The 52,534-nt window shown below is 35.3% G+C and overlaps 1 protein-coding gene and 1 pseudogene across 1 annotated transcript; one reads left to right on the top strand and one right to left on the bottom strand.

The window, feature by feature from the left end:
* The first annotated feature begins 4,529 nt into the window (after nt 1-4,529).
* LOC142628961 (putative calcium-binding protein CML40) lies at nt 4,530-50,420 on the top strand. Its single transcript, XM_075802983.1, has 2 exons — nt 4,530-5,328; nt 50,009-50,420. The coding sequence occupies exons 1-2, from the start codon at nt 4,928-4,930 to the stop codon at nt 50,418-50,420; spliced, it is 813 nt and encodes a 270-aa protein (XP_075659098.1). The 5' UTR covers nt 4,530-4,927.
* LOC142629476 (putative disease resistance protein RGA4) lies at nt 21,610-24,956 on the bottom strand (annotated as a pseudogene).
* Nucleotides 50,421-52,534: the final 2,114 nt, after the last annotated feature.

Raw genomic sequence — 52,534 nt, 5'->3', positions numbered from 1 at the left:
AAGTTTGCACTCCTTCAGCATGGAAATTATAGAATTTAGTCTTTTTCCCGTAGTTATATTGTTACGCATAATTTCTGTCAACTTATATAAATCAGGACGAAATGATATGAGAGAGAGAGAGAGAGAGAGAGAGAGCACATATATTGTTGGCTTAAAATTTTCCTTAAAAAAAAATTAATTTAGTTTTTATTTTGGTTGCTTTATCTTTTTGAGTGAAAATAGAAGTTGAAATGTTGAACGACTAAAACATTAATGTGCATAGGAGTGTCAATGTTTGACCCAATTCGTGAAGCGGGTTTTTGTGGGTAAGGGTTGGATGGGTTTGGGTCATAAACGGGTCGACTTCAAAGCGACATGAAATAACCCATTTAATACAACTCTTTTAACTCGTATAATAAATAAATATTTATTTTATTTTAGATTTATCAAATACCTTTATATCCAATTTATACTTTAAACTTAAAAAGAAAAGTTAGTAATTATAAATACTTCAAGTGATATAATTGTAAATTGAAACTTTATAAACACTAATCATGATCAATTTACTATTTGCACCAACTTTTTAAATATTGATACTTAATATTGGCGAGTTTTGTGGATGTTACATTTTTATTGAACTATGTTATTTTGAGTTTGGGTTGAAGTGTATGTACTTTTAAAGGGTAAAAAACTTATTTTTAGATGGATGTTATATTTTCATTGAATTATATTATTTTGAATGTGGGTTGAAAATTTGAAGTGTATGTATTACTTTCAAGGTGTAAAGAACTTATTTCTATATGAATGTTATATTTAATATTAAACGGGTTAAAATGGGTTGTGTCACATTCGTGTCAACCCAACACAATCCGTTCATTAAATGCATCAAGTGGGTTGGGTCGTGTCAACTCGCTTCATTAATAGGATGGGTTAGGGTTGAAAAGCCATGACACGATTATTAAATGGGTTGGGTTTAAGTTGAAATATTTAATCGAATACCCCTACCTTGACATGATACAAACTTGACACGTTAACTCGAATTAACACTCCTGTTACGTGCATTGGTTGAATGGCATGAAGCAAAATATTGAAGTCTATGAACCTATGTGCCATTAATTGCTGTAATCCACAATTTTTTTCTTTGTCCATTCTAAACTATAAAATTCTACTAAATAAATTATAAAGGCAAATTACAATTTACTCACCTCTTGATGGAAATTTAAGTAATCTACTTGTAGTTTGAAATTTGACACTTTACTAACTTGAGGTTAGTTTAGTTAGATTTTTATAATATATTTCTGTTAAAAATAGAGCTAAATATGTAATTTTGCTCCACTTTTACTTCTCTCTTCTTCAAAAACACAAAAATAAAAATAAAAATAAAAATACAGGATCAAATAAGATTAAAAAAAAAACTATCTATCGGAATACTTGAATCATGGAATTTCAAACTACGTGAAAGTAACTTAAATATTGGTTAAACCTCCTTAGGTGGATAAAGTGTCAAATTTTAAACCACGTGTAGACCGCTTAAATTTCAACCAATTTACATGCGGGTAAGTTGTAATTTGTCCAATTATAAGGCATGAAATATTATTAATCAATAATATACATTGTTTAGCCTATTGTTCAAATTAATATCTAAACTGATATACTAGATGGTACCTTAATCTCAAATAAAAGCCTCGATTATAGAATTTTTGTAATACTGATATACTATACTAGTACTCCAATGGTTTATATTGGATAACGGCTTGATTTCAAATAAAAGCCTCGATTATAGAATTTTTGTAATACTGATATACTATACTAGCACTCCAATGGTTTATATTAGATGATGGCCTACTAATCTAATAATTTGGTCATTGATTTGGATGATGGATGAATATCGCAAATTCATCGTAAATTAGGTTGTGAATTACAGAAATTTATAGTTTACAGTACAAATACATAGTTTACAATTAGGATGATGAATAAATCATGTACCAATTTAAGGTTTTGTTTTTTTTATTATTGAATAGAGCTTCCCTTCGGTATAAAATAGATGCCTTGCTTCTTACGGCATTTTACTTTAGAGCCACTGCCGTTGCCATGGGATGCCCGTACGGATTTAGAACAAATAAATACGAAATGTCAAAATGCCTCTCTTTTGAAATTCGATTTATTGAAAATCGAGTTTCAAAAAAAAAAAAATTTTATGGAGCCCTATAGTGGCGTTTTAAAGAATCTATAGTGACGTTTTAAGGACCTATAGTGGCGTTTTGGAACTCGAGCTCCATGAACTTAAGTTCCATGCAAGATTTTTTTTTACCTATAACTCGAGTTCATGGAGCTCGAGTTCCAAAACACCACTATAGGCTCCTTAACTCGATTTTGAGAAAATGGAGTTTCAAAAGAGGGACGTTTCCTTAATTAGTTTGGGAAAGGGGGCAAGATGCTAATTTTTTTGCACGAAAGGGGCAAAAGCCCATTTTCGCCCACAATTTTGTGTCATAATTTTTTGGATAACTATGTTATGAGTTTTTTAGGAAAATAACTATGCTATGTTAGTGGAAAAAAAAAGTGATAGTTCCATATGAAAATAGTTGCCCATTGTTTAAAGTCGAATACTTCAACTAGTCCTAGAAGAATGTTGTATCTTTGGTGTTTCTTTTATGTTGAACATTCTATGGAAAGATGGAAAATGAGTTGAATACACCCGAAATACTAAATCAATATGGTGTAGGGGTTGACTAAGTGGTTTTTAAATCCTAAAACCTTTTGATATCTGTGAGATTCTAAGTTTGAAACCTCTTATTAGTATCTTGAACTCTCCTAATGGATTCCTACTTGCGAGGCCGGCTTAAGGAATTTTGAGGCCTTAGGCCAAACTTTTAAATTGAACCTTTTTTTTTGTGTGTTTAAAATCTACTTTATATATAATATATTTATTTAAAATTTTATTTTTCTTACGTTTTATAATGTAAAATTATTAATTAAGTTTTCGTATTCAATTTTTTAAATATTTATTTTTAATTGATAATAAGTGAAATTATTTCATTGTTATCTTCATATTAATTTATTTGATTATCTTTTAACTCTGTTTTATAAATTTATTGTTCATTTATAAGACTTTATCTTGAATTTTCAGTTATATATATATTTTTAATATCCAGTGACAAATTAATCTAGAGATCTTTTTGAGATTTGGTTATTTATTTATATTTATTTATTTATAATTTAAAAGTTTTTCATATCCAAATTCACAGATTTATCTAATAAAATCAAATAGAATAAAATCCTTTTCAAAAAATAAAATATGAAAAACAAAAACTAAATGAATGCATAAACTAATAAAGAACGCCTAATTGGACCAAGAAACAACCAATCAAGTGGCTATATAGTTTATGGTTAGACTTTTCTTTATATTTTAAAATGGGAATTTATGAATTAAAAAAGAAAGATAAAAAATAACAAAACGATAAATCTAGAAGAGTGTAGTCACTGTAATACAATCACTAGAGGAGTCTTTACTCTTTACTCTTTACTCTTTACTAAATTTTTGCCTCAAAAAACCCAGTGAACCTCTACCATGTTCTTTAAAGAGGAAAAATAGTCTTCTTTCTCCCATTCTTTTCAGAATAGTCTAGAGTAAGTAAAATAAGAAAGCTATGTCACAAAAAGATAGAAAAAATTTGGAAAAGGAGAGGCTTTATTTTACCCCTTCAAGGGACTGTCAATTGCCGAGAGAGCAGCATGTAATTGACTACCATGTCAGGTAGTGATGGAAGATCTAGCGGCAATTTTTGATTATCTGGGAGCCTCTTCAGGTAATCAATTTTAGTTTAGGAGTTTTGGAGACATAGAGAAAGAGTTTGGTCTATTTTTTACTTTTTAGTGTGTCTAGGAGACTCAAATTAATCAAAATTCTAAAGAACTTTGACCGTTTGAAAGAGAGAGTCAAACAAAATACTCGCATGTTGAGATTGAAATTTGCATATATTGGCTAAATTTTGGGGCATAATTAAAACTCTCCAAGATAATTAATAATCCAAAATTTTCTTCTACAGGTCTTTTTATTTTTTATATTTTTTATAAATACAGTATTGGACAAGCATTAACTGATATTTGAGATTATATTTTTAAATTTTGCTGATTTGGTTTTTTTTTTCCGGCACTTGGAGGCTTTAGGCAATAACATTAGTTGTTTTTACTGTTGAGCTGTCCTTGCCTACTTGTAAATTGTAATAATGACTTAGTTTACGTAGGATGGTAGGATGGAAACTTGAAAGCCTTAAACAATGGCATCAATTGCTTTTACTGTTGAGTCGCCCCTGCCTACTTGTAAATTGTAATAATGACTTAATTTGCGTAGAATGAAAGGAATACATATATTTGATAAAATAGTCAAATATTTAAAAAGATCTAGATACTTCTTTCGTCAAAAGATCTAGGAATCCATCGTGATTCTCGCTTCTTAGAAACTAGGGGTTCAACATATATGTGCCATCGTGATTCTTGCTTCTCAAAAACTAGGAGCTTTGCTTCTCAAAAAAAAAAAAAAAAAAACTAGGGGATTTGTTGGGTAGTTAGGTCCTAACTACTTAAAGTAGGGAAGGTTCATGGGCCTGACCCATAAGCGTGTTTGAGGTCATGCTCGCACTTTCTTGCCTATTTCCGTAAGATTATTTTCATTTCCCGAGAAGTTTCACGTTAGGCTCAACGAACTACGCGTCTGCCAAAACTATAAATAGAGGTCTCATAACTCAGCCTTTACAGCCAACTCTTATTCACAGTCGCCCAGAAGTAGTAATTATACTTTGCCAGTTTATAGCCCTGGTGTTCATAGCTAGCCCCAAATATTAAGCTGCTTATTTTCGTGGAACTACATTGAATAATTTCTCAAATTTCCACTTGAACACTTTGTTTATATAATCTTCATCTTATTTCAGTTGTTGTAGAATTGACCATGAACAAATGCAGTGCATACAACCGTGTATTCCAACAATTTGATGAAGATAAAGATGGTAAAATCTCAGCCCTGGAGCTGTGTCGTTGCATTGAATCAATAAGTGGCGGGTTGCCGATGGAGGAGGTGGAGACAGTGATTGAATCCTTGGACTCAGATGGAGATGGGTTGCTGGGGTTGGAGGATTTCGTTGGTTTAATGGAAAATGGGAGTGAGGAAGAGAAAATAAAGGACTTGAGAGAGGCCTTTAAGATGTATGACACAGATGGAGCTGAATGCATCACACCAAAGAGTCTGAAGAGTATGCTTAGCCGACTTGGCGAGTCAAGAACACTTGAAGAATGTGTTGCTATGATTAACCAGTTTGATCTTGATGGCAATGGGGTGCTTAATTTTGAGGAGTTCAAGGTCATGATGATACAATGAGTCATGTACTGTGTAAATTTATTTATTTATTCATTTTTATTTATTTATTTTTGTTTTTGTTTTGTTTTGAAAATATAAGAAGGACCAGTTGAGTTACAAAATACAATCCTCTTTTTTTTCTTTTTTTTTTCGCTGAATAATACAAACCTCTTATTAGTGTTGAATAGTGTGGTGTAGAAATTTTAATGTAAATTATATATTACTATTTAAGGGGCTTTTTCTGTTTGGATTTCTCATATTTATGGTTCTAAAATGCTCCTATATCTTATGTTTAAGTAGCTAGAGAGAAAACTAAAGGACAATCTGGTAAAAATACAACTCTAACTCCTACTAAAAAAAATAGAGTCACTCTCTTAGTGATCTTCAGATTGTTTTTTCCACTTATAAATTAAATTTTCAAATAAAAATTATATATATATATATAAAATAAAAACACATTGTTGTTGTTGTTGTTGTTTTTTTTTTTTTTTTTTTGGCAACGAAATAGGGCCACAAAAAAAAAAAACTCATCGCACAACCGCATGTGATGGGACTAGTACCATTTAATGTATTTTTGGGCCTTGTAACCTCTTTGCAAAAGAATTTAGAGAAATGCGAGTAGCGAAAAAATTGAGTTTGTATTTACAATTTTACACTGGGTGTAAATACTTGTAGACTTTGTCATGGGTATAAAAAATTGTAGTTCTTACTTCTTACTTCATGTGACCGAAGCCTTGATGGCCATAACACATACAAGTTAGGTCCCAAAAACTGTGTCGGTGCAAACATAAAAAAAAAATAGTAGTACAACAGTAATAAAAATACTGAATAATATTTATCAAGAAGAGATTACAGATTATACAATATTATTTGGATTGAGGTACGACACTCACTATTTTTAAGAAGATTCAACTCAAGCTCTCGGGTCTCATTTCTTCACCTTGCCCCTACACATGTATCTGATCCAATATCTACTTTAGTGTATTTCAACCCATTAATCTCCACACTTAAAAATAATAAAAGAGTCTCTCATTTTCAACGTGAAATTAAACATGCGAGTCACACATATTTACATTTAAGTTGTAAATTTTATTAATTTTAATTATTTAATATTAAAATGCGACAACATTCCCCTACTCATATTAATATTAAATTTTAGTAAAAAAAAAAAATTACTAGAAAAATACATCTCACTATGCATCATGAAGGTATATCTTGCATTGAATCTTCACTTAGTAAACAATGAACTCAACTTTAGACTTGTAGTGGTTTTTGACTTGAACTATATTCAAAAAAGTCAATTTTGTAGCGAAGATCATACCGATTTAATAAAAAAAAAAATTTTGATATTGATTAATATCGATATATCGTTTTGAAATTTTTGTTATATATATATATATATATGTTTTTTTTTTTTTCAAGATCACGACAATAGCAGCTAGTGTGCACGTTATTTATAGTTGAACTTCAGAGAAAAAGAAAAAGTGAGTTAAGTTTGATTTGATGCTCACATGGGTCACTGACTCAGACTTACAAAACAACAAAAGTAAAAAAGAAAAAATCATTTTGTTAACTGCGAGTCAGCAAATAAAATTAAAAAAAGACAAGTAAAAAGAAATTGAGAAGGCAAACGAAATAGAACAAAAGAAAGAGGCATTTGCTATGAAGAAGGGAGCTCGGCAAAATGGGATCGCCATCAGCAACGTACTGCGCCCCAGAAATTAATCTCTTTAAATTTTATGTGAAGCTTTTTTAGACAATAAATAAATTAGAAATAATAAATTACACTAAAGAAACCAACTCACATTTGGAAATGGAAATGCTATATCTTCAAGTGAAAGATACAGTTTGTACACTTCGTCCTCCTCCAACATGCAAACTAATCGTCTAATTCTTATGAAGCAATTGCACTTATTTGCTGGCATTCTAACTTCTATGATATTAATGAGATGTAATTGTTGAATTGCAAGGTGAAAGAGTCACAATAGACAAAGATCATTGCCAGGGAATGCAGTTCAGCAGATTATCAAAGTTACAAACCAAGAGTCAAGGAGTACATTACAAGGGGAAAGAGATTTAGTTCCCATTTCGAAACAAGTTGATAGGATCCTCTTTTTGTTGCCCCCAGAAGGTAATTTTAATATTGCCGATTTCCCCTCTTGTTGACTACTAATTTGACTAATCTAATTCATGTTAATGGAGCGAAAAGTGTTTTCCATGAGAGTTTTTTAGTCATCTTCTCAACAGAACAACTACTTTAGTCCCTCTTCTTTATCAAAGTTGGAATCCTCAGTGGCATGTTCACTTTCAGAGTCACTCAACACATACCTTGTCTGACTGCGGTTCACCCTTTGAGGCCTCGCCCTTGCTGGTGCAACTTCAATAGTTTCTTAAGTACTGGCAGAAGTAGAAGCAGAACTCGAATTTTCTTCATTTTCAGTTGCCTTATTTTCCTCGCCCACTCTCCCCGACACAAAACCAGTTTTCTTGTTGAATGGAGATGCCCTCATCTTTCTCACTTTTTCCCAGTTTCTGGAGCAGCAACAACTTCTAGCTCAAAGTCTTCATCATCATCAGATATCTCTGAAACAGCTGCCAAGGGCTTCTTCTTCTGTGCAGCAGCAGCCCTTTTAATTGCGAGGTTCTTTCTTCTTGGTTGGTAATTTGGGAACTTCAATCTCCATGGCAGTCAGGCATAAAAACAAAGAGAAATTTTACTCACATACTAACAGAAAAAGTACTTAAACAATGTTCGTATTAAAAGATTATAAATAAATTCACAAGAAACTAATTAGGTCTACTACATCTCATGCAAGGACAGAGCTAAGAATTTTTGTTAGGAGGAGCTAAGTTGCGGTACTAATATATATATATATATATATATATATATATATATATATATACACTTTTTTATTTGATAAGTTATATATATACATATATTGAACAAAAAATAGAACTTAGTATTTTTAATCAAAATTATGCTTGATAGCGATCTTTCATAAAATAAAATAATTTTTTTTCTATTTTCATAGTACAAATTATCAAAATTTATACTAAAGTAAGTAAAAAATCTTTCAATTGAACAAATGAAAATTTTAAAAATATGAATAGTCCAAAACTTGGAGAAATAATTTAGGTTCTAAACATATTTGAAACTATCTTGCTCTAACCCATTATATGACAACTAAATACACATTTCATGTGTATTTTTAGTGACAATATTTTTTTAATGAGTTAATAACTTGTTAATTGCCATATAACGAGTTGAAAAAGATAGATTCAAACATGTTTAATGCTAAACTTTATCAAATATTTAACAGATATAAGAGTATATTTTACGATAAAAATAGAATTGTAAAAAATAAAGCTATATCTTGATAACTATTAAACCAATTATTTTTTTTAAGAACATCATTAGACTAATTCAAATATTTGGAGGGCTAACTCTTATTTTTGTAGATTAAATCTTGAAAATATTAAAAAAATTATATATATATATATATATTAAAAATTTTCAAATTTTTGGGGGGCCATTGCCCCCACCCTTGTACATAGCGCCGCCCTTGATCTCAAGTAGAAATTTTAGTCGACGCTTGTAACATGGAAAAATTCTATCAATCTACGTAACAGTATTTTGTTCTCTTGCAATTGATTTTATGAAGAAGAATAATGGAAACACAAATATAAGCATGTAGCATTTACCAGCTGATTGATCAGGAGATGAGTCAAGGTTACAGGCATCAAGTCTTTCTTTGAGCTCGAGCACATCATTGTCATCTTCATCCTCATCGTTAAAGACTAATTTTGGCTAGCTTTTCTTGCTGAAAAGAATGGAACATAGGAGCATTTGGCCATGAATGATGGATTTAGGAATTGCGCGGACGCAATAGCTAGCAACAAGTTTAAATACTAAATAGATTTTCTGTCAGTAGATTGGATTTTTTTTATTTAAAATTATCCTAATTTTTTTAACTCTTTACTTTTTACAGTTTTTCTTCTCTTTTTTTTTTTTAACTTGTCCAAATCCAATCCAAATCATAGATATGCCAAGAGCTTTGGAAATCTTGTTGGCACTTTCTTGCGTTTTCATAACATTTAAGATTCAAATTTTCTCTTCTTGTTTTAACATTAAATTATATAAAAGAAAAAAAATTCAATCACATTTTTTTCAATTATATTTTTTAAAAAAATGTTTCCTAGCCATTGGATACCGTGGCATCTTGTACAATTCCTAGGTTTTGATGGTATTAAAATTTTTGGCCAGTGAAATCAATTAAATGTACATTAATTATGGGTGCATGGTGTGACAAATCTTATTGGTCTTGTAAATTGGAGTATTCAAGTAGGCCATGATAGACTTATAAAGTATTTTAGGTTTGGCTTCCGTTTAATGTTCCTATACATTAAATGTGATACATGGCCGATTTATATTCATTTTAGGGCACATGTCATATATGTGTTGCATCTAATGCACAAGAGTACTAAATACAATCCAAACTCAAATACTTTAGCTTGCATTAACTATTTTTAGTGAAAGTATGACATATTTGTACTTTTCTCCACAAATAAATTCCTCAAAGCCTAATCATAAGATCAAAAATTATATCTAACTAAATAATTGTGATTAAAAAAAGGATTGGTAACACCTCAGGAAAACAAAATCAAATCCATCTGTGAGAAAGATGAATTTATACTAGTGTTTATATAAAAATGACACATGGCATTTTTAAACTATTCATGTAAGTATTGTCATAATTAAAAAAAAAGGTGAAGTTATATCATAAAACAGACCAAAGTTTTTAGTACTCTATCTCAAATTATGTCCCAAGTTTTTAATTTTTTCGATTAATGTCTCAAACTTATTGAACCATTTTAATTGGAAGTGTTTGTCTATCTTTATTATTCATTTACATTATTTTTACAGTATATTGTAAAGCAAATTAAGAAAAGAAATTGTTAAAAAAAACATTATGTTTCACCTAGGTGATTAGTTTCAATTTTCTGACAATCACTTTCTCACTTTAAGCGAATCTTTATTCCTCTCTAAATAGAGTTTCTCTCTACCTTCTCTATTTAATGGCCATTAAAATGATTTATGAATAAGCCCCATAGTTTTGTTTTTTTGTTTTTGTTTTTTTTTTTGAGTAAACAATCTATTAAAACAGATAATGAAAGTACAACTACAAAATAGTTTAACCTTTATTTTTACATTTTTTTTATAAGAAATACTCTCATTTTATTAAGTTGCGAAAATAGTACTTTGCATCTTGAGAAACCGAAGATGCAAGGAAAGGTGGACACTCTTTTATACAAGTTACAAAAAAGTCAATATTCTTTACAAAAGCAGCTAAAGTATGAGCTGGTCTATTTCCTATTGTCTCACGTGAGACTGAGGTGTCAGTGAGGTTCTCCATAGCATGGCAAACCAGTGTGGAATCTGACTCGAAAATGACATCTCTGACTCCTATGTCCCATGCAAAAATAGTGGCTTCATCCATTGCGTTTGCTTTTGCCTCCAAAGGATCCAATGGAAGAGGGAGGCGTTTGCTTAAGGCTTCAACAACAGATCCAAAGTGGTCCCTAATGATCACACTGACGTCGATCATGCCAAGCTGGGAGAAGACTGCAGCGTCTACGTTAACCTTGTACCAGGGAAACGCAGGTGGGACCGAAAGGCCATCCATGGCTTCTTTGAGCTGAGTGGGAGTAGGCGTGCAAGCTGGAAGTCATGTAATATGGAGCGAGCTCATCTCCAAATTTCTTGCGGAGTTTGTTGTGCTTCCCCCAGTTGAGTTTTGTTTTCGTTGAACCATGCACTCCATGTTATTATGACTACCAGTTCGATAAGTGTGGTGTCCATGTGCTGTTTGAAGAGTAGATACCAGATGAGATCCATGAATGACCTATGAATGATCCCAGTTCTCTCCAGTGGTATGTTCGAGAGAGTCCAAAGTTCCTTAGCAACATTGCACTCCTAAAATAAATGTGCAACCGTTTCTGGTGCTAGTGTGCAAGCCTCACAGGTGGGGTCGTCGATAACCCGTCTGATGGGACTGACGAAATCAACTACTGACTAGACTAAGGCATCTGATGGGACTGACGAGATCAACTACAGACGAGACTAAGGCATCTGATGGGACTGACGAGATTAACTGCCGACGAGACTAAAGGCATCTGATGGGACTGACGAGACTACTCTCTGAGACGAGCTTAAACAAGTATACACGTCACTGACGAGGGTAGCAGGATCATTCAATGCCACCAATAATACCCTGGACGGTTACAGAACCAGCTGGACGAACCGTTGAAGGCATATTAAAACCCTATTACTCAGCAAGAAGCGTTACTAAAAGAGGCATTAAAGCCACAATAACTACCACAACGGTTAGAATCTAGAACAACATATATAAAGCCCACGCATTGCCAACAGAAGGTACGAACACAGTTACAAGATATCCCTAATCATTCTTATAGTCTACTATTATAAACTCCCTTGTACTAACTTTGGCATCGGAGACCTTGTGGTAGGCACCACACTGGTGACCATTCTGGAGAATTTCTTCTTCCACCGCGACACAAGCAGACATCTAGTCCCGTCTGGACGACCTCACTACAACTGACGAACCCGTGTTTCATCAGTTTGGCGCCGTCTGTGGGGACGACGTTCTCGTACTACAATCCGAAAGCGCAATTCCTACCAACTTCGATATCCAGATGGAGTCCAACCAAGACTCAGCAGCCTTGGCTCAGCAAGTTCAAGCTCTTGCGGCCACTGTGGAAGAGCTCACCAGGCAGAATCAAGAGATGAGACAACAACTTCAGCATAAGGAGAATCGGTCTAGAGTTGTCTAGGAGGATGAAGGAGACAGTCATGAGAGAAGCGATCGACGAAGGACCACTACTCCAGACGAACAAAATTCTGGTCTTCTTCAAGAGATGAGGAAAGAGATGGACGAACTGAGAAATGCTATTAAGGAGAAGACAGATCAGAGCCTAGATAGAATGGTCAGGGCAACAGATTCTCCTTTCTCCGTGGCAGTCTTGGAACGACCAGTGCCAGCGAAGTTTCGGTTGTCTCAGCTTGAGCATTTTGACGGGCTTAAGGACCCCCAAGATCACCTTAATACCTTCAAGACGACATTAGGCCTCCAACAGCCCCCTGATGAAATAATGTGTCGTTCCTTCCCTACCACACTTAAGGGAGCTGCAAGAGAGTGGTTCATAAAGTTGCCAACCTCATCCATTGATAGCTTTGAACAGTTGAGTAGCGCCTTTCTGCGCCATTTCGTCGGAGGGCAACGTCCTAAGAGACCAGCGGACCACCTACTCACTGTTAAGCAACGGGAGAAAGAAACCTTGCGGTCATACGTAAAACGCTTTACCCGAGAAACCCTAGAAGTGGATGACGCTGATGACAAAGTATAGCTGACAACCTTTAAAGCAGGGCTGAAGTCTAGAGAGTTTGTGGTGTCGCTGGCAAAAAATCCACCTAAGACGATGGCAGAAATGCTCTTAAAGGCGCAAAAGTACATGAATGCTGAGGATGCGCTAGCCGCCATTAAAGATATGGAGAAAACAGAAGAAAGGGGAAAGAGGGAGGACGAACGTAAAGGACGAAAGAGGGAGCGTCCAGATCGTCGGTTTACTGACGAAGACAAAAGATCATCGAAAATGGCTAGGTAATAAGATTCCGCCTTGACGGATGTACATTACTTACGAAGCCAAAAGATCATCGAAAATGGCTAGGTAATAAGATTCCGCCTTGACTGATGTACATTACTGACGAAGCCAAAAGATCATCGAAAATGGCTAGGTAATAAGATTCCGCCTTGACGGATGTACATTATCGACGAAGTCAGTAATAAGATTCCGCCTTGACGGATGTACATTACTGACGAAGCCAAAAGATCATAAAAAATGGCTAGGTAATAAGATTCCGCCTTGACGGATGTACATTACCGACGAAGCCAAAAGATCATCGAGAATGGCTAGGTAATAAGATTCCGCCTTGACGGATGTACATTACTGACGAAGTAAGTAATAAGATTCCGCCTAGACGGATGTACATTACTGATGAAGCCTCGTAATAAGATTCCGCCTTGACGGATGTACATTACCGATGAAGTAAGTAATAAGATTCCGCCTAGATGGATGTACATTACTGATGAAGCCTCGTGATAAGATTCTGCCTAGATGGATGTACACTACTGACGTAGACAAAAAATTATTATATAAAAAAAAAAAACCCTTTCATCTTCTATGGTCATCATGGAACATCATGACGACCACAGAATCCGGGGGCATCTGATGGGACTGACGAAATCAACTACTGACGAGACTAAGGCATCTGATGGGACTGACGAGATCAACTACAGATGAGACTAAGGCATCTGATGGGACTGACGAGATTAACTGCCGACGAGACTAAAGGCATCTGATGGGACTGACGAGACTACTCTCTGAGACGAGCTTAAACAAGTATACACGTCACTGACGAGGATAGCAGGATCATTCAATGCCACCAATAATACCCTGGATAGTTAAAGAACCAGCTGGACGAACCGTTGAAGGCATATTAAAACCCCATTACTCAGCAAGAAGCGTTACTAAAAGAGGCATTAAAGCCACAATAACTACCACAACGGTTAGAATCTAGAACAACATATATAAAGCCCATGCATTGCCAACAGAAGGTACGAACACAGTTACAAGATATCCCTAATCATTCTTATAGTCTATTATTATAAACTCCCTTGTACTAACTTTGGCATCGGAGACGTTGTGGCAGGCACCACACCGGTGACCATTCTGGAGAATTTCTTCTTCCACCGCGACACAAGCAGACCTCTAGTCCCGTCTGGACGACCTCACTACGACTGACGAACTCGTGATTCATCAGTCTGGTCCCGTCTGGACGACCTCACTACAACTGATGAACCCGTGTTTCATCACCGTCTATGGTAGAGGTTGGCTTTTGTGGGAAGTATGTTGTTGCATGCTTTCCACGTAAATTTTTTTTATCTTGTTGGGTATGTGCAGGTTCCAAACTTGGTGCCAAAACCGGGTTTGCTCATTGCTTTGAGATGTCTCGGCTGAGGTAGAAAGCTGGGTGATGGTTCTTGCAACTTTGTATGCACTGTTGACAGTGAAACGCCCCCTAGGAGTGAAAGCCCAAATCATGCGGTCCCTTGGCTTGTGGAGGCTTAGAGGAATGCTTAGGATGGATGTGGCATCTTCATGGAAGAAAACTTGGTTGATCAGGTTGAGATTCCACTCACCACTTTCTTGGTCCATGAGAGAATCCACTGTTGTATCTACAGGTAGTAAGGTCGAGGGTGTGAGGACACGGAAGGTGGTGGGTCTTGGCAGCCAACGATTCGTCCACACTCCAATGTACTTACTGTCTCCTACCTGCTAGCGGTAGCCCGATTGCACAATAGATTGAGCGGACAAAATACTTCACCATGCAAACGATGGTTTCGTGCCCAACTCCGCATGTAGGAAATCTGTATTTGGAAAATAACAGGCTTTAAGTACTCTATGGACTAATGAGTTGTTGTTCATCTGCAAGCGCTAGCCTTGTTTAGCTAAGAGAGCAAGGTTGAAAGCCTTGAGGTCTCGGAAACCTAATTCCCCTTCTTCATTTGGTGTACACATTTTGTCCCAGCTCAGCCATGCCATTTTATTTTTACCTTCTTTTTGGCCCCACCAAAATCTTCGAATCATCTTAGCCAATTCATCACATAGGGAATCCAGAAGTTCGAAGACACTCATTGTGTATGTGGGAATGACTTGTGCAACTACCTTGATGAGAACTTCTTTACCTGCTTGGGATAACAGCTTTTCTTTTCAGCTAGAGAGTTTGTTGTCAACCTTTTCCTTTAAAGCTCTAAAGGTGTGTTTCCTTGATCTGCCAACTAAGGATAGCAAGCCCAAATAAGTCTTATGCTGTCTGATCACCTCTGCTCCAAAGCGATTTTTTTCTCTCTTCTTGTGTGTCCCATGGGGTGTTTTTGCTAAAGAAAAGAGCAGTCTTCTCCTTATTTAGCTGTTGGCCCGAGGCTTGCTCATATATAGTTAAAAGATGCTCAGGATGGCTGCATTGTTTTGGTGTTGCTTGGAAAAAAATGATGTTGTCATCAACAAAGAATAGATGAGATATATTCGGTCCAAGTGGGCAAGCCGATACACCCCGAAGTTGTCCAATAGATGCAGATTGGTATAGAAGAGTTGAGAGTTCCTTTGCATAGAAAAGAAACAAGAAGGGGGAGATAGAGTCTCCTTGTTTCAAACCCCTAGACGGGATTGTATGACCTCGGGGTTTCCCGTTAATCTTGGCAGAATATGTAACAGAGGTAATACATTGCATTATAAGTTTCACCCATTTATCATTGAAACCCATTTTCTGCATGATTTTCTCTAAGCAGCCCCATTCAACACGATCAAAGGCCTTGCTTATATCTAATTTTAAGGCCATCTCACCAATCTTACCACTTCTTTTTTGATTAAGGTGGTGCATAGTTTCAAAGGCAACAATAATATTGTCTGTGATGAGATGGTCAGACATGAAAGCACTTTAGTTTTCACTTACAATATGGGGTAGGAAGCGCTTTAGCCGATTAGCAATGACTTTGGAGGTGAGTCTAGAAATAACATTATAGAGACTTATCGGTTTGTACTGAGTCACTTTCGTGGGATTTTTGGTCTTTGGAATGAGAACAATATGTGTTTCATTGAAATTTGGAGGAATAATACCCAATTTCAAGAAATCCAGAACAGTTTTGGGGACACATTCACTTATAAGAGACCAAAAAGGCATGCCATTGGGACCTGGAGATTTTTTGGGATGCATCTGTTTGAGAGCTTTGTGGACTTCTTCAGCTGTGAAAGTCCGAGTGAGGGAGGTATTCATCTTGTTCGTGACCACAAGTTGGACTGCATCAACCAGGACTGAGGTATCAGTAGGCCCATTGGAGTGAAAGATGGTCTCAAAATAATCTAGAATGATGTTCTCAGTAGTGTGATCATCCCCTACCATTGTCCCATTGCATCATAAATGCTCTGAATTGAGTTTCTATCTTTCTAATTTGATGCTTTTTGATGGAATAAGGAAGTGTTCTGATCACCATCAGTGATCCACAAATTTCGTGAGCGCTGGTGCCACATTATATTTTCAGCATCTAACCATCGGTTCAACATCGCTCGTACCTCCTGGATTTCAATATCGTTGCAGATAGGATGATGCTTAAGGACTTGAAGCTTCTGGTTCAGCTTCGCAATCGTATTCCCTATGTGACCAAATTCAAGTATATTCCAAGCAGTCAGTCCGTCACGACAGCTAGCATGACAGTTGGTAATTGAAGCACCATTCGGCTTATAGAGACCTTCATGCCATGCTTCTTAGTCGATATCGACACACTGTGGGTCTTGAAGTCACATGGCTTCAAAGTGGAAGAGGGGTCGGGAATGTGGTTTTAGGTCTGGAGGGCTGTATCCGAATGGTGAGCATGGAGTGGTCCGAAGATGACATTGAAACATGATGGACAGTGGCATTAAGGAAGAGCGACTTCCAGGTCGTGTTGGCTAGGGCTCGGTCCAGCCTGATATGAATACGATTTTTAACAGGGTGATTTCAGGACCATGTGAATGGAGAGCCAATGTATCCAAGGTCAATGAAATTACAATGGTGAATGGTAGTGTGAAAACAATCCATTTGGCGTGTTGGTCGTAGGCAACCACCCACTTTTTCAGATTGGCTTGTAATCTCATTGAAATCAACAATGCAGAGCCAGGGAAGGTGATTTGTTTGTTCGAGAGATTCAAGGAGAGTCCAAGTTTCCTCACGCTTGCTACTTTCGGGATGCTCATAGAAACCTGTCAACCTCCAACATATTCCTGTCGTTTCACAAAACATATGAGCATTAATAAACCAACGTGAAATTTTTTTGACATGTACCTTTGTATCTAGTTTCCATAGAAGAGCTAAGCCACCACTACGACCCTCACTAGAGACCATGAGACCCTGATTGTAGTCTCAGTTTTGTTTCTTGCCGTTCAACTGATCCGTGGAAAGTTTTGTCTCCATTAAGAAAACACAGATGGGAGCTTCTTTTTTTCATGCTCTCTTAGGAGTGTTAACTGTTTCGGGGTTCCCAAGCCCCGACAGTTCCAACTTAATACACTCATTGGACCCAGCGGTACTGCCAGGCAGTCACCGCCAATCCAAAATTATCTGTCTCAAAATTTTCCAAAGTACGTGGATCATCTTCGAGTTTCTGTTTCTTGTCAATGGATGTTGCATGTGCATGGGATTGTTCCATGGGCTTGCGTTTTGGTCCAGCCGGGGGTGAGTTATGTTTTGGGTCCATGGCTTTGTCCTCGGGTTTGCTTTTTGATCCAACAGGTGGGGGTGCACGTTTTAAGTCCAGTACCTATTGTGGAGGCCCAATTCTTTTCAATGTACCTTGGGATGGGTCCAACTTATTTTTTGGCCCATGAAAGGGTACGTGTATATTATCTTGCATGTGCATGACTAGGGTATCAAAAATTTGACTGTCACAATATTAGGTTGTTAATGGAATTTTGTATGCATGGTCAAGGGAAGAAATCATGGGGTGGTCCATGCATGGGGTGGTTTCCTTTTGTGGTGAGGTTGACATAGATGAGAAAGGGTAGATATTTAAGGGGGTGTCAATTTCTGAGATATGGGTGTTAAAAAATCTGTGTCAACCTAGATTTCCTTATTTATTGGGACAATGTGCGTGATTTGCTGTGGAAAAGTAGGCGGGTTCGTATCGGGGTAGGTTGTGGTGTGTTTTGGAATATTAAGTTCGGTTTCAGATGTGGTTGGTGCAAGTATTAGGATGGTATGAGTTATCAGGGTGGTGAGTTTTGTCGCAGCGGTAGTTCCGGCAGAGTTGGTGATGGCGTGGGGCGAGGGGGTCGCAGTGGTCCACTGGGGTGTTTGGGTTGTGGCGTAGGTTTGTCGGTGACCACTTGGGGCCGTTGAAGAGTGTTGATGGGAGCACGTAAGCATGCGTCGTATTGTTGCTCCTCAGTGTGTAGAGTTCCGCCTCTGTCAGACTAGAGAGTACAGTCCTTCTCATCGTGGTTGAGGAGTCCGCACCAATAGCAAAATATCGGAAGCTTCTCGTACTGGAAAGCCACCCACTGTGGTTCTGCTTCGCCAATGTTCACCATTCTTCCTCGGCACAGAGGTTGGGTGATATCGAGTTGGATTCGCACTCTGAGGTAACAACCCCAGCATTCTCCAGTAGAGGACATGTTGACATGCTCAACGGTGCCCAAAGTTTTTTCGATAGCTTTAGCGGTGGTTTTTCATGCGGCGGAGGGGAAGATTATGCATCTGGACCCAAAAAGCATTTTTTTTTCAAAAGTGGCATCATCCACCGTTTCCTCCCCTGTTGGCTTGTATAAACCAATAAGATATTTGTCAAAGGTCTAAGGCCCTGGCACCAGCAGCTTTTACGGATCAGTTTCATCATAAAAAATTATGAGCACAATGTTGGATCCTAAGTCTCACACTTTGAAAGTCCGAACTGAGCGCCACATACTCTGTAAAGTTTTTGTGAGGGCTTCCAGGTTGACCCTCCTTTTGGTGAAAAGTTTCATGACGAGGATGCGGTTATTGCTTTTGACCATTGGAGGGAGGTCTATGGTGCTGCTTTCTTTTGCTTTGAGGGAAAAACGTGCCCACTGGTTCTCAAGGTCCTCCATGACAAATGAGAGAACTGGTGGCACTAGGGAAAAAGAAAAGGAGGTGAAGACTTTAGAAGGTTACCGATTTTCCACCGGTAGGGAAAGGAGCTCTATTCGAAGAATAGAGTGGTATTTTCATCAACCCAGGGTCCCTTAGAGAGCCCTACGTGAGAAAAGCTTCGACTTAGTTTCTCTTGAATCAAGGGAAAAGTCAAGATTTCTATTAATAGCCTAACCTTTATAGTTGTAGACTGTGGTTATAAATAGTAGATACTAGGCGCACACAACTAATGTGAGATAAACATCTATATTTTCTTTTGCCCCATAGTTTAATCAATAAATTTCACTTTTTATATGTTCTGTTATGGTTAGAATAAATTAAATGAATAATAAAGATGGATTGATGCCTCAAATCGGAACTGTTTCGTTTTTTTTTTGATGTGAAGGAACTGTTTCATTGATTTGGGATTATAGTTGACAAAATTAAATACCTAATCTATAATGAAATTAATATTAGATCTTTAAATGGGCCAATACAAGTAATCCAATGAATGCGCTAATAGGCCTATGGGCCATTGGTTTGAAAAGTATGGATCTATATTAGATGAATGGACCAGTGATCTTTAGGTTATAGAAAATGAGTTAATGTAGACTCAGGTTGGGTCACAGAAAGAGAAGCCTAGAGAACGAAAATGCTAATACCACTTGAGTTGTTGAAACCAAAAAAGTTTTCATTAAGCTCCATTTCTTGGAGAAAAGAAAGAAGAAATTTTGATTTTGATTTCTATCAAGGAAAGGGAAAACACAGTGATATGTAGAGATGAGTTTTCTTACAACTGAAATGGATTCACTTCCTACTCTAGGATATAACAAAATCTTATGGAAATCCTCATGCACTTCCTTTCGCATCTTTATGCTAAGATGGGACACAAATGAATTCCCAGTATCTACAATCTTAGGGCAATCCTCACTAAAAGGGACATAGCCACTCAAAAATAAATAAAAGTTACATCAACCCAAAAAGAAAATCTCCACAAACTACAAATGATAGAGAGAAAGAGTGCTCACCATCATTCAAGAGAAGAGGAAGTGCACGTTTAAAAGAGCATTGATCTTTCTCATTTAGCTTGGTTCAGACAAGGTCTTGCCTTCACCTTGTAGGCCAATTCTAGAAAATCGTTTATATAAATATATATAGAATGAAGCTTCCAGACACATGAGCTAAATCCCCTGACTGAATGATAGGGCTCCTACAAGAAAGGAAATTTTTTATTAAAAACTGAAAAGTGATGACTATTCAGTATCAAGACTATGTTTTACTACAGTTGGAGATAGATAATCATTTATTATATCGGGAATTCAATCACAAAAGCCACAAATGTTTCACGAGTTTCAATTCAATGCCATCATGTTGTTGGTTATTGAATTCCTAATGTATAGGAAAATTATTCCGAGAGTACCATAAATGTGTACTCTTCTCTCTCATATAAATTGTGGATTCTACCATGAATTTAATTAGTGGGCCCATAATTATACGTGAGGGAGAAGTATGCATTTATCGTACTTCAGGAATATTCTATAATTATTTGTATAGATACCTTTTGATTACTAGTGAAATCTCTGTTTCTTTTATTTAGAAACATATTCCATTCAATTGGAAATTAACAATTGATTTATATATCAAGCAGTGCTTTTAATAAAAACTCATTATTTGTAGACATGGTAGTATTTACAAAAAAAAAAAAAAAATCTGAAGATATAACAGCAAGTTGGAAGTTCATATATAACAACAAATAGAATCAACCGAATACCTGCGCAACAAGCTAGTTCCCACAGAATGACTGCCAAATTTAATTCTTCCCACAATATTACCCCGATATCACTTTGTGGTTTGTGCCCAATTTTACTTTGTTTACACAGCTAGAAATGAAGCATATAAAACCGATCAACTCATCAACTCAGTTCAATATACAAAGATGTAATTTGCCAAAATGAAGAAATAGATTTAGGAAAATTCACATATTCTTTTTCCTAATGGCTTAAGAAGTTTCAGAATTTGAATTTTACTGTTTGAAGTTTGAGAGTGTTTGGATTTTACATCCTAATGTTTTAGAATTTGAATTTTATCTTCTAAAGTTTGGGGGTGTTTGGATTTTTCACCTCAAAATTCTGAAACTTTAGAAGTAAAATCCAAGCATTTCCAAACTTTGAGTAGTAAAATCCAAACACCATCATATTTTAGGGGTAAAATCTAAAATTTGAAATTTCGGGGTGTAAAATCTAAAAATTCCCAAACTTTAGAAGTGTAATTTGTAATTTACTCATTGTCCTTTAACCGGAGCATCTAAAAGAGGAAAAAAGAAAAGAGATACTACCATTGAGTTTGTTGACTTGTTGACCAATTACAGCGCCCAAAAGGTTTTACTAAGCTCCAAATCCTAAGAGTAGGTTCTTCATCTGAAATTTAGTTACCAGGAAATTTAGTGAAGTAGAAGAAATTGGATTTTTGATGTTCTATCTAGGACTAGGATAAAAGTAATGTTGACTTAGATAGGTACCTATATATATAAGTGTGGGATGTGAGAAATCTTACGCCAATCTTCACCATCTCTCCTTTTGCATCTTTCTAGTAAGATGGGACAGCTTAAAATTTTTAGTGTCTGTAAAGAGGTGAGGTTACAGATCCACTCTGGTATTACCGTCAAACTTCGACAATGGTAAATCTCAAGTGTTTGCAAAGAGGTGAGATATTGAATCCCCACCGGTAGAGTGGCCAAATTTGGAAGATGGTTGAACATCAGGTGGCGAAGGCTCTGATGGCCATGCCATTCCATCTCATCTTCATCGTTTGCTAAATCAAATTCTTCACAACCAATAATTCTCAAATTCTGAAGGGCAGTGAGATGTCTAGAGAGAGGGAGAGGACCACAACAATATTTTATTGTTAACACTTGGAGAGAAATGAGGTTGCACATTAACTCCTTGGGCAGGGTTTCCACCATATACTCAATTGACATAGACTTTAATTTGGAGAGAGGCATGAATGAGGAAGTGGCAAGGGTAGAAGAAGAAAAATTTGATGTTAGACTTCTTGAGGTTGTCATGTTTATCACCTCCATTGACATTTTTTGCTCCAATGGCTTCAAGCTACATATACCTAGTTTTAGCTTTTCAAGATTTGGAAGGAGAGGCATGGATGTCAGCTTAAGGCATACCGAAATATATAAGTTGGAAAGACGAGGAAATGAAAGAAGTGAATGATTATTGACCTTCTCAATAGAATCCCTCTGTTGTTGCCACCATCCTTTTAATTTAGGGCAATTATGAATTTGGAGTTTCTGTAGAGATGGGAGGATTAAAGAATCAGATAAGTCCCTATTGTAATCTCTCTCTGATATATACTCTAAATCATTCAACATTGTAATCTCTCTCTGATATATACTCTAAATCATTCAACAGTTCAAGGGAGAGACTTTTGAGAGAATGAAATTGATCTAACGGTGGCAAATATTGTCAGTTATGGCAATTAAATAAGGAAAAGTCTACAAGAGTTGAAAGCAAGGAAATCCCACTGGGAAATTTCACTCCCATGTATCTAATTACATGCAATTGTTGAAGATTTGAAGATGGGCTATGTGGGTGCAGGGCTTCAAGAGACTTTTCATCATACCCAATGTTGGACTCATCCACATCTTCTTTTTGCCACCATAATTTCAAGCCTTGAAGATGTTGTTTCTCTTTCATATTTGCACCCTTAGATTCTGATGCAGCATCTTTCGCGTGTCTCAATCCTTTAATCTCTAGCGTTTCTCTTAGCTCGTTCAACTTGTAGAGTTCTTTCAATCCACTGTTACGCTTGAAAGCTAAATAGCTATTCTTGCCTATCACAAATTGTGACAATGTTCGAAGCTTAGTCAACTGCCTCAATCCATGTGGCATATAGGTCAACGAACAACCATCGATCTCAAGATATCTAAGGTTGACTAATTTGTTAATATCTTTAGGCAATTCTTTAATTGGACATCTACTTAATCTCAGTGTTTGCAAATTATGCAATCTTGTGATGGAATTAGGAAGCATCCTTATGTGATTATGAGATAGATCGAGATACCTTAAATGATTCAACTTCCCAATAGAATTTGGAATTGTTTCAATACCCATACCATGTAGATCCAACAAGCGTATGAACTTAAAACTTAAAATAATTAAATAATAAGTTGTCTTATCCAATCCTATTTGTGGATCTTGTAATTGACTTGTCAAATGAAATGTTCTTATCTTACATGCTTTATACAATGAGACCGGAATTCTCGATAATGAGAGAAACGTTCGATCAAATGACACATGAAGAGTTTTCTCATGAATGTCTTCATCTTTTGAATAAAACGTGATAGTATCAGATGCTACTACTAATTTCGCAAGACTGTGCATAAGGCCATGTACTTTGAATTTTAATGTATCTCCCTGCTCATCTTCTTGGAAGAATGATATCCAAAGTAATTCCATAAAATAGTCATGACCAATATCTTCTAGGCATTGGTTTTGACTTGAAGACCTAATAAATCCTTGCGCCATCCACATTTTAATCAATGTTGGTTTATGAATTTTATAATTTTTTGGAAACAAACAACAATATGTAAAACATTGCTTCAAATATGATGGAAGATGATTATAACTCAACTTAAGTATTGGTAAGAAATCATTTTCTTTTTGAGCTACTTTTGAAAGTTCATTGTCCTTAAAAGACAACCATTCTTTTTCTGGGTTTTTAAAGTACAATACACTTCCTAAAGTCCTTATGGCAAGAGGGACTCTTTTACACTTCGCAACAATTTCCATTCCAATTGCCTTGATGTATGAATTTTCTAAGTCTTGCCCTTTTGCCGATGCAAACCGCTTAAATAAAGACCAAGACTTTTCATCATCTAGACCCTTTAACATGTATGGTCGAACCGTTTGGGTAATCCTTGCCAATATATTAATGTCACGTGTAGTCACTAATATTCTAGTATCTCTTGCTCCTCCCTTTAAAAGATCTTTTAGGCTATGCCATTTTTGAGGATCCTCATTCCATACATCATCCAACACAAGTAGGTATCTCTTTCCTTCAATTTTTTTTCTCAAAATCATTAATCAATGTGTTTATTTCAAGGTTTTCTGGTTTCTTATTTTTTGTGCACTCTAAAATTTTCTTAACAATTACTTCTACTTCAAAGTCATTAGAGACACACGCCCAAAGCCTTCGCTCAAAATGATTTTGGATTTTTTCATCATTGAATATGAGTTGAGCTAATGTGGTCTTTCCTAGTCCTCCAAGTCCAACTATTGGAAGGATCAAAACACTCTCTTCAACATTGGAATTCAAAAGAATTTTTATAATCTTATCCTTATCGTAGTCTCTCCCAATGACTTCTTCATCACGTACAAAAGAATAAGTTTCTCTCATCCCATAACCCACCACTTGTGTCTCTACATGACGTTCATCTAAGTGGAATCCCCTATCCTTTGCGATGGCATCTAGCCTATCCCTCATTGCCTTAACCTTACGACCCATTTTAAAACCATATGCAAGTTGGTTCGATTTGGAAAAGAAAATGCGTACCTCTTTTGCCTTCTTATTCTGTGTCATTACCTGCTGTCGTAAAGCTTCAGTGGAGATGTCATCCAGCAAGTTGTCTGCATCATAAATGGCATCCTTCAGCCTGTTCAGCCACACTTTGACTTGATTGTTGTGCTGTTGCTGCTCCTCAGCATCCAGAAGCACAACACTGATTGTCGAAACTGTGTCATTGAGCTTTTTGATCTCGGCTTTGAGACTCCGTAGTGGTCCAATCTCTTGGATTGCAAGGTTGCCGGCTTTCTCGATGATTCCCTTAGTAACATCGAAAAGAACTCCTTTCACCATTTCTTTCTGGAAATTAAATGAATGCTATCTTTGTGAAGAGGGTAAGATGAGAACAATTTCTGTGAGGAGGATGAACCAGACAGAGCAACCAATATCTATACCAAGTGCTTTTGCGTGCTTGCATTACATTGCTAATAACACACGTATTCTTTGCTTATGAACGATGACAAAAAAAATATTCTCCTTCATGTTCACTAGTGTCAGCCTGCAATTATGTTATGTATGTATGATTCTTTTCTCTGCGAACAAGATATGGTATCCTTCACATTCACAGATGTCGGCTTGTTATGTCTCATTATTTTCTCTCTCAATAAATTGCTCATTTGTTAAGTCAACTTATGTTACGATCTCACTAAAAATAATTAAATTAAAGTAAAAGTTGATTCCTTCCAGTTAATCATTACCTTTGTGTTCCTTTAAATAAAAACATACTCCAAACTCATGCAGAGCCAAAGCAACTATAAATTCTCAAGAATCTAATTACAAGGCTTAGATCTTTGTAATTATCAAATATTTAATAGAGCCTAAGCTTTTTTATTTTATAGGTTTATATTGTTATTTAAATCGCTTTAACATGACATATTGCATTTCACTCTTCACCAATATGGTTCGTGCATTCTAAGTACTAAGGACTGGCCGGCCGTCTCACACATCAAATTTGAAACATTTTGTGAGTTTCAATTAGCTCAACTGGTAAAGTTTCTGATAGTTGTATAAGAGATTTGTGGTTCAATCCTCGCCTACACCAAAAACTAATTGGTGTCTTGGTTTAATAATAAAGAACTATTATCAGGAGCGGACGCTATAGGTTGAAACTCTCTAAAAAAAAAAAAAATTTTGAAACATTTTGTAAGAAAGTATCTTACGGCCCTTGTATTATAATTGTAAGGACACAATTTAAATTCCCAAACTGTGACTGGAGGGAGATGGGCTTGAAAGGCCTTTTTTTACAATAAATTTGTAGAGGATGGGTTTGTAATCTAGATTTCAAGGATGGTTTAGACAATAAGGGAAAGAACGGGCTTTGGGCCCAATGGGACAAATTAAAGAGTTGTTTGCAAAAGTAAGACTGAGAATTCCTCCTCGGACGAAATCCGAGGATAGTTTATAATAGTATTTCCTTAAGTTTGGATACAAATATTGATTATCATATGCTATTGGTTCTTTTTCTTCCTGAAAAAGCCTCCCCTTTCCTCGTATGTCTTCCCTTCTATTTATACTCCTTTCCTTCTCTTCATCATCTTCCACTTCATGGTTGCAATCTTGATTCCGGATACTTGTCCCATCCATTCTTCCCTAAAGCCCGCTAGGATTAGGGACCAAGTTCCAAGCTCCATGCTCAGGTCCCATCCCTCCATCTATGCAGTCAGCGTATCAATTACAGAGCTTTTAATGTATGGGCGGTGGTAGCAGCTTTACTTTAGATATTCCACCGCTCTTTCTATTGTCCTCCACGTATACTGTGTATTCCCGTAGTCGTAGGATTCTTTATAACATAACCCGGGGACACTAAACTTCTCTTCCTATGTTCTCGGCTTAACAATCCGAGGACAAATCTACTCCTCGGACGTATTTGGACATTTAGATACTTCAAGATCATTTTGATGTCTTCGGATTTGGGTTTCTAGCCCAAAAGACTTTGTTGGGACATCCTTGATAAATTACTGGGTGCCCAATACCCCTACAATAATTATTATGTGCTCTAATATTTGAAGGAATCAACTTCAAGTATATTATTTCTTCTCAAAAAAAAAAAAAAAAAAAAAAAAACTTCAAGAATATCACATGTCATTAGAAATAAAGTAAATAAAGATAGTTTTAAGGGTAAATTACAACAATACGAGGCTTCATCAAATAATACCCCTAGTTTTTAAAAATACAACAATTAAATTTTCATTACAAAAATATATCATTTAAAAAAAAATTCATATTAATTTATACACACTTCAAGGAGGTGTTATTCATCACAAACCTCAACAAAAGGAAGTGTCATTATGTCCAAAATTTAGGTAAAAATCTTTTTTTTTTTAAATAGAATATTTTGTTAGTGAAATCACAATTTAAGAGGAAATGCAATAGACTGTCACATCTATACAAACCTTAAAGGAAGAGTGCTATTTCATGAAACATTTTGAGAGTATGTATGATTTTGTAAAACCTCAATGAAGGTTGGTGTAATGTGCTCTTATTATAGTTAGAAATATGAATCTATTGCTTAAGTGAATTAATTAAAAGACAATTTAGTTATTTTCGTTAATTTAATCGTACTTTTTTTTAATTCTTGATTTTATGTTAATAAATTAATTTTTAACTTTTGTTAGACTTTTTTTTAATCAATATTCAATATATATATATATATATATATATATATATATATTAATAGCCAAAGCTCAGAAAAAATTCAATTAGATTTTAATTGAATTATTAATTTTTGTGCCATGTGTCCCATTTAATTTTTAATTTTGTTTTAAGTGAATTATTAAGTGTAAAAATTGAAGATTACAATTCCAATTAGATTCTAATTTGGATTTCAATTGGAGTCCAATTTTTTGCCACATATCCATTTAAGTTTTTAATTTTTGTGCAAATGAACTATTAGGTGCAAAAACTGAAAAATCTAAAACCAATTAAATTCTAAATCATATATATTAATAAGTAAAACTGAGAAAAAATCTAATCAAATTTCAAATTGGAATTCAATTAGAGTCTAATTTTGCATTACGTGTCTCATCTAATGATTCTAATCTAAGTTTTTAAATTTTTGTGCCAAGTGAATTAATTTACTGTAAAAATTGGATTTTAATTAGAGTTTAATTTTACACCACGTGTCCCCTCTAATCTTTTTTTTTTTTTTTAAATTTTGTGCCTAATGAATTAATTTAGTGTAGAAAATGAAAAGTCCAATATAAATAAATCATAAAAAAAACATAATCATATATCTAACTCTATATATAAAATTATAGAAAGAGAGTTTGAATGATTTTATATTTATTTGATTTTTTTTTTTGTATAACTAAAAAAAATTTAAATTTAAAAGCCATTTATGTAATATACCATGACTATATATGGTCCATTATTAACTAGGTAATATATATATATATATATATATATATATATATATATATATATTTGCTTTTTAAAACCAAAGTTTAGAGAAAAATAAATTAAAATTAGAATTTTCTTTTATTGGATTTCCATACAAATTAAATTGTTTAGATTTTTGCTGTTATTTTTTCTTTGAACTAATGAGCATATTTTTTATATTGTTTTTATTCAGATATTTTGTATGCAAAGATATTGGACGTAAGAAATTATAATTGAGCTGAATGATCCCATGCATCTATTTTTATTCAATTTAGAAGATACTATTTGACCAATTTATTATTTTGTTTTGTGTTATATTTAATATAATTTCACAGACAATAATTGTAAATTGATATTTTATATGTAGTATCTAATAGTAATTTTCAAATTATATAAGTAATAACAATAAAATGAGAATCTTAGCATAAACAATACCATGAATATTGCAAAGAAAAACTATTTTAGTACCTCCAAATGTCCTCATCGAACTATGTCTTATATGTTTAATAATTTAAACTAACTTCAATAGCACCACTACAATTCATTATTCCTGTGTGTAAGCATGAGTTACATATTAGTATATATAAAATGAGAAACCATTACATATTTTAGAAATGTATGATTTTAATTATAAGTTAACATCTTGTATAATTTGAACACATTCTAAAAAAAAAGGTATAATTTGAACTACATAATTGTGATTATTTTCAATTGTACCTATGTATATGCACGAAACTACACACTAGTATATATAAAAGCAGAGACCTTATGCGGGAATGTATGAGATCCTTGCCATTTAGTGATAAATGGGTTGAAAACTTGAAATGTATTGAAGCAGATATTGAATTAGATACATGCATATGGGAAGGTGAAAAAAGGAGGTGTCCAGTTGAATTACAAAGCTTTTGACTATATATAAAGTTCAAAATTCCACACATTCTCTCTTTAATCCAGAAAAAAGTCATCATCGTCTCCTCTTCCTCCTTTCCGAAATTACACTTGTCATGGGTATGTTAGTGAGAGAATTATACTGTACATTTTACTATTAGCTAACAAACCAATGTCCTTTCCCATTATTTTTGGATTTTTTTTGGGGGGTAAATTTTTGTTTTTTGTTTTTATTTTAAATCCATCCATTCCAATAACTATAGCAACAACAAGGCTATAAACATTTAGCAAGAATGTGAACGGAGGCTTCAAAACATCATTAAAACTACTACGGAGCATAGATTCCAAGAGATGATGGCTTTGAACCCACACAGTGACACGCATAGGATGCCATTTGGCTCCTAATTTTCTAGGATGAGAAAGTATTTGGTATTGCTAAGATATATCACATTTGTAGAATTCACTTCCATGTGAGGGGTGTGATATTTCTCGATTCCCCAAAATACCCCAAGGTCACATTCAATTCTAGTGCTCACTTCATACGTGCAACACTAGTGAAACTGCACTATTAGCTCTAAACCTTTTGCATTAACAAATCATGATAGAAGAGAAGATATTTGAGTGAATGGTATTATAAGTCTAGGATTTTTTTTTTTTTTTGATGTTTATGACGAGTAATTATTAGATATTCTTGAAATACAACTACAAAACTTCATGTTATTTCATAGCAATAAAAGCAAGCTCACTTAATACAAAGTTTTTAAGTTTTTTCACATGAATTTTTTATGCTTAAGTCATATTTTAAATGGTTTATTTTTATTGGTATAAAATGCCACATAGGTTGTACTATTTCAAGAATATTTTGTAATTTCTTTAGTATAAAACAATCTGATGCAAACCTCAATCGACACGCTTTGAGACCCAACAAATAATATTGGAATATTTGTCTAGGAAAGCTAAAATTCAGATTTTGATAGAACCCTGACCCAACATTTATAAGTGAAACGTGAACCAAAAGTATAAGTAACAGACCTCGACCCAATGATTATAATTGAATCATAAACCAAAGGTATAAAGTTTGAACACCACAAGGAAAAATCCTTGATAAGTTCATAGTTCTTGAAGAACCAAAAGAAGAGCAAAGCCTCACCTTTTCTAATTTTTATTCAATAATCCTCTATTACAATGAGTGCATTCTATTTATAAGACATGACTGAAAAATAGAAAATATAAAAAATGTACTAAATAATAAAACCCTAAATAAAAGTTGATTTGGTCTGAAATTAGTAGATCCAAAATAGGAAAATAACTAAAAAAACGTTCTAAATAATAAAAACCCTAAATTGAGGTAAATTTGGTATGAAATAGCAGCTCCAGAATAGGAAAAAATCTCCATTAACTGATATAGAGCTGGAAAGTCAATCAACCATTAATCCACGCCATAAATCGCTTCCAATTAAGCCAAATCAGCCCTCAATAGCTTGGAATGTCCTGAGTTAGAATCAGCCCAAATCTCTTGACTCAACCTATTAAATGCTTCTTTGATCTTCTTGGATCTTGCTCTTTTAATAGGCCCAACTGGAACATGAAATGAATCCTTGAATGATTGTTGATTCTCATCACAATCTAAATAATGAATAATTATACACTGATAATACAATAATGACTTGATCCCACCTCTCATGTAATATTGAATTCCAATCATTAAACTCATAGTGGAACTCAATATACATATGAGAGGAGAAAGTATGTATCTATATGTACCATTACGATATTTTCTTTGATGTATCATATAATAATTTATTATATATATATATATATATTAATATTTTCTGGTTAAAAGGAAAATTCATTAAGATTAACTAGCCAAAATGACCAAAGTACCAGCAGTGGGCCAAAATTAGAAATTAACATTAATTTCCAAACAATATAATTAGTAAGCACTGTTACAAAACTATATTTTTTACTAACATCTCAAGTTTCAGAAAGTCGATTTTGGGCTATAAATCGAGTCTCAAAGACTCGATTTTCATGGTCTGATATGTGGCATGATGTGGCATTTTTTTCCACGTGGATCTACTTGGAAATTGAGTCTTTAAGACTCGATTTATAAGCTGACCCTTAAAATGTGCTTGCATCTTCAGCCTTCATTTGTTTTAAGCCAGTATCTCTCTCTCTCTCTCTCTCTCTCTCTCTCTCTCTCTCTCGTTTTCTCTCTTTCGGTGAAGCCTCCACGGCCGATCGGCCTCCGTGATAGTGGGTTCCTCTCAAGTTTGACTTTTAGGGTCGTGGGTTTTTGGACCACGTGGCCGATAGCAATGCCCGACAAGTTCGACCCCGTCCCATGTATCTGTGGCATAATCCTCGCCGTCTAAGAATTGGACCTCCAAAACCCGTAATGGGAGCCTTCGGGCTAGTATAGGCTCAACTCGGACTGGATCATCAAGCATGTCACCTACGAGCAAACCCAGGGCCACGCGCTGCCGTACCTGATCTACTGCGACCAAGAGCACCGCCGTATCTGATCTGTTGAATGATGGGTTTTGGGGTTTTTATTTTTTTATCTGGATTTTAGGTGGTTGTTGAGGGTGGATTTGGTTGGATTTAGGCTGAGTTGTTGGATTAATGTTCAGATTTGTGGGTTGTAATTGATAATGGGCGTCTGTGCTTGTAGATGGTGGCTGATCTATGTTTGTGTTTTGTACTCCAACACTTGCCGTGGGTTTGTGCCGTGGGTCGCCATGGGTCTGTGCTTAGGGTTGAAAAAGCTGAGTAGAATGGTTTTCTTGGTGGATTAGTTTGGGTTTGTGCTTGTTTTTTGGTTGATCTATGTTTTGAACTCCAGACATTTGAAAAATTTTGTTCTATAGATATAAATCGAGTCTTTAAGACTCGATTTCCACGTGGACGCCACGTGGAAAAAATGTCACATCAGACGTGATCAGACCATGAAAATCGACTCTCAAAGACTCGATTTTCAGCCCCAAAATCAAGTCTCTTAGACTCAAGATGTTAGTAAAAAATATAGTTTTGTAACAGTGTTTACTAATTATATTGTTTGGAAATTAATGTTAATTTCCAATTTTGGCCGCAGTAGTGGCACTTGTGAGTCTGCCATAATACAAACCATACACATCTGAATTTACAAAAGAGTTAACATCTAATGGAGGATTATCAAATACAACAAAATCCTTAGCTTGTGACAAACCCCTTCTAACTTGTACATGTCTATTCACTCTCTTGAGGTTTGAGCAAATTGCAGAGAGTCATAAAATAATGTTCAATTACCGATTGTTCAAATAAACTATTGAGATATGATAATTTTAATCATTTAACTGCACAATTTTAACACTCTCCCTCATGTGTGGAAACTAATTTTTAATCGGTGAAGCTCAACACGTGAGATTTCAAATAGGAGATAAAGTAGAGGAGATAGGGATCGAACTCACTCTAATACCATGTCAAAACTAAATTGGGAAAAGTGATTGACTGAATTAATTATTGTTTGTGTACAAAGAATATATATACCTATACCGAAAGACTAACAAACAAAATTCATGGGCTTTTTTTTGGCACTTTAGAACTGCAGAGAGTTTGTCCAAACCTCTATAGTTCCAACTTAAAATCCTCATTGGGTTCTGGGAAGCTGATTAGGGCTAGCTTCCTATTGCCCATTTGAATTTGTGGGTTGTAAACTACTGTAGCACTTGTCAATATGACTTGACGCATGATCTAAATAGTCTAGGAAAGAATCAGGATTACCTTCCTCTGAGCAGAAGCCGTATAAAAGCCTTTATTTGATGTTTCTCCTTAATTTTCCAAGCTCCATCCTGAACCTCTCCCTAGTTGTCTTAGTACTACCATTGGTACTAGTGACAAATTCCCTCTGCTCCCTAACTTGTCGACTTGGAGTTGGAAAAGGATCTGAGCAAGTGGATCTTGGTGATGGTGGGCCAGGTCCAAGGGGTATGGGGTCAGGGATGTTTAAACTATCCAGACCCGTATCCAAGCTAACGGTTGGGCCATGATATGCTTCCTGGCTTGGGCCTGATGCTGAACCAAGTTGACCCATTCCCACAGGTTGGTTACTAATCCCCTCTTGAGCTACTCTAGTGTTTAAAGCTTATGGATGTATCAGTTGGGTCCCAGTAGAGCTGGAGTTGCCTACCTCAAACCTGAATCTACCCCAATCAACCCGTTGGACCAATGACTTAATTAGGGAGTCAAATGACTCAGGAATTTGTCCATGACTCCATGCAGGAACTCGTAACACTTCAGGTTTGTCTTCATTCAACTTATCAAGGTTGAACATTGTCACTGTTGTTGAACTACTCTCCATTTCAAATGACGAGGGATGGTTATCATGCATCTCTCTAGTAGTAATGAAAGGGCCAGCACCATCAACCCATGTCCATTTCAGTGTTGAGGATTTAGGGGGTACCTATGGGGGTCGCATGGAAAATGTTGAACCAATTTAATTAGTTGCAAGGTTTTGGTCACGGGAATTTGTGGCCTTATGTGGTAAAACAAGGGATGGTTGCTTAGGATTGGGAGTAGAGATATGGGATTGGGGTGGTTAGGAGTGTGACTAGGGATTGGGTTTGTATCTTAGGGGTGCTTTTAGGATGATCTGGGAAAGTTAAAAGGGGGGGGGGGGACAGCATTATGACGAATAGATAAGGAATGTATGGTTGAGTTAAGAGTTGCATGTTTAGTTACTGGATGCATCATGGAATGCTAAGGTGGGTTGGGGTTAAGGTCATGCATGTTGGGTTGCTGTGGTCTATCTAGGTCTGGGAAGTTTTGTTGGCCTTCTTCTGGAGCCTAAGATGAGTGGGGAGAGGGTGGGTTGCCAGGGTTGGTGAGATTAGGGAACTGATTATCCTAGTAATCTACTTGATGATGGTGGATTTGTCCAAACCTAATTTGAATGGAACAGGACTGTTTTTGGCAAAGTGGAGAGTGAAATTAAGGGGACACTTGCTCAACTATAAGAGCTACAGAATTCCATATCAACACCAGATGATGTGAGAAGGGAGAAATGCCTTAGGGAAGATCTAGAGGAATTACTGAATAGGGAGGAACAAATGTGGGCTCAAAAGGCGTGGTGTAATTGGACTTTGTATGGGGATAGAAATACAAGATACTTCCAAACAGTAGTTAAACAGAGAAGGGCTCGAAGTAGAATCTTGCACATCAAGGATGGGGAAGGGAACCTAACTAATAACCCAATGGATATTGAAGATATCTTAGTAAACCATTTCAAATCTTCATATGAAGATCAAAGCCCTTCTAGTGTTGAGAGCATTCTTCAAGAATTGCAGTCTCTACACATTCCACAAATCTCTTCCTAACAGTGCTCTACTCTTACTAGGCCTGTGACATGGTCTGAAATTGAAGAGATAGTTTTTCAATTGGGACCACATAAGGCTTCTTAACCATATGGAATTCCTGCTTTCTTCTACCAAGAATTTTGAAATACTGTTAAAATTGATTTCATCAACTCTGTGCAAGCTTTTTTCCATTTGTGTGGGCCTTTTTTACAAATGTTGGGTTGTGCTGCCTACTGCTACACTAGGCCTAAAGATTTCTAGATTAGGGAGTTGGGACTGGTCCAAGAGCAACCCTTTTTGGTCCAGCTTGTGCGCAAATGATGCCCCTATTAATCAGACTTTGATCTCATGCCCATGGTAGGCAGAATTGTTACATTAACTATGGCAGACAGATACAATAAAGACAATAATGGAAATTCCTTTACAATTCAGACAAAAGTGAACAATGGGCTTTGATAAGGAATGCCCGTTTTATGAAACAACAAAAGGGTAGGTATTGAATGAATAACAATAAGCTTATTAAAGAAATAAATGTCAGTCTACCGTATTAAGTTACGTTGCCAAGTCTAAGTCAAGAAGGGGAATCACCTCTTCAACGTGATTAACCTCTCTGAAGGAGAAATTAACTGCTTTGAAGGGGCGGGTTTGAATGACTTGTGTTTGGTGAGGTCCTTCTCAATTACCAGAGAACATGGGTTAGAGAGGGAGAGAGAGATCGACCCATTCGGTGCATGCCTACCACTCTGTTCTCTCTATCTTTCTTTACTCCTCTCTCTATTCCTTAGTTTTTTCCTTTCTTTCTCTTCGTTTTTACTCGTCTTTCTACTCTCTCTAATTCTTCCTCTCTTTTCCCTTGGTTTTTACTCTTATAGTCTTTTTTAATTCTAGCGATTATCCTCTTAGAGGTAGCTCCCCCTGCCGTGCACAGCAAGAGCTCCTTATATAATGTCTGTCGTGCTTGACTTTTACCATTTTAACCTTTAACCATTTTTTTCTGGTGCGGGCGTCCTTGCCGACCATTACTGACTGGACAGTCACCCAGCCAGTGCCACTTACTTGCGCTGGCCGCGCCATTCCACCTCACCAGACAAAGAAGGCTCTTTTGTTTGCTTGCTTGCCATGGCATTCTTACCTGCCACAGTGTAAGTACTCTCCTTCTCTCCGTCCCTCATGGCATGCACCTTGTGGTTCCAACTCAGCTTTGCCTCTTTTGGGTGGTATGTCATCCCAACAGGACATTGCCTCCAAAAGAGCTTGAGTAGGAAACGTGAAATGGGGTTTTCCCCCTCCCCACAGCCAGACCATGCCCTCTTACCTCTGACCCATGACCTCACCATTTCCTTATTGGCTGGGTATAGGCTGGTGGTGTTTGGGCCTTGTGCGTGCCTTACCTCCATGCTCATCCAAATTCTGCCTGCTGCTCATGTGTTTGCTGTGGTCTAAATGTCCATTTGCCTAGTCTGCCGTTCATCTTTGACTTCTTATGGCATGGGCTGTTTTCCCTGACTTCTCATTTATAGCTTGCTTCTTTAGGGGCTGGGCCTTTGCTCGATTGTGGGCTATTCCATGCTTCTATTCTCAGCCTTGTTATTTGTTTCCTGCCGCATTATTTTGTTATGCCTGCCATGAAGTCTACTTGACCCAGGGATGATGGGCTTCTTCGAGCTATACTGTTCATTCTTTCTCTGATGGACCAATAAACTTATTGGGCCTTTTACTACTTGCGGGCTCTCACGTCCTGCTTACTTCCCTTTGGGCATCCCTGGCCCGTTTACTTTCTTGGGGCATCCTCGGCCTTTTCCAATTCTATGCTTTCCATGTGCTTTTACTAACTCCTTAGACTTCCTTAGCCCAAGTGCTTCATACTTCATCTTTGGGGCTCATGGATTCTTCATTGCCCCTTACTCTCCTTACTTACATTGCTTCGGGCCTGCTGTGACTACTACGGTCTATTTTCACTTTTCTACATCCATACTATCCATGGGTTTGCTATTTCTTTCTTCTAGGCCTTCTTAGGCTCATTTACTTCTCCAGGGTCCCTTTGTTTGCTTTATGGACCCATGATCCATTATTTCTGCCACTTAGGCTTAATGGTATTTCCATTCCACTCTCTTCTGATAATGTCTTCAGGCTTTTCATCCTGCTGGGCTTCTAAAAAAAATGAGTATCTACACCATTCAAGTTCTCTTTTGAAACCTCTTAATCACACTTACATTACTCTTATCCCTAAAATCCCCTACCCAGAGGAGGTTAATCATTTTAGGCTTATTAGCCTATGCAATGTAACTTATAAAATTATTTAAAAAATCCTATTGAATAGACTTAAGCCTATCATTGATAGTATCATCACACCCTTTCAAAATGTCTTTATTCAGGGTAGAAATATCACTGACAATATCCTTCTTGCTCATGTGATTCTTGATGCCATTAAAAAGAAAAAAGGTAGGAAAAACTGCTTTAGGGTCCTTAAGATAGACACGAGTAAGGCTTATGATAGGGTGAATTGGAATTTCTTAAAAGCAGTTCTTATAGCCATGAAATCTAATAGCAATTGGATAAATTGGATCATGGAGTGTGTTACTACAGTCCAATACACCTTATTAATCAATGGCAGCTTGTCAAAATCCTTCAAACCAATGAAGGGTTTAAGGCAAGGTGATCCACTTTCACCATTTCTCTTTCTATTATGTGCTAACATCTTGTCTATCTCTCTACTCAAAGCAAAAGGCTTAAATAGGAATATATGATCAAGGGAGTCAAAATGGGCAGAAATGGGAGCACTTTTACTCACCTCTTTTTTGCAGATGACTCCCTTTTGTTCTTCAAGAAGGATGATACTTCACTGATCAACTTGCAAAGGATTCTAGATGAGTATTTTTTTTTTTTTTTTTGTCTGGACAGAAAATTAATCTTGCTAAAACTGATCTTTATTGTTCCCCTAACATGCCTAGAAATGAATAAGAGCTCTTAGCTAGATCACTCCAAGTTAATTTGGTACCAAACCCAAGTAAGTATCTAGGCTTGAACTTCAAATTGAGGGGTAATAGAGTGGATGATTTTCAGTTTTGGTTGAGAAATTGAAATCCAAACTTCAAGGTCTTAGGCAGGTAGAACAACCCTTATCTCCTCTATCCTTCAAATCTTACCTCTTTACACTTTCTCTTGCTTTAAAGTTCCTGAAGCTATCTGCAATAAAATGGATTCTTTGGTTAGAGCATTCTGGTGGGGTCATGAACATGGTGAAAGGAAGCTACACATGCTCAAGTGGGACAAAATCTGCCAACCAAGGTGTAGAGGAGGCTTAGGAATCAAACAATTCAACCCAATGAATCAGGCTTTGCTTGCAAAGAAATTCTGGAGAATCAGTCACAATCCTAATTCCCTTCTTGCTTAAACCTGAAAAACAAAATTTCACCCCAGATGCTCCTTACATGAGTGCACTCCTAAGCCTCATCATCCCTGGTTCTGGAATAGTATCATAAAACAAGACAATAAAAAGCTCAGAGAAGGGAAATGGATGGTTGGTGGAGGTGCAAAAATCCCCCTAAATCACCAAGCCTGGTTTGTATGTTCCCCACTGAATTATAATAGTCCTGGAAGACTAAATGGTACAATTGCTAACCTAATTGATCCTTGCACTATCCGAGCTATGTATCCTTATCTCCAATGGTATGAAATCCTAAAAAATCCTTTGCCAAAGACTTGTTCAGTTGAGGATAAACTTTTATGAAAATACTCTAGCTCTGGGGAATTCAAGGTCAAAGCAGCATATGAAATTCTATTGGAAGACTCAAATCCTCCTACTCAATCCCAAAATGGTGCAGTACACATTCAAGATGGGGTTTGGAACAAAGTCTGGAAGGTTAAAGTGCTTTTGAGGATTTGCAATTTTGTGTGGAGATTATTGCATGATAGCTTACCTACCATGCTAAACCTGAAAAACAAGGGAATAGGTCTCCAATCCCACTGCCCTCTATGAGAGTCGGAGGAAGAATCATCCACTCACCTATTCCTTCTTTGTCCCTTTGCAAGGGCTTGTTGGCATGGCTCAATTCTAGCTATCCACTCTTCTGACTTCCAAAACATCACAGTGCAACAATGGGTTGCACAATTGCTGCTTAGACACAATACAAAAGAGGAGGCAGCTATGGAATACTTGCAAGGAATTTTCATTAATTTATGGGCTATATGGAAACATAGGAGCTTGGTTGTTCATGAAGGCAAAGATCCAAATCCTATTGAAGTAGTGCTAATGGTAAAACTCTATCTTGAAGGTACAAGGACTATTATGCAGCTCAACCAACCAACAACAGGCACACCAGAAGTTCAAATCCAGGTCCTCAGACAGCAGCAAGACAGTGGCAATAAATTATAAAGATTGCTAGTGCTTGGAGAGAGAAAGCCAAGAGGTGTGCCTATGCTTATGAAGCAAAAAACTTGCAGGGAGACATTATGTTATGTGGAGCAGCTAGTAGTTTAGCAAGGTCTAAGTATGGGGCGACGAAGGAAGCTATGATGGAGGCACGACTGACAGCCAAAACTCATTGCTTTTTTCAAATTTTGATTTTATCTAGCAGCAAAGGTTTGGTCCAAGTTTTGAATAGTGCTAAAAGCTCAAGTTGGCAAGAAACTCCTATGTTAGCTGATATGAGCTTTATGCAGTAAAATGGATTAAACTATAAGTTATGTATTGCTCCTAAAGTAGTCTTAGGTCAGGTTTGTGATGTAGCAAAGATGGCAACTAGAGTGCCTACTCAATATTGCTGGTACAACCCAACTGTTTTGTGAAGCTGAACTATGTTTTCTTGGTTTCCCTGTGAATGGTATAAAAAAAAAAAATTACTTCCCGCCTGGACTTTTGAACTAACAGCTGTCAACCATTATTTACAAACTAGCTCCTAAACTAAAAGTAGTTTACGACATAAACTAAACGATCTGTAGCTTTGGAACTTCTTTCTTCCTATCTTCTGTTTCTGCTGTAGCTTTTGTAGTAGCTTTCTTATTAACTTTCTTTTGCTTAGATGAAACTTCCTTTGATTCAACTTCAGTGCTTTCACAGACATAATTTTGTCTCACAATGTTTTTGATGACTTTGGTATTTTAGACTAAGTATGGTGGGAAAAAAAAGTGATGACTTCGTATGAAAATAATTGTTCACCACTTAAAGTTGACTACTTCAACAAATTATGGCAAAAATTGTGATAAATATTGTGATATTAGAAGAAATGTTATATTTTTGGTGTTTCTTTTCTTTTGAACATTCCATGGAAAACAAGAAAATGAGCTGGATGCACCCGAAATATGGATCAATATACAATAGGCCATCATGGCTCTCACTGCTCAGAAACTAGGGGCTTTATTAGTTAGTTAAGTCCAAACTATTTTTTTTCTCAAAAAAAAAAAAAAAAAAAAAAAGAGTCCTAGCTAACTGATGTAGTACACAACTTACTATTTAATTATTAAAATTTATTAATTTTAGTATTTAATTTGTAATGTTCGATATTTTAGGTTTAGGGAAATGCTTTTTTGGTCAAATTTGGTTTATGTTATGATTAGATATTAATTAGGAGTTATTTTAGAATATATTTTCTTGTCTCTCAAGTTTTATGGAGCCCATAAATAAGCCCCTAAGTTTGTAAGTTTTTTTTTTAACAATTATTGATATTAATAAAAATTCAAACTTTTGTTTATTGTTTCTCTGGTGGATTCTAGAACCTTTTCTCCTTGTGGATTCAAGGAACCCTCGTGGTTTCGAGGTTATTTTCAAAGGCAAACATGTTTTATTTCTTGTTTTCTAGAATTAGACGTGTTCTACTTCTTGATGCTTCCGCATCCCCGTAAGTTGGTATCAGAGCCTTGACTTATCCTGATTTGGTGGCTAATGTTTGAGACAGTAGCAATTCCGGTGACAAAAAACTTAGCAAGTATTATGTGACGTATAGCTAGCACTCACAAATATCTTTGCTAGGATGCCTTTGTTGGAGCATGGAAACTGTAAGTGCACAATTGCACCTGGACCCAAAGATAGACGTGGGCTCAGGTCCAATGAGCCTTTAGCAATAAGATTTGTAGAGTGTGGATTTGAAATCTAGGTTCAGGATGTTGGAAATTCAACTAACAGACTAAAATGTTAGAATCCGTGCAAATGATGAGCAAATATGACAAAAAGATCTCCTCGGACGTAAGCCGAGGACGATTCGTAGATATATGTTCTCTTTCTAGGCCAATGTTTACAATCCTTAACTCCTATTTTTCTTTAGCAGAAAGGTACCGATCCCTTTCTCCTTCCCCTCTTGACTATTTATATACTTCTTCTTCTTGGCTCTTCCACGTGTCCTACAAATCTTCCACTTAGATCCTTATCACATCCGCCACCTTTTTGAAGTCTTCAAATAATAGCAGAAAGGCTGAATTCTACTATTCAATGGTCATCTCCCTATTAATGCGGCTAGAAGGTAGATGCAAAGTCTTTAATATGGAGGAAGCAGCCTTTTCCCTAGATATTTATCTCATATCCTTGCATCTTAGAGGGTCCTCAGATTACCCTCTTATCCATTAGTTTCTTCAGGATTCTGCCTTCAAACCCCTTGACGAATCCCAGGATGTTTGTCGAGCCCATCCAAGGAGATATTCATCCTCGAACAGCTCCTCGGACGTCTGTAGTGTAGGCTGACTCGTGGCTTAGGGGCCCAAGGACAAAAACAAACTGGTACCAATTGATCAAGCCCATGGCCCATTTGTTTATTTAATAACTCTTACCTCCCACAGAAACAATAGACATAACTGTCGCGGAGACATAACTCACGAGCAACCTATAGGTAAGCAAATTTCATATAGGCCTTATAGAATAATTGCAAGTTTTAATGGTTATTTTTATAAAATAAATTTTCTTGATTGGTTAATTGATCTAGAGGATTTATTTGACTATGAGAATATTTGTGATGAGAAAAAATGTTGAAATTGCTTTGTATAAACTTAGTGAGTATGCCTTATGGTAGGAATGAATACAGACTAATAGAATCCGACAAAGTAAAGACAAAATTCATTCATGGCCAAGGATTAAAAAGGTGCTTGCTATCAAAATATTATCCTTTGGATTGAGATGAATTTTTGTCATATACAAAACAAGATTATTATTGGCCAAGAAGTTCAAACTTGAATTATTTTGAAGAACCATATATTCCTCCATCAAGAGAAGAATTGTATGTTGAACAACATATTTTTCTTGAAGAAAATATAGAGATTACTGAGGAAATTAATGAAGGCATTGTTATAGAAGAAGAATTTGATTAAGGTTGTGGAGGAGATTAATGAAGACCCTATTATAAAGAAAGATCTTGAAGTCGAGACAGCAGAGACAATTGAAGAAGAAATTGATGATGAAAGTTTTAAGGATCTCAATGAAATCAAATCATATGATTGTCAATCTCAAGATCCTTTTTATTTTGGTGCTAAGCGATTCATTGAACTATATTGATTTTGTTGGGGTTGATAGATTTGATTCAATTGTCATCTCTTATTCGGTAAATCTCTACAATTACATGAAGATCAAGGAAAAAGAAATTCAAGTTAGTTCGTTTATTCCATTGATGAGTTTCATGTATAGAATGAAGATCAAGGGGCTCAAGTTTTCGAAGTATTTGTTTATTTGGAGCGGAAGATTTCAAATTTCAAATATGAACTCAAGGACAAGTTTGTTTCAAGAGGAGAGTTCTGATGTAGAACACAATTTACTATTTAATTTATTGTAATTTATTGATTTTGGCATTTAATTTGTAATTTTCGATATTTTCTTGTCTATCAAATTTTACGAAGCCCTTAAATAAGCCCCTAACTTTGTAAACATTTTATTTTTTTTTGTAACAATTATTGATATTAATAAAAATTCAGACTTTTGTCTATTATTTCTCTGGTGGATTCTAGAACCCTTTCTTCCTGTGGATTCAAGGAATCCTCATGGATTCGAGGTTATTTTTAGAAGTAAATGTGTTTTATATTTTTTTTTTTTCTAAAAGTAGACATATTCTGCTTCTTGACACTTTTGCATCTTGCACCACTAACTATTTAGAGTTTAGGAAAGGTTCATGGGCTTGACCCATAAGTGTGCTTGAGGCTAGGTAAGTAAGTAAGTCAATTCTACCATCCGGTGACCAACATCACAACAAAAAATTCTAGTAACACAAAAAAGGTATAGAATTTGTCATAAAAGTTGGTGTGGTAGATTCTTAGTAGTTGAAAAAAAAAGAGTAAGTTTATGTAAAAGTGACAAACGACCATCATAGTCTACTTCTCAAAATAATTATAACAAAAATTATAACTTTTTACATGGTTCTGTAATTACTCATATTAATTAAGGATTGTTTTAACGGGCACCGTAATACTTAGTTTTTATGATAGTCTGAAAGCACTTTATGTAGTCTTTTTACTAGATATTGGGTCAGCTTTATGGGAAGAAAGAAAAATAATAAAGAGACCAAAATACCCTTTTTCGCATCTCTCACCAACTTAAGCCCTTATTCATATTTCTATGTTTATCCTTAAAAAAAAAAGGAAAGAAATTTTTTTAAAAACTCAAGCGTCTCTCACAGGAAAACAACACCAAACATCTTACAGAAAAAAAAAAAAAAAACTAAAATCATAATCCTCAGACAGGAAACCAACATTAGTACATCCAATAAAATTTAAAAAAAAAAAAAAAAAAAAAAACCCATCTCACAAGAAACAATTAACATTAGCAAATCCAAAAAAATAAAACCATCTCACTGGAAAACAACCAACATCAGTACATCAAATAAATAAAAAAATCATAAGAACATAAGAGAAATGCCTGAGATGCCGTCAAAATCAGTGGTGGCGCCACGTTGAAGGGAGGTTTTTCAAATCAAGGTTTTTAATATCGGAATTAAGGGAGATGAACTGGGTTGATGGTGGGGAAATCAAGGAGGAGATGAACTGAGTTAAAAAGGAAAGTTGTGAAAAAAATAAAAGACAAAGAAGTTGAGCCAAGAGTTTCATATAGGAGAACATAAAATTTTTAAAAGACGAGAAGGGAGAAGCAGAAAGGTGGATGGGAGAAGATATAGGTGAAAGAAGATAAGGGTAAGGGTTAAAAAAACGTGTGGTTGATGGGAAAAAAAGAAAAAAAGAGAAGTAAAAAATAAATAAATAAAAGTAAAAGGTGGTTTGAGTGGGATATGTGTCCATCATGCAAGGAATTTTATAAAATAAAAATTATAAATTGTGTTACAACACAATAAATTATCACAAAATTTTCACAACAGTTACGATATCAAATTTTTCATATGTCAAAATAAAATAAAATAAAATAATAAAATATTAGACTAGGATTGACCACAACTAAAACAAAAAATGTTGTGAAAATATTGTCACATTTTATTGTATCTCCAAACTTTATAAATTAGTACTATTTTTCTTTTGAAAAAAAAAATAGTTCTATTTACACAATATTTTTATAACAATTTCATAATAAAGTTTACGCAATAAGTTCTTATTAGTTCTCATTTGGATCTACTAGTGACATTAAATTTTTTTTTTTTATCTACCATTAGCAAAAAAGAAAAGCTAATGAAAAAAATATAGGAAGATCCAATAAGAAATTAAAAGATGAAAAAAGAAGACAGATTTGTAACTGAACAAATAAGGAAGAATAAGATAACCTAAATTCACAAGCACATTAGAGGAAGCTCAAGTCTTAAATTTTCTTCTTCAACTCTTTACCCTTTATTTATTCTACTATACGAGGTTAGGGGTATGCAACCAACTTGCCGATCCACCAAAACTGATCCAATTCAACCTAACCTATTGGGTTGGGTCAATTTTTAGAGGTTGGTGGGTTAGAAAATTTTCCTAACCTGACCCATTTATATTTAATATATATTTAAAAAATATATTATATAATTTTATTATTTATTCTTTTGTTTATCAGCCAAGTTAGGATAAAGCTATATGATATCCTACTAACTTTGCAACATTAATAAAATATTTGTGTTGTTTTAGTGGTATGCTCATGTTTAATAGGTTGTAAATTTGCTTTTATTTGTATTGATGTTGTTTGTATTGGTGTTGTTTGAATGCTCAACTAATTTTTTTTAAGTTCCAACTTGATCTAGGTGGGCTAGGTTGGGTTAGATCTTTTTCCGACCCAACTATGGTGGGTCGAATTGAAAATACTCCTCAACCCAACCCATTGACACCACTATCCGAGGCAATTGTAGTAAGGCACTGGTAGATAAATATCAGGGACTAACAATGTAATATCAATATGAATAAAAGTTTAGGTTTGAATCTCTTATAAATGGGCAATTTAAGCTTGATTTAAATTTCTTCAAGAATATTTAATTTAAATTAGTATTTATTAAATCCCTTATAAAAAGTTAGCTAAATTCATTAAAAAAAAGTAGGAAGAAGCGTTTTAGTACAATGACATAATATTAAAAATGATAATGTGAATATTCACTAGCATAATAATGTCAAAGTGGAAATGTAAAACCAAAAAAAAAAAAAAAAGAGACAAGAGAAGCGTTAAAATAAACAAAGGCATTATATTGTCATGGAGAAGCATCTAAGTCCAATGACATAATATTGTCAAAATTAACAAACACAATATTGTAATAATTTTTTTCTTTTACGCTCAAGAGTTTATGCCTAACATTTCAAAGAAAATATTGGATTCAATCCCATTTCACTTGAAGTACATTTTTTTCTCTTTTTTACACCATATGAGGAAGTACAATTATCTTTCTTTGGACATGTTGAGATGTTATGGCCAACATGCTTGCTAAGGCCACAAGACTTCTTTTTCTTTCCTAATTCTTTTCCACCTTTTATTTGTTTTTGCTTCAGGAAACCTTTTGTCTTTAATGGCCTGTTTGGAAGTTTAGAGAGGGAGGAGAGTAGAGGGGAGTAGAGGGAAGGAGAGTAGTGGGGAGGAGAGTAGAGGGTAATTGTTATCCTACACCTTGTTTGGATGTTTTTAAAATTAGTAAGGGGGAAGAGGGTAATTAACCCTTCCTCTTGTTTGGATGTTTTAAAAATTAGGATAGAGAGGAGAGGAAATGATTTAAATAGACAAATTTACCCTTTAAAAATGTACTATGATTAATTTATTAGTTTTGTAAACTCCAACCAAAATCCAAATTCTCATTTCTTTTCCACATTTTTTGAGCAACCAAACACAGGCACAAGTAGAGGGGGGGAAAAAACCTAATTTTCATAGAAACACAAACCAAATCCCCCAAAATGCACACAACCAAAAAAAAAAAAAAAGGCAAGATCCTGGAGAACGAAGAGCAAGCAAAGCGAGATCCTGGAGTTGTAAGGAGAAGCCCTAGAATCATCGCCGACGAAGGGGCACCAAGAATGGAAATTGTACCAAGAAAACCGACGGTCACAATCTTTGGAGGAATGTCAATCGCGATCCTCATCGTTGTTGGGATAGTTCTCCGGAATCAGAGGGGAAGAGTCGCCGTCGCGCTTCATCGCCATCGCCTGAGCTCAATCTTGATCACCGCGAGCGGTGTGGACCTTTGGACGTCGTTGTCGACGGCCCACGGCTCGGCAACATCTAATTTCTTGTGCTTTTTTCGAGTTACAACTGTGAGATTCTGAGAAAACTTTTGTGGCTTTAATTTCTTTTTGGGTGCTCTGAAAATGGAGGAAAAGGGAAAGGAGTTGAAATTTGAGTATTGTGTAGTTACACTTTTTGAAAGAGAAAAGTGTTTGTTTTTTGTGGCTTTTCCGGTTCTGAATTTCTAAAAGTTTAGCTTTAAATTTTTTTTTTTTTTGATAAGAGCTTTAAATTATTTATTTTCTCATCAAACAAACAAAAATTATTTATATAATCAGTTTGTAATTTTGTTAATTTAGAAAGGGTAAATTGGAGAATTCATTTGGTTAATAATTTATCTACTCTACTTTCCCTTCAAATCTCTCCAATTTGGGGGAATTAAAAATGAGGGGTTAGAGGTAGTTGAAACCCCTCCAAACCCCTCTCCCTTATTTCTTAAAAAACTTCCAAACAAGGTAATTGAATTACTCTCCCTCCCTCTACTCTACTCCCCCTCCTTTTTTTAACTTCCAAACAAGCCATAAGAGAGGAGGACAATGAAACAATCTCCGTCAATCATATCATTAACATTAGCATCAACCATATATTCCTTGTCCACTAAATTTTCATCATCCACCACTACCAATTCTTTTTCACTTAATGATGCTTCACGACACCAACGTGATGGTAAATGCAAGGATGAAATTTGGTAGCAATTTTTATGAAGTAATACACTAAGTATGTGATGACAAAGTATATCCCAAAATTCAAAATTCTTGCAGCTACAATATGTCATCTTACCATCCCATGATACTTCAAGCCCTTGACTAGTTTAATCTTTATAATATTGTAGAACAAATTAAATACCATTTTCTTAAAGCACATTGTGTTGCTCTCCCAAACTCCTCTTGAAAAATCTTGAAAGTGAGCGTCAAAACACAATGTGCTTGGTCTGCTAACGGTGACATCGATCTTAAAGAAGAATTTCTATATGTCTCCAACATTGAATCATGTGATTGTGTTTTCTCAATATCTTCAATGGCAATATCAACCTAAAATTCCAAATAGTAAAATAAATTAAAAACTTTTGTATGACACATGAAGACTACAAATATTAACAAATAAAAGAAATTATATAACAAAAGAAATCAATAGTAAATAATGACTTACTTGTTTGATGAGTTGGATCAAGTTTGTGTGAGAACTAACAAACCATTTAATAAATGCATTAATACTTTCCAATCTTCCGGTTGTTGTCATTCCACCAAAACAATGCCCACGAAGGTAACATGGTACCCAAAAGTGCTTGATTTGATGTAAACCAATTATATGTTTGTTAGAACCAATTACATGTTTGTTAGAGAGCATGTTGTATTTTGTCATAACTTGAAGCCATTGATTGTCAAACTTTTCACATGACTCTAACTTGTATAACTTATGGAAGTCCATGCACCAATTTGAATATTGAGTACAAAGAATTGATATAAACCAACCACTAAATTTAGTGGTAATATGCCATATACAAAAGGTATGCTTTGTAGCCGACAATTCTTTTGATATTGCGTCTATAATCCATGGATCTTGGTCCGTCAAAATTGCCTTGGGTTAATTCTTCATTAAGCATGCAAAAGTCTGCTAATCAAATACAAATTTACCAAAGCATGAAAATATTTCAAAGGACATACATTATTATTCTACTAATTAATCAAATAAAATTTAAAAAATAATTTTACAAATTTATAAGACAAAGAATGTAACTTCATTAACCATCGAAAGACTCTTGTTGTTTCATTTTGAAGAAGTGCACAACTAAAGAGAATTGTCTTTCCATGGTTATTGACACCAACAAAAATACCAAAAGACATATCATAAGCATTCACCTTATAAGTAGTATAAAAAACAACCATATCTCCATATTTTTTTGTGCCAATTAAAACAATGAATAGGTGATCAATAAATATGCTCCAATCTATTTTCTTCATCGGTTGTAAATGCATATTGGAATCTAGAGTTCTCTTCTTTAGCAACTTTGCAAAATTGTAGGAGATCCATGATATCATTCTTTGCATTCTTCCTCCTTATTTTCACATAAAGATTACAAATATCCCTTTGAAAAAATGGAGGTTGTCTATGTTTCAAATGCCTCTCAAGTTTCATAACACACATTACATCTCTAATTGAAAGTCTAGCTGCTTTCAATAAGAAAATGCATTTTTCATTACCTATAGTGATAACTTGATTGGCTAGAAGAAATCGCATCTAACGGGGAGAAAAAAATCATGATTGTGGTCTACAACAAACTTAGTGACATGCCATTCTCGAGGAAAAATATCAAATGACTTTCGCAAAATGATACTTAGATGAGCTTTACATCCACATTTTAAAGACTTCCTATTTCGTTGCTCCTTAGATGATTATATTTATTGGTTGTTTACCTTGTCGATGACAAAAGAAATCACATCTTACTATTTCTCCTTTTTTTTCTTTCAGTATGACCTTTTCGAGTTGTAAAACCATATCAATTTGCATAATTTTTATAGAAAATAAAAGCTTCTTCTTCACTAGGAAAACATTGACCAACAAAATGCTCAAACTCATTTTCTATTGAATTTATATCTTCATGTTCTACAATAACTCCCATTTTATCTATTGGACATTCATTCCAATCAATTATTTCATCTCCATAAGTATTATTATTTTTTCCATCATTTGGAAGCTCATTTAATTCAACACAATTCTTTGAAACACTTCCTTGAACCTCACTTGCAATCAAATCATCATCAATTTGTGCTATATTGAAACAAAAATTAAAAAAACAATCAACATCATATTATATGATATATGAATTATATATTACAAATAAAATGAAAATAATAACATAGTCTTGAGACAATTCATTAGAACAAATTGATGAGTCTCACTTGCATCTACATTGTCATTCATTGGTGCTATATTAAAACAAGAGTTTAAAATATAAACATCATATTCTATGATAAATGAAATGTAAATTTACAAATAAAATAAAATTATAATACCTTTTTGAAGGGGTTCATTTCAGTCAAAATAATTTTTTGGAGTAAAGTAATAAGTCTCACTTACAACTACATTCCCATCCATTGGTGCTATAACACATGTATTAGAAATAAAAATTAACATCGTATTAATTTTGATGCTATATTAAAACAAGAGTTTAAAAATATTATATGATAAATGAAATGTAAATCACTAATAAAATAAAATTATAATATCTTCTTGATCGAAGTGGTTCATTTAAGTTAAAGCAATCTTTTAGAGCAAAGTATTGAGTCTCACTTGCAACTACATCATCGTCCATTAGTGCAATAATATACATGCGTCAAAAATGAAAATTAACATCATATTAATTTTAACCTATTTTTATAAAATAATTATGAATCAAATAAAATACAATAGTGGTACCTTGTATAATTATTCCTCAATCCTTCATTGACATTTCTTCATCCCTTCTTCTCTTTGATATTAGTAAAGGGGAAGAAATTGAGTTTGATATTGGTAAATTGAAAGAAAGTGGATAGTAAAATATTGGTAAAATAAGATTTGGTGGGAAATAAAAAAGTGAAAGGGAAGAAAATATGTTAAGAGGGCAATTTTGTCCAAATTTTTATTGCTAGTAGTGTGGTGTTTTTTATTCTATTTACTCAAATTTTTTGTTAATGTGGGATCCACATTAGCAAACCTTAACAAAAACCATATGATACTTGTTAATATTTGCCATTAATTAATACATTTTCAAGATTGTTGAGAAAAGTCGAAAACTAGAAGGCTCGCACTTTCTTGCCTATTTCTCCAAAAGATTATCCCCCAAGGTAATAACTCCTTAAAAAGGAGGAAAAGAAGAAGGAAAGCACATAAGCGTTGCTTTCATTTTCCGAGAACTTTCAGATTAGGCTCAACGAACTACGTGTCCCCCAAAAGCATAAATCGAGGTCTCATAACTCAGCCTAACAGCCAACTCTTATTCACAGTTGTCTAGTAAATATAGTTTTGCCAGTTTATAGCCTTGGTCTTCATAGCTAGCCACGAATATTAAGCTGCTTATTTTCGTGGAACTACATTGAATACTTTCTCAAATCTCCCCTTGGAACTCTTTGTTTATATAATCTTATTTCAGTTGTTGTCGAATTAACCATGAACAAATGCAGTGCATACAACCGTGTATTTCAACATTTTGATGAAGACAAAGATGGTAAAATCTCAGCCCTGGAACTGTGTCGTTGCATTGAATCAATAGGTGGCGGGTTGCTGATGGAAGAGGCAGAGACAGTGATTGAATCCTTGGACTCAGATGGAGATGGGTTGCTGGGGTTGGAGGATTTTGTTGGTTTGATGGAAAGTGGGAGTGAAGAAGAGAAAATAAAGGACTTGAGAGAGGCCTTTGAGATGTATGACACAGGTGGAGCTGAATGCATCACACCAAAGAGTCTGAAGAGTATGCTTAGCCGACTTGGCGAGTCAAGAACGCTTGAAGAATGTGTTGCTATGATTAACCAGTTTGATCTTGATGGCAATGGGGTGCTTAATTTTGAGGAGTTCAAGGTCATGATGATACAATGAGTCATGTGCCGTGTAGATTTTTTTTTTTTTTTGGAAATTTAAGAAGGATGTAATTGAGTAACAAACCTCTTTTTAGTGATGAATAGTGTGGTGTAGATATTTTCATGTCCTTTTGTCAAAATAATACCATTTAATGTATTTTTGGGCCTTGTAACAACCCTATACCTATCATGCCCTAATGCTCTCCTAGCAACACGGGCCTAATAGTTCAATTATGGGAATTCACTTTACACGAGGGTGGCACCAACGGAGACAAGAAGAAGACACAAAAGAGTAAAAAATAAAAGATTTGGACAGGAAAAGATAGACTTGAAAGAACGTAACACAACTATTACTGGCCAGAAGCAGCTAAGGCTCTCCATCCAGATCCAATTCGTGCAGCCTCTACCTGGAAACGCAAAGAAAGAAACACTTCAGGTGATATGGCAGAAACCTCCAAACCCTTAGGAAAAAAGAGAGCAGCTAAAGTAGAGGCAGAACAGTCCAATCCGAAAGCAAAAAGATTTCAGGTGACCCTCAGGAATGAAATCACCTCTTCAGTAGTGGCGGGAGCTGATGTTCAGCCCCGCCAACAGCAATGAGTTGTTTAGCTTGAAACTGTCATGGGCTTGGGAACCTGCGTACAGGGAAGGAGCTCGTTGAAATCGTACGGGCAAAAGATCCCGCTGTAGTGTTTGTAGTTGCTAATAATTTTGTAAGATTGTTGTATTCTCATGTTAAGAGAAACGGCAATAGGATAGCTCATAGTTTGGCAAAAAATGCATTACGCATATCATTTTTTGAAGTATGGATGAAAGATGTCACATCGCATATTGTTTCGATTTTACAATTGGATGTAGTTGATTCAATTCAATAAAACTAAGTCAGTTTCTTACTCCGAAAAAAAAAAAAAAAAAAAAAAAAAGATGGCTCTAATACCATAAGGGGGAGCAGGGGGGGGGGGGGCGGTAGTGAACAATATATATTGGCAATCACATTGCCATTTTTTTTATTAAAAAAAAAATTGAATAAAAAAGCTTTTTTTTTTTTTACAATGTGAATGTTGGGTTATATTTTCTTTTTTAGTTGGCAATGTGATTGTCGATTTCATTAAAAAAAAAATTGTACTTTTTAATTAAAATTTGACATTAGTAATAGAATAGTAGAATGACAAAAAACTGGGTGTAAATACTTGTAGATTTTGTAACGGATGTAAAAAATTGTACTTCTTACTTCATGTGACCGAAGCCTTGTAGATTTTGTGTCTCCCATCACATGTTTCGTTCAATAATCTGTATCGGAGCTTCTAGTACTAATTCAACAAGAAGTTCCTCGCAAAGACAAACTGTAAAAAGGTTTTTGAGCAAATGGTTTTAAGATGGAAGATACTTTTGTTGATTTCATTGTAGGGAATACAATTATACTTTAGATGAAAGATAATTTGTGAAAGTCTAGCATGGGTGATCACCCTAGGGGTTTGTGAATCTTCTGTTTTCCTCTATTTGGGGTCTCAAGGGGCTTATCGTATAGTTGGAATGTTAGATGTTTTATTCTTGGCTATTTTTCCATTTTTCTTATATTATGTACGATTATTTTTGTTATTTTTGAAAGGTTTAATTAGCGAATAAAACATCAATGAACGTTCAGACCCCCAATTTAAACTTAACCAATACAAGCTTATACTCTAACAATAGATGTGCGGAATAATAAGTACAAGCAATACCCAAAACAATAAACAACTTTAAACCATAATTAATCACAACACAACAACAATTAATATGTAAGAGTAAGGGAAGAGAGATGTAAACACAAAGATAACACGATGATGTGTTATCGAAAAGGAGACCAAAGTACTGGGCGAAAAACCTTTCTGCCACCCTCTAAGCGATCAAATAATCCACTGGAGAATGAAGTTGGGATACATGAAAAGCAATAGACCCTCCAAGCCTAATCTACCCAGTGCACCTAAGCCCTCTAAGCTTCTTGCCCCAATAGGGTTACGCCAAACATTGTCTTCTCTAGCTTACTAGATCCCGCAATAAGCCCATTGCATCAACCAATGAATTGGTCATTTCTAAACTACTTCTCAAGCACCAAAATACCTCCTCACAGATATGGGTATGGTGAGAAAATGA

The sequence above is a fragment of the Castanea sativa genome, chromosome 3 (assembly GCF_040712315.1).
Source record: "Castanea sativa cultivar Marrone di Chiusa Pesio chromosome 3, ASM4071231v1".
Classification (NCBI taxonomy): domain Eukaryota; kingdom Viridiplantae; phylum Streptophyta; class Magnoliopsida; order Fagales; family Fagaceae; genus Castanea; species Castanea sativa.
The sequence above is the reverse complement of the archived record's forward strand: the minus strand, read 5'-3'. Positions and strand labels throughout refer to the sequence as shown.

Excerpts from the sequence above, each read along its gene's own strand:
- LOC142628961 (XM_075802983.1), top strand. The coding sequence starts at position 4,928 with ATGAACAAATGCAGTGCATACAACCGTGTATTCCAACAATTTGATGAA. Across the intron at positions 5,329-50,008 it reads GGGGTGCTTAATTTTGAGGA|TGCATACAACCGTGTATTTC; the intron begins GTTCAAGGTCAT and ends GAACAAATGCAG.